Source organism: Halichoeres trimaculatus, unplaced genomic scaffold (assembly GCF_033239565.1).
Source record: "Halichoeres trimaculatus isolate MK-OKI-2021-1 unplaced genomic scaffold, fHalTri1.1 fHalTri1_scaffold_2, whole genome shotgun sequence".
Classification (NCBI taxonomy): Eukaryota; Metazoa; Chordata; class Actinopteri; order Labriformes; family Labridae; genus Halichoeres; species Halichoeres trimaculatus.
This window is the reverse complement of record NW_027437180.1, coordinates 20,413,990-20,484,580: the sequence shown is the minus strand read 5'-3', so window position 1 is coordinate 20,484,580 and position 70,591 is coordinate 20,413,990. Positions and strand designations below refer to the sequence as shown.

The following is a 70,591-nucleotide window of genomic DNA, read 5'->3' as shown; positions in this document are numbered from 1 at the left end:
ATACTGTCTAAATATAAGAATATTTCAAAAAATGGGGAGGAGCTGCTGTGATATTGATTGTACAAACAGGTTTAAAAATCAGTCTGAGCCATCTTTCTTCAGGCTACTGAAAGCCTAGGAAAAGAACAGAAGGATATCTGCATTTTGCGGGAACAACTGGAACTGAAATGTCTGTAACGCAAGACTGACAAATAAAGGTGATAGTCAGCAAAGTCTTTAGACTGTGTTCATTTTATTTAAATAGTTTTGACACAAAGGTCAAGTCAGTCTAAATAGGCTTTTGTCTCACTTTCTAACCGTAAACATGAAAACAGGGTAGGGATATAGCCAAGAAAAAGATAATGCCAAAAGCAGAGCCTTGGTTTAGAACAACGATGTGAAACATATTAACATCTGTAAAATGTGTCAAACTGCTCCTTTTAATAAGGAAAACATACCAGGAAACAGTTCAAAAACAGTAGTCAGTATTTTAGGGCTTTTCAAAAATGTTAAGTTCTGTAGTTCCCCCTTCATAAGGCCTTTTAGCATGTGATTATTTCACCTGTTGACCTCTGAAAATTTGTAATAACCGCGAGGAACATCTATGTTTTTACTCTTGTGCAAGATTAACAGCACCTTTGATAGGCCTAAGATGAAAGGAAACTCCCTTTGTACTCCAATGTCATCGGTGAATAGGCAATGATAAAGGTATGGTTACGCGATTTCTTGCTACTGGAAAATGTTCATGGACCACTTGTTCTTTGGCAGTGTGTATGGATCAATGTTTTGACCAATTTTTCTTCTAATCTCATATCATGTTCCACATTTTTCCCACTGTTGCTGTGTTTACTGTTACATTCTGAAATGTTGGGTGAGGTTTGTTGTGCCACTCAGTCTGACTGAGAGAGGCGTGTCCCAGAAGGGAAGTGACGAAAACGCATACCCTTTATACAGACCACGACTGTGCAAGAAAAATGCTGTCTTTTCTCAGTATGAGGGTGTTTGTTCATGGTGTGTCAGCTGCGTAAGATGTTAATATACAGTAACACACAGACAAAAGGACAGATAATGACTGAGTAAACCTCTTTCTCTCTCCACTTATCATCCTCTCTCCAACTCCTCTCAGTTGCTTGATTCCACTGCATTTTCAAAAGATTAAGAGGCCAATTAGTAAAGCTCTCACGGCAGTTATTACCACGCTGGGAAACTGGAGAGAGAAGAAATCCCCCCTCTACTTTTCCAAAAGAAGGATTTCTCCCTCATTGTCGCTGGGTTGGGAGAGAAGGATGTGGGGTGTATTTGGAGGGCTGCTGATGTGGTAATTTTGGCTCAGAAACAATGCTGCGCTGTCTAAAGACGGGTAATGGAGGGAAGTAGCCGAGGTCGTGTTTGCCTTGTGTGTGTGTGTGTGTGTGTGTGTGTGTGTGTGTGTGCGTGTGTGTGTGTGTGTGTGTGATACACAAGCTGCAGCAACAGAAACAGTGAGGTGACATCATGGCATCATTCTGAAGGCCACGCTAGCCTCCAGATGAAGGAGGAAGCATCGTATTAACTCCTAATCAGGCCGATGACACAGATGCTTTGTGTGGTTGTTAATGAGCACCAGGAAAGACAGAGTGGAACAGAGGGAGAGGCTATTCCTGTGTCAGAGTGTTTGAGTAACCATGGAGGTAAAATATGCTGTGCCCATTGGTACACATTTACCATGTGTCATGAAGACATTACAATTTCTTTTAGTGGGTTAAACATGATTTAAAGTATTTAAATAAATGTTTTCTTATCAACTGATTATTCATTTGCTCATGTAAGTACTAGAGCAACCACATAAAGCCACAGCCTCCATAGACAAATCATCTTGCTGCTGTCACACTCAAAATCTCTTCTCATTTCTTCTACAGTCACTTTATCATTTCATCCTGGATCTTTGAAATCCTCCTTGAAACGCTGGTTACTTTCAATCAAACTCACCAGTGTCCAAAACCAGCTCTTCAGAAGTCCATTTTCTTCACATCCTGTATTCTCCCATAACTACTACCACCAGTTATTTTCTGTCCTGCTAACAGCCTAAACACTGCTTGGAGTATATAAAGGCGACAAAATGAACTATCATCACCAAAGGCCTGGAATGCCACGGGTTAAGAAATAATGCCTCGCTTATTTGTAAGCCAATCAAATAGCCACGATAGCAACTGTTAAACTTAAATAAGTTGGCATTTTTCAAGCCTGTGCTTCAACATTTAAAGATGTTCCCCTCTGGTTCCAAAAAATCCAACAAGACCAACATGACATAATCAAAGACTGTATAATAAATGAACACAGTCTCCTTGTTGTCACTTTTCTGTTTCTGGAACAGAGTTTTGAAGCAAAACAGCTGGTGCAGCCATATTGGAAATGGGGCGGGGTTTAAATCTCCACACTAACAGCATAGGGCACCAGTCAGTCACGTGAGGTGAGCTGAGCCTCTGATTGGGTGAACTCACAACGTTAATATCTTCTTCTACTGAGTAAGAAGAAAAATCCACCCCCTTTGCAGTATGTGCTGATAGCCCGGTGTCAGCCTCAAGCAGAGACACTCGAGAAACTGCAGATTTAAGCACTTCTGCATTGTCTCATATTTTTAGGCCAGGAGTTGCCGCTTGGACAGAGCATTATATTTTAGCATATATATATATATCATTTTGATAAAAGATCACCAAGATCAAGACATCACAGAAACCTGAAAAATATTTAGGAATCAGCAATATCTCAATAATGTAAAGGCAGTGGTGGCAAACACCTTACATTGGGTGGTGGTCTAATGAATTTGTTAAGCACTATGTGTGTCTGTGTCTGTGTGTTCATTATTACACAGTGTTGTTATTACCTGCGTGCCAACTCTCCAGCAGCTGATGGCATGAGGACAGGAGACTCTCTTGTATTGAGACATGAAGTAACCTGGCTGTGCTTTCCTTTTCATCAGCACTCATTACTACCATCCATATCTCTGCAGAGGAGTCACTGCAATGCTGGATTAGACAGAGACAAGTGCTCAACAAGCCTGGGATGGAGGGCTGAACATGAGTGGGCGGAGGGAGAACCACAAAGGGAGAAGTTACAAAGGCTGATGAGGATTTGGCTGAGTATTAAGAGGAACAGTTACTGTTTTGTCTTATTAATCTGTCTGGTAGTGTTTGGCACAGAGAGCTGCTTGGAGAACTGCTGCCTTCAGAAAGCTTGGTGATTGACCTGGCACTCCAGAAACAACAGGATTCGGTGGGAACAGAACAAATTCATTAAGTCGAAGAATAACTAATGCGTATGCTTGTGCTAACGGGGATCCTAAGAAAGAAAGAAAGAAACCAATAAATCACCTACGAATTAAATCTTAACATTACTTTCTTTTTCTTATCTTTCTGAAATTCAAGGCAGTCAATAGATATTAACCCTAAAAACAAGCCAGTGTGGCTGTTCAGTGGTCTGTGCCTTTCCAAAAAAACTGAAAGATATAGTTTTTTTTAAGTGCTCAAATTGTTGATAATAAAGTAACATCTACTTGCTGACAAAGACTTTACATTTTAAGAGTTATGGTCACATGGATGTGACATCACCCATTCTGAAGCAGATTTTGAAGCCGATATTTGATCTCCTCTTGTAAATGCTGACTAACTTTGATTGACACAGAGACCAGGCAAAGTTTTGGTGGTATTTGGGCCTCCTCCCTTGAAGCTACAGTGTGACAGACTGTGATATTTAGTTCATCAGAAGAGTAATACACGTTGAGCAATACTTTTCTTTTCCCTTCCTTTCAATCCCACATCAGTGCTTTAGAGGTTTTCAAGTGCTAATGAGGTTCAGTGGAGCTAAAACACTTGAACCATGTCAAAACAGTAGCAGACCTATAATGGCTAGTTGGTCATACATGAGGACTCAGCTCTTTAGCTCCTTATCTGCATTAAGAGCTGTGATCCACTTTTTCTCGGTCTGGTTGTTCGACCTTTATTTTAATCGTTCACTGGCATGTTAACATTTACTGTGGTTCTCCAGTCAGCAGTGCAGACAGATGTAATGAAAAGAAGTAATTGAATCACTGAAAAAGGAATCACTAAAATGTAAATGGAGAAAAATATAAGTTGGGCTGCGTGTACAGACTGTATATTATGTGGGTGCACTTTCCGTGACATCATCTATTTGTTTCTGATGCAGAGTTTTGAAGCCAATAGTCGACAGCGCAACCATTCCAGTCAAGTCAGTCATTCCCTTATACAGGGAAAAACTGCAGGTTTAGTAACTCTAACAAGTAATGAGTTATAAAAAAGACTAACACCGTGTACATACCATGTACAGAAATTAGCTATATTTTTTGTACCAGGCTCTAGACATCTGTTTTTTTGCTTTTAAAATTGGCTTTCTTGGATTGGTGTTTTTGTGGTTTTCAATGTTTCTGCAGCCTCAAGTGGAATCTAGAAAAAAAAAAAAGGGTTTCAGTTTTTAACACTTCTGTATAAGTCACATCAGCAAACAAATTTGATTTGGTTTATAGTATGTTTGGCCACATAACCCTGTTTGGATGTTAAAAACAGCTGCTCACCTGTTGTACCCTGGAGTTGTACACCCTGCTGACTGCATTGTCCCTGCTGTGGCCGTGTGCTATGATTTAGTGCCCTCTGTTGAACAGCAACAATGACTGCAGCTGCATGGTTTAAAACCTAAATTTTAAGGTGAGGAAGTGTTGCAGGAAAATTAAAAGATGAAGGATGCTGCTTCTAGATTTTCATGTATCAGGAAGACCAACTCGCAAGTGTTGGTCCTTCTGTATATTTCACCTTTTATTTTCAAAATGGAAACTTTTATTGGGCTTGATAAAGACTTAGGTTTGAGTACAAAAGTAGAATAAATGGGTGAAAGCTTGTTTGGACTTGTGATTGGAAGTTAAAGGTGCACCACAACTATGTTTTTATCAGTAGTTAAAACTGTGTTTGTGGGTTTAATCCTGCTCATCTCAGGTATGTGAAATTTGAATTTATTTATTTGATAGGGGTGATGCAGTTTGACATTATTTTATAACAAAGCATGAATCTGGTGTGCTGCTAGTTTCCAACTCTTGTCCCTAGTCGGGATTTTGAGGTATGAGAAACATTCATTCTGAAATAATTACCAAGAGATGGTCAGCAGCAATGAATCTGTCACTTACTCCTGTGCCATAAATGACCATGAGGATCTCAGAGCCCTGGAAGTCTCAGTGGGTGAGTGAAAAACTTTAACTTCCCATAATGTTACATAACGCCTTTCTTAAAGAAACTTTCATTTTCACTTCTAAAAATGGCAACAAAGGTCAAAATAAGATATTGTTTTTGTCCAGATTCTGTCAACCCGACCTGCTTCAGTATGACTTGAATGCAGCCAGAGGGATCTCCGACATGTTTTTCTGGGATAACACAAACTTTTCTACGGAGCCCCAGGAACATTTCAGAAAAAAATTAAATGAGTCGTTGCCACAAAATAATAAAAAAATTGCCATGAAATGCAAACTCATGGCCACAAAATAGTTATTGTCAAGCATATGCATAAAAGGACCATTTTTAGAAGCTTTAGTTGTTTTTTAAAATATATAACCATGTTGTTCCATAGCCTACACCCTAGTTTTACACTTTTGTGGGACTGAAACATCAGAAAAAAGTATCTTGGCACAAATATTATCATTTGTGTCCATGGATTACTGTTTCAAAGCCCAAGTTATTAATTTGTGGCCATAAATTATTTCGGGATGCAGGATATTTCTGAGCTCCAATGTCACTGGAAGGGCTCTCTACTTCTGAATATTTTACTTAATTTACAAAATGTGAGAACGAAAATCTTTCTTTAAATTTTAATGTTACCAAAAAAAGTGATTCATACATGTCAGCCCTTTTTTAAATATGCAATTAACTAAAATAGTAAAGTTTCACTGTTAATCTATTAGTAAACAAGTCAACATAAAGAAATTAAATAAATAAGTGCAAACATCTAAATTTAAACTTTCTGATGTTTCCAAAACAAGTCTGTAGTCCCTTTCTTCAACAAGGAAACAAACTCTTCCTGTCTTTGAGTAAAGTCAATATTAATAAATTTTATTGTCATACCAGTGTATACTTCAGTAATTAATCCAAATACAAAAACACAACAACAACAACCAAAAAACAATAAAAGAAACCTCCAGTTTATGTTGTGCAAGTAACAGTATAACTTAATTTTCAAGTAAGATGACAATTCAAGTCCAGTTTTAACAGTGCATGAGTGTCAGGTTGACTGCACTCTGACAGACAAAAATTACGGACTGGTTATACGGTGTCACAGGTGCAAGCAAGTTATGTACCGAGTTGTTTATTAGTCTAAAAGTCAGTATAAATAACTTTGACAGTGATGCCATGAAAATGTGTCAGAGGAGACAGGAAGTACAAATATGGGTCCCAGATACATAAGGCAGCATGGTTGGTAATTTCTCCTGGTCATTCAAGCTGAGCCACAGTAGATTTTTGATTCTTACTGCAGGAACTCTTGGATGACATCGCCTCGAGGGAAAGTCAGTATATGCACACAGATAAGTAATGTTTATCAGAGACGATCAGGAAAGTCGTAAAGAAGAAGGGGAAGTGGAAACTTAGCGAGCAGTATTATGTAAGTCTTTGCTACTTTCAGTCAGATTTGGTTGATACCACTTCTTCATTTCCCTGAAAAACTTTGCTCTGTATCCTTCAATAAGTTGTGAACAAACAGTGAACTAAAAACACCCTGACTGTGATTGAGTCAGTGATAAGGACACATAATGCTACTTAATTTGCCTTTTGCTAGGCCAGTCATTTACTGTGTCAGTTTGTTATCGCCCATTTCTGCTGTCACGTTAGCATAAATATCAAATGTATTGTCTTGAATAGTTTCAGGAAAGAACACACTATCACAGATGTTACCGCCTCTTATATACACATGGCTCTCTCATTGTTTGTGCCTCTTTATAAAGTGATTATATTCTTATTGAATCCACACATAGGACTCTTCTTTGCACTCTACCACTTCCATGGTCCCATCTTTGCAGCACCCCCCTCTTTCAGCATGACTTGTGCTTTCAGTTTGACAGTAGCAGCTTCGCCAGAGATTGGAGGTTTTCCCTCTTCTCGTACAGATACATCTGGGTTTCCCACAGCATGTCCACCAGGACTGCATCACTCACCTCATCCAGCAACACTTCCTGAGATAACTGAGGATTCATTCTGCAAATAATCGAAACAACAAAATAATGAATTTAAAGAATACATCTATAGTGGATCAAACATTGTTTTATCATTGTGTGTTATATTTAAAAATAGGTTTCTGCTTTTAATTACAGTTACCTTGTAAATACATTTTTGTTTCTGTGACTTAACAAGTGTTATTGAAAACAAACTGCCTCTCATTTACACCAACCTATGCATGTCTGTTGTACATAAGTATGAATATGAAATAGAATTTATGGAATAGAATTTATGAATGCAGTTAATCTGGGAGCTGCTGCATCTGCAGAGAGATGATTTTCATTTCATATCCTGGAAAAATATAAACATGTTTGTGAAGACACTGTCATAGTGAGCTGACCTGTAGTAGATGGTGTCGATCATTTCACACCAGGCGCTGGCTCTGTCCACTGCACAACCGTCAGAGTCTGTACACTGTTGGTTCAGAGAGAAATAGTTTCAGAACTAAAACCAACAAAGGTAATTTCTCACATTACATAACATTTTTTGAAGTTTATTAATATGCCAGTAATACCATACGGCTACTCAAAAAGAAGTTTAGATGGTGACAGATGGCAAATGTGCACAAGGATTTTTTTCTCATCTGCATGGTGTGCAGAGGGCATTAAAAGGTCCATTAAGTTGATGCAGAATTCAGAGAGTTGGATACACAGAGGTGCATGTAAAAAGTGGACAGACCATCGGCGTGCATATGTTCTAAATGAACCCAAAAAAGATCAAACTCCAGCAAAAACACTACAACTATGAGATGAAAGACACAAACACAGAATACTTTGTTGCCTTTTCATTTTTACTACAGAAGTTAGACTCAAAACTACTACTAAAAAATATAATCATAAACAATAAATCGCTGTGCCCTTGTCATACTGTCTATGGCCAGTACATGACAGCCGAAGTGTTTTTTCTTTCATCTCACTTAGTTCATAATGTCATGAACCAATCAGACCAGCTTAAAGGTCAAAATGATAACTGAATGTTGTGATTATTGTTGTCTTTTTTTTTTTAAATAACACAAACTTCAGTGCAGATCTTGAAGAGCTCTAAAAAGTCTATGTAAATTTCAGGTGGAGTATGCAAACTGCAAATATACTTATTTCTGATCTTTGGAACAAAAAACTCCCAGAGCACAGTCATGGTGCACCCCGGCAGCACTGCACGTAGGGTGAACGCTCATGTTCATGTTAGTCTGATGCCTCCATGAAGTTTCATCTGTAGAAGCAGATGATTTGTGTGGAGCTGTCACTGACTGAAGCAAGAACCTTTCTGAAGCTTTCTGAAGCTTTACTCACACAGTCCACAAGCATTTTGCCCAGTTCCTTAGCCCCTACAAAGGACTTGGCCAACTCCAGAGGGTTGGATGGTCGGAAGACATCCACGGAGCTCACCACCACCTGCGGGGGTTTACCTGGAGATACACAGGACCAATGCAAGTTACAAAAAGAGGAAATCTCAAAGTATAACAAGACACATTAAATCAACAGACTGAAAAGCAGGCTAAAACAGGGAAATAAAACATGGACAAAGTGCTTGAAATGTTGCTCTATTGGTCATGCAAAGTAATACTATAAGTTAGATAAGCCATTATTTAGCTGCCTCACATCTTTAACAATTTATGAATTTGGGGTTGACTTTCCCTCCAAACAGCAACTGAAAAAACTGATTCCAATGAAACAGCAACATTCAGTGAAGCACAACCTGAGGCAGGCTCAGAAAGCGTAAGTAAAAACGACTGAAAAATACTGAAGAAGAGATTTAGACGAAATCTTATATTTAATCACATAAACATTTAGTCAGTTTCATCTGAGTCCAAGTACAGTGTGACTTTTCATTAAAATGCTAAAAAAATGAATGAATTCATTTGATCAAATATATGCAGGAAACAAAATGTCAGATTCTGTATTTTTCAATAAACACACAGTCGTCTGTACTTGAGCATAACCCAAACACAGAGAATCAAAAAGTTACAAACCATTTACAGATGATGGTTACACAACACAGTCAGGTTCAGACACAATGAGGTGGCGTACCTGTACCAAGGGAGACCACTATGCCCAACTTCTTGATCTCCTTCTCTTTGTTCTAGAGAGAGAAACAAAAGGTGGGGATGAGTAAATAAGTAATCAAATGACAAATAAATGCTTCAGTAATACGGCTGAGCTCAAGAGTGACTGCAGATTAAATGGGGGTGGTCGTACACCAGAAAGATAGGGTGCAGCATCACCTCTGCTTTTAAAGCTTTATTGTACTGATGGATTTCTGACATGGCATCTAGGGTCGGGTTGTTAGCCAGCAGCCCTCCGTCAAGAAAGCGTCCCATTGGTCGAAAGTAGGTGGGGGCAGCGCCACTGGAGCGGGCGGCTCGCCATACTAGTTGCTCTGAAGTAAAAACAGAAAGAATTTTATAACGCCAACAAACACTTCATCAGATCTTGATTCTGGTTGCAGGTTTGAAAACTATAAGTTGCAAATAAAGAAAAAACACGTGCTCACAGAACATACACATCCATCCAAAGAACCCAAGAGCTAAAAGGCTGCTGTGAAGTAGTGTACACCTCTAACGCCAACTTATGAACCTTGCTTTTTTTAAATCAATTTGATTGATATTATTCCTATCAAACCACTGGTGAGCAAGAAAACACCTGTTGTTCACCAAATATCAAACTATCCCTTCAAAATTGGAAACATTGTGTCTTTGTGAACTTATTCCCTTCAAAATGTGTTCACTCTCACAGACACACACCTTCATCTGTCACCTTTCTACGCTTCCTGGCTGGCTCCACTGTGTGTCCTACTATCAACACATCCTCATCCTCCCAGCCTGCAAAAACAAAATGGCTAGCACTCAGAAAACACAGCAGGACTGTACTAAAGATGACCTATGGAAGAGGAGAAGGACCAAAAACAAAATGAGGTCAGACCTGCAACAAAAAAACAAAACATACGCTTCGGTATGTAAGTGCAAACTTTAACTTAAATCTTACATTTTTGTCTTTTTTTCCACAGATCTTTGAGTTTTAAATGATGATTATTTTATGTATTAATTTATTTTTCACTGGCATTACCCTCTATTTTTTCAGTGGTCCCAATCCTCCTCTGTAGGTTTACAGTGGCAGACAAATTCATCTTTTTTTTGCACACAGGCTTTCCAGGTTTCATTTCCTAAAGAACTAAGGTTTTCACTTTTAGGAAAATGAAATTTAAAGACACCTAAAGTTACCCAGGGTAAGTTTGTAAAAACAGTCCTTTGTACTGCCCTTGAGTGGTAGCATGAATTAACTGCACTTCCCTTTCTTAACAATGTTCCATCACTGCTGCAATAGGCAAGTGTCCATACCACCAAAGATATAAATACCTTGTGGGATGGTGAGAGGCTTGAATGTGGCAGTGGTGGCATACGGGGGCTCTCTGTGGATGGAGGGAGGGTCATAGTTCCTAAAGATGTGCAGCTCTCCTGGATGTCTGTCTGCGAGAACGCTGGTCACCATCACCCTGCACAAAAAAATGTACATGAGTAAAAAGAGAAGAAAAAATGAAAGCAGCTTTTGTTAAGAGAAGCAGGGAGTAGAGACTTCAGGAAGAGGTGCTGCAAAAGGTTGAGCCCAGAAGTCAAATCAGTGACTGCTGCGACAAAGACTTAAGCCTCTGTATCTGGTTCTTTTTCATACTAAGTGCTTTCTGTTAGAGAGTCACATTAAGCACAAAAAGTTACCTGGGATACTGGACTTCTGTCATCTTTGTGTTCTCTCCAAACTCTTTCTTTAGGAAGTCTTCCAGTGGTGCTGATTCATAAGGTCGTGACCCCTTAAACACCTGTTCCTTCATCCTAAAATACAGGCAGCGCAGGTACTCCATGGACTTACCTACAGGTAGGACACAAATTATTGTTGTTTTTCTGTAAAATGCACAGAAAAGGGAAAATGGGGAAAGTGCACAGACCATGAATTATAGCGAGGGCCAGGATCCCTCCAGTGCTGGTTCCAGCAACCCAGTCAAAGAGCTCCCGGGTGGGTCGACCAGCCTCCCTCTCCAGAGCGATCAACATTTGGATCAACACCAGGCCTTTGATACCTCCACCATCCAGACACAACAGTCTGTCCATCCTGTAGAGAAACAGTGGTTAAATATCTCCATAACTGTGAAATTAATCTATATAATAAATATAGTCATAAAAAAAGAGGTGTCATACTTTTTGCTCCCCATTTTAGTGCTGTCAACTTCAGATGTGCCTCTGCTCATGGCACTGACTGCAGCCCCCATATACATGACGTCTTCAAACCCTGTCAGACAGTTACAACAGTCACCGGTGATGGATCAACATATCACAAAAATCATGCATTAGGACAGAGAAGAAAAGAGTTTCATGTGGGTTTTTTCAAGCAGGAGAGAAGTTTCATGAGAAGGACTAAGGATAAATTCAGCTTATTGCCTGGAAAAAAGAAAAAAAAGATGAGCCAGTGTTTGCGTATTCAAGGTAGAGTTTTCAGAAAAGGTCATGTTTATGAGTCAAAATATAACTGTAGCCACTTCTACCATTAACAACATGAAAAGAATGAGAGAAGCACATGTTCAAGTACAGGGGAGGAAAATGGGAAACCTTACATCCCTTTAAGAAATGTAGCCCAAACAAAAGTTTCCACTCGTGTGAATACTGCCATTTACCATCAACTTAAGCAGCTTCAACCTTTAACACACTATTTCATTAATATTAGGGCTGCAGCTATCAAATATTTTAGTATTGGAGTATTCTACTGAAAATCCCATCGATTAATCGAGTATTCTGATAAAATACATTTTTGTTTCGTTTAAGAGCAGTTATTTTTCAAATGACAATTTTTCTCTTTAAGAAATAGAATTTTCTGATACAGCATGTCAGTATGAGCACTTGCTTTGGTAGCTCCAAAATCTGTAAACACGCTTTGACACACTTTTTGTGCCTTGTGCATCTCATCAAATGTTGCAGCCCCAAATGGCACCCGTTTCGTAGAATGACCCATTCGTCTCCTAACTCCAGAAAAGAAGCTTGATTTGTTGCTAGTTGCTATTTTGTATAAGAGTTAGCTTGAGGGTTTGAAAACTTTCTTGATATGGCCTCAGCTCTATTTGAAATACCACTCTTTGATCTTTTTTAAAATCAAACGATTCCTCGAGGCGGAGAAAATTGCTCGAGTAATTTTTTGTAAACGAGTACCTTGAATCATTCAAGGAATCGTTTCAGCTCTAATTAACATAAGAACTGTGGCAAAAGGCTCCGTTGCAGTTTTTCACAGCACACAGAGGACAGTGCAGGATTTAGAGGAGATGCACTGGTCAAAATATTCAATACAATATCTTCTGGAAGTGAGAAAAAAAAAAGACAGAATCTGTAAATAATTAGAATACTCTCTGGAACATGAAGAAGGCCCAAACTATTTTGACATTTTAAAGGACTGACAACTAAAGGTTTTAGTTTAATGATGTTCTCAGCTCCCCAAACTGTAAAACTTTAAGTAAAACAGAAAAAGAAGAAAGGAATCATTAAAAACAATATAAAAAAGAGAAGAGGACTTCAGTGTTGGAGGGCAGGAGGAGGAGGGATGGTGGCATTACCTATGCCTGCAGGCCTTGATGAGTTGGAGATTGGGGGAGGACTGCCAGGGGAGGGTGGGAGGCAGCGCTGGACCCCTACACTACACAGCATGTCCAGCAGTATCTTTCTATTAGGACCTTTCGTGTTAACACACACACACACACACACACACACACACACACACATGCAAGTCAACATATTAGACATGCAAACCCACCACACAATTTAGAGAGAAGGTTCAGAAAGACAGGAAGAGAAAGAAAGAGCAGAAGAGAGCAAGAAAGAGAAACAAGAACATAAACCAGCTGTTAGCAGTTCTCGTGCGTTTTTAAAAACCAACAAATGGCTCCAACTTCCTTTTACCATCACTTCTGTTGTATGCTGATCTGTTCTAAAACTACAATATAGAGCAAAGAATTTCAATCTTACAATATTTACTTTGCAGAATAATGTAACTATCTCTTGACAGTCAAAACTGTCCTGTTGAAGCAGATCTCAGAAGTTATGAGCTGACAAACTTTGTCTCTGATACCCTCATAAGACTTACTGATGTAAAAGAGACCATCAGAAGAGCAAAGACTGTACATGTATGCTAAATATTTATGCCTGGCCAGTCAAATGTATTGTGAATACAGTCAAAACTTTTTACAACATGCCGAAAAAACAGTTTCATTTTCCCCTTAGTAGATGTAGCCTGTTAATTAAAGGAGAAAGGTGAATTTGTTTGCCTTCATATTACTATTAATTTATCTTCCTCAGCTTGGTTATGTGTGTTTCAAATGCCTTGAGTAGTAGCTCTGCCCTCTGCAGTTGAGAAGATGAGCAACACATGGTAGTAAATCCTCTTTTTGCAGCATAGAAAGGAGTAAAAGCTGTCAAACCTGCTGTAAGAGCCTAAATACATTTATTGTTTGTAACAGCTTAATTCAAAAAGGAGACAATATTTAAAAAGATAATTCATTTTTATAAATGTTCAGACAGACTGAGAAGCAGAGAGTGGAGCCTTTTGTCTTTATCCATTTTTAATGTAAGTTTTGAAGTTTAAACCTTTTAAAACTTGCTTAGATTTCTGTTGAAGAAAACTTTCTGATGGGTGGTCCAGTGTTTTCGATATAAACAAATAACGGAAATGCTAGAGCGTCAAAATGAGTCTTAGTTCACCTTCACTTATATTTACAAAAACAATTAGTAAGACAAGCTCGAAAATCACATTTTGAGACAATGCAGCAAAATTAGAGTTAGTCATTTTGAAAATCACTCATGCCATGCTTTGCCTCATCATGCATGAGTTCAACTTTACAGGGTAAAACGTGCATTTAAAAGAGTCATGTTACATGTTAACATGGTACATGTTAACATGTAACATGTAAACATGTTATAATTACACTGGCCTGTTAAATTGAATTAATTTTCAGTTTGTCTTCCTCTCCTTTTCCTTTGATCCAACCTTCACATCACATCCCCTCTCCCCTTTTTTTCTTTCAGTGTCATCGCCTCACTGTTTGAAGCTCCGTTTTTCTACTTTCTTACCTTTGCTTGTGCGAGCTGCGATGAGTCCCGGGGTTTCTCCCAGGTCATTATGGATCTCCACATCAGCCCCGAACACTATAAGAGCTTTGATTAACTCCATGTGGTCCATCTGATGAAAGAAGAGTCACAAAAAAAAGTAATTCTATTTTAGAAGCAGCTTAAACATTTGTATGAAGTGCATCAAAAAGGAAAAAAAAAATATTTGTTTTCTTTTACTGTATCAGAAAAAGAGTTTAGAGAAAAAGTGTTTTTTTACTTTCAGTGAATACATTTCACTTTGTTGAGTTTGCTTTGTTTTTTAGGGATGGCAGGGATAGTTTGTCCACACACCTTCATAGCCAGGTGCAGAGCTGTGTTTCCATCCTGCCCCTTCAGGTTAGCATTCGCTCCGTGGGTGAGCAGCACCATGGCTGCCTCAAAGCGTCCCCTCTTAGTCAAAATATGGAGGGCGCTCTCTCCTGTCTTACTGAGGTAGTTCACTTCACAGCCATGTTCAAGCAGCAAACGACACATCTGGCAAAGACAGGGAGAAGATTTAGCTAAACAGCCATAAAGTCTCCCTTGAAACTGGCCGTTGTACTTTTGTGCTTGTACTAAAATGGTCAAAGTGTTCATATTTTTGTGAAATCCACTGTTGCAAATTCAAGTTTTGCCAGGTTGCTTCCCAGGATGGGTACAACGAAACCCAAATATGCATTTAATAAAAATCAACTTTTGATTTCAATCATGAAACATAAAATGCTCTTTTTTTTTTTTACCTCTGCTGTTTTAGCCCAGTGGAGCGGCGTCCCTCCATATAAAGAGTCCTCGGCCTGAAGCTGACCTGCATCAGCCTTTAGGATCTCTTCCACACAGCTGACAGGCAAAGGGAAAACAAAAAATATCACAAAAAATATCATAGATCCAACAACAGTTTGGGTAACATAATAAAGAAAATATAAACAGTATATTTTGTCAGTTTTGAATCTTCTGTAATAGCTTTTTATAACGTAACCCAACCATTCACAGTCAAAACATTTTTAAGATATATATGTATATCTATGTTTCTCATCTCTGCCTCCACTCACCCCTTCTCACTGTACTTCATGGCACTGTGGATGGGGTATCCACTGCCACCAACAACATCACACTTGGCCCCACCCCCTAGAAGACCTTTGACAGACTCCACACGCCCCAGACGGCAGGCAACATGAAGCGGTGTTTCCCCATTGTTGTTCAGCTCATTAACACCTGGGCAAAGCCGCGAACATAAGACCTGAACGATAAGAAGATGGGAGTGGTCAGAATGTGATAAGGTGGAATATAACTCTGACCTACCTCCTGCTGAGTCTCACCTGGATGATGGCTGCAGAGTCCTGCTTAGCAGCACAGTGCATCGCTGTCTCTCCGTTGTGGTCTTTGATGTCAGTGCGAGCCTGGCTCTCTTCTAGCAGCTCTGTCACACACACTATATCGCCACGCTCACACGCCAGGTGCAGCGGTGTCTGACCTGAAGCATCCCGAGCATTGATCTGACTGGAGACACAAAGATGATGTAACCTCACATGATGTGCATGATTTATCCGGTTTTTCAGCATGTTTTTATTGGTTAGGTTTCTCCAGGGCAGTTATTGATTTCTAATCAAGTTACTTCAGTATAAAAGTGAGCTTGAAAGATCGGAGACTTGGCTGCAAACCACAAGCTTTCCACAGCAAGAAATGTCAAACTTCCAATGCCTTTCTTATAATGTCTTTGTCACTCCTCACTCACATATTAATTTGTACTATGTAAGCTTCAAGGAAATACGAACTGATTATTATGTTGCACCTGGATAAATGAAATCAAAATACTGCATAAAAAATCAGCCAGTGACAGCTGATTTGCAGCTAGCAGGGTAAAACCCTGAAACCAAACAGAAGGTTTCAGAGCAGAGCCCTGTTGTTATGTATCCAACAGGATGTTTTCTTGCAGTGCAGTGTGTTTAGCTGCGACTTCCATGCTAATATCTCATAATTCATGCCTTTGAAGAAGAGGCTTTCACATAATAATCCAACCTTTATTCTCTTTCATCCTGGAGCAATAATATCTTCACAGAGCCAGAAACAAGAACTCATGATCATTATTTTAATTGATTTTCTCAAATATAGCTATGGTTTATAGAAACATTTTGTCTGTTGGAACAGGAATTCATAAACATTTATTCAAAATAAACAATATGATTATATATTTACACATAATTTCAGACTCTTGTCATTAGTACTGACATGACAACCATCCAGTTTTATCCTACCTCTGGACATAGTTATGTTTGAGGCACTCCCTCAAGCCTGTCTCCACAGCGATATGGGCAGAGCTCCAGTCCGGATGGCTGCGGATGCAATCCACTATTGGCTGTGTGGTCTCTGCCTTCAAAGGAAGTGTCTCATAGAAGGGGCGAAGCTTGAGGGCATACTGAGGAAACCAGTTCATGGCATCTTCTTCTGACCCCACCTGAAACAGCCTGATTTATACAACAGTGCAACTGTGATGAAAATTGATTTTCAGGAATTATAAGGATGGGCAGCAATCTCCAAACTTCCATCAAATTTTCATCAGCGTATTACACATTCAAGTTCATTTCTTACACATAATGAATCACTAGAGAACAAAATAATGGGCTTTTATTTCACAAAGCTGCTCTGTTGATAAATGGTTGGCTTAATAGTGATCAAAACTAAATTTAAAAATCTTAAAGGTTTGAAGTAAAAGTCAAACTTGAAGGGATACTGGTATCAGTACAAAATTTTGCATCTTACAAACATGCATTTTCAAAGAGCAAGCACATATTTCCATAAGTCCACTGTATCACACAACAAATGGCATGTTACACAACTGCTTATCTATGATGTGATCAATACTGACCTCAGAGTCACAGTGGGTGTTTCAGGACACATAAGCAGACAGTCCCATGACTGACACTGAGTGTTTTTGTACATGACTATGCGTCCCTCCTGTTTCACGATGACTTTGCCTCCTCCACTGTAGTCAGCCAGCTGCACATCCCGAACCTTGTAGGGATTGGCAAAGAGGGTTGACACAGAGGACACAGTGTCCAACAGCCGGCCGAGGAACTGCATTGTGACCACCTGAAACAATGAACAGAGAGCATGGGGAGTGATTGGCCAATCTGCAGCTCAGTCTGTGATCTCTATAGAAGCCCATAGCGAACATGAATGCATGCATGATTTTATTTACTCTGTTTCCGAATGATTATTGGTCCATTCTGGTTGTTTTCCAGGCTTGATTTTCTATTTTTGTTTAAGAAAATAAAGCTGGAATTCCCTTCATTATTTAAGTCTTTACCTTTATCTTAAGCTGTCTTGTTTTGATTTCTTTTAAAGAGGCTATATTTTGGCAGCCCAGCAAAGCAAGGGGTCATCGAGGTAGCCCCCTTTGTACTTTCACATTGGTCCCACAACAGCATAAATATCGCTCCCTTAATGATAAGTAAGACAGGGGCTGAGGAACCTGATCAGGACTTACTACTGCTGTAATACGAGCCGAGTTGTGCATATTTCTATGCTATTGTATTTTTAAGTTTGAGCTTTTAAAGTTATGATCGTGTGATGTTACAACGAGATCTTGAGCAATAATAAATAGAATTAACATGTTATAAGAAAATACAAATAAACAAAAAATATCAGAACAGGCAGAGTAAAACGGATGACTATATGTCCACCTGGGGCTTCTAGAGATCTCCAACTTTTCACCTGTAAAATTAGATTTGAATGCAGCAGACCTAACTGCCTCACCCCCTTTAACTACTCTATCAGGAAGCTAGACGATTGCTTTCAATATTAATGAATGTTTTATAACATCCCCAAGACAGGAGGTTAGCTTTACAAAGTAGCAATAGGTGAAATATACCAATAATATTCATTTCGGTGGTCTCCAGTTTGAGTATAGATCAACGGAGTAACAACAGCCTCATCAAAAAGTTTCTGCGGTGTAACATTACAGCACATTATATAACAGCTAGGCTTGCCACCTAAGTAAACAACTCAGTTTAGACAAGACGTCAACTTTATACTTTCTACAGCACTCAAAGCCCCCGAGTTTTCCGACGACATGATCATTCTCTTAAAATGATTAAGAAATGGGTCCATTCATTCTGCTCACGAGTTCACAGTTACACTGGGTCGATGACTTGATACCATCAATAGTACGAGGCAGACCACGCGGTTAAAACACGTTTATGGGATGTTGTACAAACAAAGACTCGTATCTGTGCTGTCGTTGTCTCATTCTACTGTTTGACTAATCGCATTAACTCGAAAAGAAGCAGCCAGTGACCGTCTGTCCATGCTTACCTGTTAGCTTTGCTCTCCTCTGCGAGCTCTGACTCCTGACAGCTACATCAACAACCGCCGCAGCGCAACCAAACCTGCTTAGACTCTTGATTGACGTAAGTTCCTCCAATCAGAGCTCGGTGAAAGAATATTGCTGGAAAAAGGGGCGGGACACGGTAAATTAAAGATAATCGGGGAGCTTCCTTTTTTAAGAACTGGATTGGTAAATCCCAACAGCAAGAATGTCCTGTGACCTCTTTCAGAGAACTTTGAATATCATGTAAAGGTATCAGACAGAAATTCTGGCTTTAAAGTCAGAAGTATGATAAATGTCTAAAAAGTTTTTTCTCCCTTTTTACAGGCCTCTGAATAAAGTTTCTAGTTGGCCCTAATTCTCTTCTACTATATCCACGTCAAAAAATCTGAATCGGCAACTATGCAATTACAAACTCAACGAATGAATTAAAACGCCCATGGATGTTTTTCTCGGGACAAGCACATTTTTAAACGACTCCTTGGGACTTTGGGGGCCTTATAGCCTATCATACAGTGATTTTATGTCCAACCATGGCTTTTGCGTATCTTGACAAAGTACCGAACCAGGGCATTGGCTTTCCCTGCATCCGATTAGTTGCAAATCATACTGATTTTTACAGCACTGAGTCAGTGCATAGTGTATCTGTGGCTTTAAGCATGGATGGAGAGGATAGTCCCAATATCAATAAAAAGGGAATTAGAAGAGCTGGTCCTGATTTTTTTTTTAAATGTTGCTCAGAATGTAAATTGTGCGAGTCCAAAATCACTACCCAGTACATAGTGAGTGAGGAGCAGGGAATGAGTGAGTGATTTGGGACACAAAATTGTAAGGTTTGCCTTAATTTACAGATTCTGTGTAGCAAATAACTTAAAACACACCCAAAATCACATTCATATGTGGCTCTTTCCTTAATATGAGTGCGAAAATCAAATATTACTTGAAAATTTTAACTTGGAAAAAAAATAGTGATTCACAGCAAATAATGTTCTAACTTTTTCGTATTGCACAGCTGATCCTTTTCACCCAGTGTCAAGTAGAATCACTCACACACACACACACACACACACACACACACACACACACACACACACACACACACACACACACACACACACACACACACACACACACACACAAGTGCTTTACACATTGAGATAGGTCAAATGTTTGCCCCTGGGTAAATGCAGTAAAGTCTGGAGAGTTTATGTTAAAGTAATATAGCAATAAGATAACACACAGAATAGAAGAAGTACATATTTCGTATTTTAGTAATACAGTAAATTAGTAGACAGCAAGATTACAAAAAACTATCATGGCACCGCCCGTCATCAAAGCGAGGATGAGAGCTCAAAGTGGCGCGCAGTTCTTTGCATCCCTCGTGAGAGTCTTCATCGTTGCCAGGACAACCGAAGGGGGCTGACCCCGGCCACGTGACAGCTAACTACTCCGTCGCTGCTCTGCTGCTGTTGGAGCGGTGTGTGCGTCTGTGTATGTGTGTCTGCTGTCTTTCTCACAGTTTGGCTGTGGTCGGCCCGAGCACACAGCAGAGCCTGACGTCTGGAGGGAGGAAAACACAGACAGGTAGCTTATTCCGGGCTTAAAAGATGGAGCTCTCTGCGGAGGGAGATCGCGTTTTCGCCGCGGAAGCCATACTGAAACGCCGCGTCCGTAAGGTGAGCTCCAACCGCCGCCGTCCCGCGTGTTTTGACTTCTCACAGATGTTGGCCGCGGTCAGCTCAGCTCAGCACGGCACGGCACTGATCCAGCCCATAGGCTCAGGGCTGCGCCTATGCAATCTTCTGTAGGCCTTGTTGGCTAGCGGATGCCTTTACTCTGAAGCCCGAGCTACCCAAGAGCTAACTAGCATGGCGATCAGTCATGGCTCGTATGTTCTGGCTCTCGCAGGGCAATAAAAACAGCAACACAAAGAAGGGGCTAGCTGCAGAATAAGGCAGCCCAGCCGATGGGAAGAGGGCTGTGCTGTGAAATGGAGGGTCTCGTTTCCTCTGCCAGCTAATGGTAGCCAAAGCTATACGACCACAGTCTACATTTTACTGCCTGTGGGGGATTCTTTCACAACCACATCAAAACTTTTGCAGACTACTGTTTCTTGGGGATGATTACCTTTGTACTTAGCTTCTGATTATGTTAATGAAGGTTACAAGCTACAGTTGATAAAGTTTTGATGCTGTTTTGGATCATTCCATCATGGGTTACCTTCTGGAAAAGACTTCTTAATGGTATAAACTATTGGATATCATCTTAATTGGCTGATATCCACCTTTGAATTGCATGATACAGCCCCATGTTTGCACCTCCCTCTTGTGAGACGCAATCCATGCACTTTCTCATAAGCAGGTTCAGTTTTAAAAAATGTGGCTCCTCTCACACTTCATGAATGAGTCATCCTTTATGAAAATGGTGATTGTGATAATGCCCTTCTTTGGAGATAACTTGTACAACCTGACAGTGTCCAGTGCTGAATTAACAGTTTGATCAGGAGTGCAATTCATGGAGGACAATAAACACAAACTAAGGTTAAAACGGACAGGCTACTCTGATCAGCTGAGAGGGGGCTCTAAACTATTAGAACAGTGTGTTCTTGGTAGCTTAATTGAATTCAAGCATGACACTTACCAGACAACTGAACCATTTATAAAGGAGGCAGGACTAAAACATCCATAATTTGATAAAATTGTGTTTCGTTGCAACAGAAGAGTTTCAGGATTTTGTGAAAGACACAATAAATGTACCTGTAACTCCTTCCAGAAGACTGAACGGTAGAGTGAGCACTGCTGCTGAAAAGATTTTAAAATACGTCACCCCTTTATGTGTATGCCAATTTTGTTAATCTATCTTGTCCTTATAGGGGAGACTTGAATATTTGGTGAAGTGGAAAGGATGGGCCATGAAGTAAGTGCTTCTCTTGAGTCTGACTTCAATGAAAATCTTCCATGCAAAGCAGAAAATTAGCAGTGTTGTTATGCTGATTTAAATGTTCAAACTCTTAATGGTATATGTGGATTCAATCCTCCTTGTTAAATCATTAAAGAATGAAGTGTTTCCCTGTAATGTGTTTTGAATGTTTCTCTGGTTCTGTTAAGGCACAGCACTTGGGAGCCAGAGGAGAACATTCTTGATGACAGGCTGATTCTGGGCTTTGAGCAGAAGTAAGTAAAGCAAGTACATAATTAGCTACCATACACCATGTACATATCAAAAAATCAATACCTTGCATTGCACAGATTAAAGTTTCATTTGAGGATGTCATTGTCTGCCTCTAATGTCGCTGAGTAAAGCTTGTGTGTCGTTTTAGTTTTTGGGACTCAATTTAAAATCTTGCTCTTTTCAGACACACATGCATCTTAATGTGTGTGTGCGTGTGTGTGTGTGTGTGTGTGTGTGTCCCTGCTTCTGCTTTAAACCTTTCTGTCCTTCCATTTCCCTTCTTCTTCTCCTCTTCCTGGTTTTAAAAATGGCCATGCGAGCTGAAGTCTTTTATGCCTGCTGCCAGACCACTTGAAAGGGCTGCTCACAGAGTGAATGTTTACAGTAAACTAAAATGGACACCATAAGACAGACAAAACTGAAACAACATCAAAAAGGAAACTACAACAGACGTGCAGATCTGGCTGTGTTCGGATGTGGCTTTAGACAGTCCCTGTGTCTGCCTGCTCTACTTTCATTCTGACACATCTTTCATCGCTGTCTTCTTGTGTTTTTTTTTAGACTCTTTTTACTTTTATTAGTTTAAACTGTCTTTTACTTTTTGCAGGGAAAGAGACAGGGAACTGCACGGGCCAAAGAAACGAGGCCCAAAACCCAAAAACTTGGTCCTGAAGGTACGGATTTTGGTTAATTGTGTAAATAGTTATGCAGAAATATGAGCTTTTCAATTGGTTAAAGTACTTAATGCACACTGCAGCACATCAGCTGATTGAAAAATCTGTCACATACAGATACACAAACTTTCTAGTGGTTACACTGTTTGCATTCTTGGATCTATTACACAAGATTCCCTTTAGTTATAATGAAAATATAGCATAGCACAAGTGTATTAGTTTATCTAGTTCTTTATTTTCTTAAATTGTTTCTAATTTTATTTAGTTGCTTTAATTGCTTTGAATCCCTGTAAGACACACGTACATATAAAAGCATTTTCCCTTTTCACAAAGATGTTTACAATTTTACAAATCGACATGTAGCCTGGACAGTGGAGTTGAGTTGGGATGCATGAGGTTTCAGAGAAAATCCTGAGTGTGTGACCCCTAAATTGAAGGGATCTGGTGACACTCATGCAGAGGGTGGCATTTGGCTGGAGTTTTTTTAATCATTATTATTTATTTGAAGGCTCTACCTTGAGGCTTTATCTTGCGTCAAAACATTTCTTTTCAGATGGGGATGCTCTCTCCACTTCTCAAAGCACAAATTAATTTATTAAGTATGAAAACAAGGATTGAAAGCTTCCCAATCACCTGACTCAGTCCATGACTTGTCCTTAGTTTGTCTCCTTCTGTGTAATTGTAAAGAAAGTGAGTATAAAGCATGGCAGAGCTTTCTGAAGATGAAAGTTTTTTCTGCTCATTATGAAATTTCTCTGGTTTAGAGGTCAAACAGACTGAACAATATATTTGGCTTACACTGCACAGGGAACAAAGTTGCAACACTGTGGGTTTCCTTCAGTTTTAAATCAGTTTACAAGTGTAACAAGTGACAACAGAGATATTTATATTTTGCAAGAGTTTCTTATTTTAACATATCTAGCTGATTATAGCTGTTTTATAGAAAAATAAATGTTGGTCCAACACCATGAAGATGATCACAAGTTCAAATATAAGATTGCTTAATAGTATATAGCAATATAAAACAAAGGTATCCCATACCTGTGAACAGACTATCACGTGTCCTTGTTTTTTTCATAAACTCATTCTTTTCAGGCTGGGAGTGGTATATTGAGATTTTCAGATTTGTGTGTACGTTGAAAAAGTTGTCATATTACTGGAATAAATGTTTTTCTATTTCTTTCCTGTCGACAGCAAGCCCGTGCTCCAAGAGGAGGAAACAGTGGCAGAGCCTCTAATGTTCGCCAGTCCACTGCCTCATCAACTTCCAGCCGGGCAACTCCTTCTTCCTCTGCATCTGCCTCGCCTCATCGTTTAGCATCTTCATCCTCCTCTTCCTCCACTTCAGCACCCTCTCCTAAACTCAATTCCCTCGCAGCCACCCACAAGCTGAAGAAAGACATTCACCGTTGCCATCGGATGTCTCGGCGCCCTCTGCCCCGCTCAGATCCCATGGCATCCTCCTTCTCCAACCCTGGAGGCTTCCCCTCCCGTCCTCATGTCTCTCCCTTCTCTGAAACCGTCCGCATCCTCAACCGCAGAGTCAAACCCCGGGAGGTCAAGAGGGGTCGCATCATTCTCAACTTGAAGGTGATTGACAAAGCAGGTAGGGGTGGTGCAGCTGCAGGCAGCAGGAATATTACAGCAGGACGCCAAAACATCCCCTCACGCAATCGCATCATTGGGAAGAAGGGTGAAGCACCTTATAGACCTTTCCAGCCTCCTATGAAAATGCTTGGGTTCCCCATGTATGGAAAGCCATTTGGGCTGCAGTGTGGTGGTCCCATGTCCTTCCCATCCCACCCAGGCTCCTGCTCCAGTGCAGGAGCCAGGGATACCCGCTCCTCTCCCTCCCAGTACCAGTCTCCTCCTTCTCCTTCCAGCTCCAGTGGTTCTGAAGGAAAATCTCCCACCAGCACCTCGGCTGCAAAATCTAAGGAGTCTGCAGGAGCTTCTCCTTCTGCTGAAGGTCAGAAGTCTAGTACACCTTCCATAGAGACTCAGACGGGCCAGAGCACCAAGCCGCCTGCGCCTGCCAAATCCTCAAATGCAAACCCTTCAGCATCAGGGTCTCCTTTCCTCCCTTCCTCACCCTCTTCTTCCTTGGAGGATGAAGACGAGGAGGGTGCCCTTGATCATTCAGAAGGAGGCAGAAGTAATCCTCGTCAAAACAGGGCTAAGCCCCATTCCTCTGCCGTCCCATCTTCTGCTACCCCTGGAGACCAGAGCTCGACCCCAGCTGAACCCAAAAGGGTGCCCATCGAGGGAGACCCTGACTGGCACCCCGAAATGGCCCCAAGCTGCAAGGATGTGGTGGTCACTGACGTCACCACCAACCTGGTAACCGTCACCATAAAAGAGTTCCCTTCTCCTTCCTCCTGCCCTGCCTCACCCTCTGCTAGCCCTGAAGAAGCCTCCTCCCCTCCCCACAACACCACCTCTGACGACTCTTCTCCCCCGAAGCCATAGGAGACCAGATTTGAGAAGATGATGCCATTGTTGATGATAAAGATATTTGGCCAGTATTGACACCTTACCCCCTCCATACCTTTCCTTAAAAAGGTGTGTGCATATTTGTCAAATGAAATGAAAGTTAAAGCCGCCCAGCCATTGAATAATACGTAAGATTTTTTTAAAGAGTAGTATAAATTTTAAAAGGGGCAGCTAATACGCCCTTTTCGTCAACTTAAATTGCCATATTTTGTCCACTTGCACAGCACTGACTCCTTTAAAGCAGGCCTGAATAGATACAGTGTTTACCTTCTTTCACTTGCTTCAAACATGCTGAGTTAAGCTTGTTTGCTGCCATAAAAGTTTTACAAAAATGAAAAATCCCCCTCTCTTGTGTGTTGGATGAGATTTTATCAAGCACTCTAGGTGTATGTGAAAGAAAGAAACACTTCCTCTGATTCAGGCCGTGCTGTGAAGGCTGTTGATGACGACAGCCTTCAGATGTTTTGCCAATTTCCTGCCCTCTTGTCTCATTGGAGGTCCAGCTTGTTAACGATGAATGAGCTGATGTGTTTTTTTGCACTTAACACAGTTGGACTCTCATATATTGCATCAATACAGCGAGGTAAATGCAATGCACTTGACTGCATCAAAAAATGACCTATGTTATGTAGTTCATCAATTTTTCAAGGCCTTCTCCTCTTGCTCTCTTGAACGCACATGCATATACATATGGTATGAGTAAGTATTTATATGCACGCACAACCTTACAAGCTGCAAATGAATATACAGAAACAGTAGTTTTAAGTTATTGCTGTTCTTTTCCTGCTTGCCTTGTTTTCTCTCCAACCCACCACTGTCTGTAACTCTGTGACGTCCTCTACGACTCTAAACTGGTCTGCGGTTCATTGAATTCTCTTTCCATGCCAGATAACTTCTCAACTTGTCAAAGTGTAGAAGGTCCATGTGCTGATCATAGTACAGGCACAAACAACCAAATGCAGCTAAAAATAGAAGTTTGTTGAACCCTTGAGCTACTTGGCAGGTGTTTGATGTTTGTCGTCGTACAACATTGAAGCAGTTTCAGCTGTAAAGAACAACCAGGAGTCTTTTCAGCTTCCTGGATTAAGCTTCTTTACTCGTTGTTGTGTTCCTTTGAATGGTTCTTTTAGCTCACAGTGCTTGTGCTAGTTTCATTCATAAGTTTTAGGAGAAGCAGTGTTTGTAGCACAGGTCAGTCTTCTGCTATCCTTAGGTTAAAGAGACCAAGTCAGATTGATAAGCTGTGTGACAGGTTGGTCTGCCATTTCTTCTAAGGTGTGTAATAAACAGAAATGAAGTTTGACTCTGAAACTAGGAGGAATGTTATTTTTCCCAACATCAAGACCTTTGATGAAGGTTCTGTTGGCTTCATTGAAGTGTGACCTGCAGCAGGCACTGATTCGGTTTGTAACCTTGTATGAAGTGTTTGGTGACTGAGTCAGTGGCTTCAAGTCTGAGGCTGTGGTTGTCTTCAGGCTGACAAGGTACAGCCTCAAGCTGAGGTGTTCAAGTATCCTTAAGTACACTTGATTAGGAGTGAGGGTTAAATGGATCACGAGATAAACAGCCTGAGTAGTAATGCAGACTTTGTGTTGAACCATCATAGCGATGAGGGAGCAAAGTGTACAATTTTTACCACTCATATTTCAGCCTTCACTCATGGCTTTGACAAGTAACCAGAACATGAAATCACAGATATGAGAGTTTCCTGCTTGCGGTGGGTGGCTCAGCCCAAGGATTCGGGTAAAGTATTCCAAGAGGAGATAGCGTAAAGTCACTGTTCCTTTGCATCCAAAGGTGGTTTGTGAATTTAACGAGCTTTGTCTTTGAAAGTTTCTCTGTTATGTCCAGCTGAGAAGAGACCCTGAGATGATCCACAGTCGCTTTAGGGATTGTAAATCTTATTGGCTTGGAAATGCTTGGGGATTTTCCAGGCGGAGCTGCAGGGGAGAGGGCATATGGACTGACTTTCTTAGTGTGCTACCACAGCCAGAAGGCTGACAATAAGCAGAAGAGAACTGACAAGACAAAACTTTTTAGTCCTGATTGAGCTGTCCTCTGAGCTTTACATTTCAGGCAGCATGATTTCCAATGAAGTCCCTTTCTAGTGAACAATTGATCAGTATCAGAAAGAGCCATGACATGTTTCAGGAGCTTCACAGACTTCTTTGTAGCAGTTTTTGAGTGTTTTACCATGTTTAGAAACCTGCATAAATGTCTGAAAGGACACTAGTCAAGCTGCCATTCATTGTCCATTGCCCTCAAACATGCTGATATGCCTTTTTTTGAAGGTCAGTGTCTGTAGCAGCGCTGCTTGCAGCAAGAAAATGTGCCCTATTTCTTTTATCTGTGTTGCACGTTTCCATCAAGCCAACCCACTGAAACAAATTGTGTTTTTTTCTTTGAGTCAATTCAGTTCTCTTTGAAGCCTTCCTGCATCAAGTTTTAGACAGGAGTGCTTTCATTAAGTCACGTAGAGTGATGGTGTTTTTTTTCTGCAGAAGTCTCAGTATGTGAGGAGCTATGTTCTCCCTTGACCTTTAACCTTGTAGCTTCTTGACTTGCAGTTTCAAGTCACTCTAGAGCACATGCAGCAAAATCCACAAGGTTATCTCTTTGAAGCCATGTCTTTGTGAATGCAGATACTTGAGGTGAGAGACAAGGTTTGAGGTGATGTCTTCTGGCTTTCATTTGATTGAGCGGTAGTTCTTGACCTCTGAAATGCAGACCTGGGAAGAACCCAAGAGCTATCCAATGGTAATTCTGTTTTTTGATTGTTTCAGAGAACAGATGAGTGCAGCAGAGACTTTTTGTAGTGTCTGAAATTGCCTCTTGAGTTGTATGGAAATATCAGAAAGAACCAAGAGCTAAAAATGAAGTTTTGGCCAGTTTTTTTTCTCAATATGCTGGTGTCTGATTGCAACACCAGAAGCGTGCAAGAAAAAATACACCAGGCTCAAAGACTTGAGACTGGGGCCCATTAAAGAAGGGAACTTAACCATAATAGAAATCATCTCGCTGCTGGTTTCTTAAAGACTGTTCCGGACATGTTATACAATTCCCTCTCCTTGATTTATTATTATTCATTGACTGTGTAATTCTCCAGACGTTTGATAAGGTTACCACCAGTAAGATGTGTCTTCTGTTTCAAGTGTTTTCTGCTTTGCTGCTTTAACATCTTACCTTAGAAAAAACCTTTAAGCTCAGACCTGGTGCTTTCTGGCTGGACAGTAAAGGATGTTAGCACAGGTTCCTTTCTCTCTCTTTTTTCTTTTTTAGAAATATATCCAGTTTGCTGTCTCTGAGTCATCCTGTTTCAGTGGGTAAGCATCTTCAGTAATCTCAAAATAGGTCAAACTCTGTCTCAAAGGTGCGGTTGTGAACTACCGCTGAGCTACTTTACTGTAAAAGCTTAGAAGTGTTCAGATATTTCAGCCTTCATGCGCCTAAAGTACTTTGAAAGAAACATAACCCTTTATAAACAAACTCTAAACCTTACCCTGGTGCTGCCTACTCTGTGTAGACCTTTCCGGTCCTTTCTCTGGTGCACCTGTGTGTGTTTGTAATATTTAAAAATCCTCCGCATGTGTTGCCTTATAGCTGCTCCACTCAACCCCGGCTGTACTCAAGGCGACTTTCAACTTATCTTGCAAAGCTTAGACAATAAATCAAACCTTCCTTACCTGCCACGACTGCAATGGTTGAGATAAAACACAGTGTTATTACAAACAGTAATATCCTGTATGGGCTGTGATGTCACATTTTCCAAAACACAACTTTCTCAGTCATTTTCACACAGATGAGGGAGATGTCGCCTCCTCTCCTGTCCTGTACTGGATGGTTCTTGTAGTTGTTGTCAATACTGTTTCAATACGCTCATAGGTTACTTATGGAAAGATTTATTCCAAAATGACATATCCATTAAAATGGGGAAAAATGTTACCTTTGTAATGCCATATTCAAATAAAGGTACTTTTAAGCCTTATTTTGACAAAATGAACTAGATTTTTCTTCTAAAAACTGATCAAAATGGATCAACAAAATGCTGATTTTCTCTTCTAAATGGATAAAAATTGTTGGAATAGATTTTTCCATCTGCTGTATCTTTGATATTTAAGTGGTGGATAGCAGTGACTCTTGCAGTTGGTAGATGTGTGAGGTATTAGGCTGTTAGGCAGCTTGTCAAACAGTTGATAGCAATGTTTTTCTCTTTTTTCCTTCTCATATGGGGTAGCACAACTCAACTTAGTGGCCTATCTTTCAAACAAATAGGGCTCTTGATTTTATTATTTGAGTATTTCAAACCTTTTTTGTTCTTTTTGAATTGTTTGACATTGATATGTGATGTAATTGTCAGTGCTGGGTTTATTTGGCACTAATAGGAAATAAAGAAGGATTCTTGTTTCATTGTATGAAAAAAGATGCTTAATGAAATGACAGTTGTGCTTTTTAAGGCTTTTGTTCCTTTGTACTGTACTTTAATACTTTTTTTGAAATATGCATAATGATTTTGATATGATGCTGTCATTTGAGCGCCATTTTTGAAAAAGTCCATGATGGGTTTGATTAAAAGGCAAACTGATTTTAATGTCATGACTGCAGTTAAGTCTGCTTTCATGCTAATATGAATTATGTACATTGAATTGATGGTAATGAGAAGCTGGAGGATAATGATGTTGTAATGTATCTGAACTTCTGAAGCATGTTTTGCAAACCCTTATTGTACAGATTATGTATTCAATGTCATGTTACCTGTTACTGTTGTTGCTTTCTGTGTGTTTCTTGTACAAGGCTTTTAATTAAAAGCTCTCTAAAAGCATTTTGACTAATTGCACTTATTTTAGTTGACTCATACTGAAGTAATTCTTCTCAATTTCACTCTTAGACACTGTAAAAGATTATTTGTTGAAATGTTTTATTCTTGTATGATTATTATTTTTCCATCCATACATGCATTATTTATATAGCTTATTCCATTTGGTGCTGCAGGGGAACTGGAGCGAATCCCAGCTGTTATGAACGAGAGGTGGCGTGCATGTCTGTTCACTTAATTCACAGATCTAAAAGTGATTCTAAGCATGTCTCTGGACTGTGAGGGGAGCTTGAGTACTTAATAGAAACCCAAGCATGCTGGGAAGGGCATTCAATGAATAAATCAAACTAAGAACCTGAACTTACTTCTCCAACAACATGCAGCCCCATTAACAGTTTCACTGACTGACACAGGTAGGTAGGTAGGTAGGAGCTTTATTTATCCCAAGAAGAAGGTGATATCCTATCATTCAATTTCACATGTTAAAGGTCCCATATTATGCAAAAATTACTTTAAGTCTTTCAGTGAAATTTGTGGGTCTTTGGCTTTCCTCCCAGCCCACAAAATGTGATACAAAACCTGCTCTTAATAGTAGTGCTTGTGAATGTAAAATCCTGACCTTGGATTTGGGGGATTTGCCTAAGTCAACGATTCCCTTTTTTGACCAATAAGGAGCAAGTCTGACCTGATTGGACCACCGGAGCAGATACCCCCCCAACCCCCTCCCCGCTCACTCCTCTCCCCGCTGCTGGAGAGATTGAGTGTGGCTGTTTTTGGCTGTAAACAGCCACATAGTTCCATGCGCAGGTTTCACATCCTGGAAGGAGACAAGACTAAGTGGCTAGAGTTCATTTATCAAGGAAATGTGCCAGCTACACTCAGTAAAACTGTGCATGTGTGTGCTAGTCGCTTCACGGCCGACGGTTTTTGCAACTGTGGACAGTACAACAGAGGGCTAGTGAATAGACTGGTCCTGAATTCAGGCGCATTACCAACCATCCACCAACAAACCTCGGACCCTGGAAATGTGAGTATTTTAAATGCTGTGTGCTGTGGAGCAGATGTAAGAGCTTTTTCTTAGTGTCCCCCTGTCTCTGTGTTAGCTTCAGGATGCTAACTTCAGCTGTGGTTAGCTAGTTGTTTCAGCCTGTAATGTTATGGTAAAGGAGCTTTGCTGTTTTATTAACGTTGTGCACTCGTGGCGCTGCTGGGCGGAAGAGCGGGGCGGTATCAGCGGTGGCTCATTTACATATGAAGGTCACGCCCACTAAATCAGACCGTTCTGAACAGAGGGGCTGAGAACCTGGAAACAATGCTGCTGTGCTTGATTTATTGGCTTTTTGGACCAAAACATGTTACTGCCTTTTCGTGAATACATTAATGATCCATATTAAACTGCAGAAAAGGAGCATAATATGGGACCTCCAAAAAAAAAAAAAAAAAAAAAATCCAACAGGTCCAGTTTGTTACCTGTGCATTTGAAGTCTTCTAGTGTTGTATATGGTGACTGAAGTCTAGCCTCCTTTTGAAAAGCTGTTTCTATGGAAGACAGGTGACTTGTTTCTTTATTGTTTTATCAGAGGAAAACCCCCTACTAACTAAAGACTCAGATCTGTTCAGCAGTTCAAAAACTCTCAATATTTATTATTCTTCAAAAGTCACAGAAACTATGTTTAAATCTCTATCTATGAATTTTGCAAATTAACTTATTTTCTCAGACGGTAACTTTGTCAGCTGAAAACTCTACATTTACTACTACACATATCTTTCACATTACAATTATAGTTACTGGATTCACTGGTAATGTGACCCTGCTGTATGTACCTTTGATGTATGTAGACACAGGGAAGACCAAAAGTGAGTAAGCTTCAGACTTTTCACTCCAGTTAACAACTGCTCAGATGATATACATTTTACAGCTTCTTAGTTGAGATATTCTTTTTGACTTCTTTGTTAAATGTCTATGATCAGTCCATGTTTAATGAAAAGAAAGGGATGTATAGATAAACTACTGCTAAACATTGTGGATGCACAAAAAGTGCTAGTAAATGTAATCTAATGTTAAATCAATGAGTTTCTGTCGCTTTTCAGATCTGTTAAAACACTAATATAGTTTCACATTCAGACAATCATACCCATTTAGCTACAACTTTGAGAGTACAATCAATCATTTAAAAGCCTCTTCATCTTGTGTTTGAATTTGGATGGAATCAGATGTTTCATGAACAAAGGAAGGCATTTTCACTACAAAATAACAAACGCTCCTAAATTTATATCATGAAAAAACTGCTTTAAAAACAGGAATAACTGTCCTCATCCTCCTTTTTTGGGGACATGTAATCTGCTGCTTGGAGAAACCCTTTTGCAGTTCCAAATAGTACCACAGAAAGGTGCTGTTGAGCTACTTTTGTGTGCTTGCTGTGCTTGAGCAGAGGGATCTATTTATTTTCAGGTGGATTGTAAAGCCGGGGGTGATATTCAGGTCATGATGCCCTGGTATTCATCTCTGAATGCTTTGATGCTGTGATAAATAACATACATCGAGTTCAAACAAATATCTTCTTCTTCAAAGAAAGTGTTTCATTTAAATGTTTGTGCTGCTGTAATGGATGTTAATGGAGTTGACAAAGAGAGGTGATACATCAGGCCTCTGTCAGTGTTTCTCCTCTCTTTATCTTTCTGGCAGGTTACCACTGAGCTGATGAGCCAGATGGAGCTGAAGCACTCACAGTGGTTCGATGCGAGTGGCCCACATCTGTGCGTGTGTTTGAGCATGAAACATCAGCCACCTCTGGAGATTAATCCACAATCTGGGCTACTGGTCTCTGCAGGGAAGCCTGAATGGAGCTGAGCTTCTGAATGTGTGTGGTGAATATTCTAAGCTTTGTATCTGAATATTTTTATGTGTTTTTATTCCCCTAGAGTCTGACTGTTAGACCAGAAACAAGCATGCTCACTTCACGACCTTTAATTCTATTCTTCCACAACAAAATCTGATTTAAATCACCTCTGACTCACACTCCCACATTAAATCTTGTTTTTTAATTTCTTGCAAAATCCACAGTCAAAGGTCCCTGTGCAAAACTTAACCACCCCACTAAGCACAGTATCCTTGGTTGTTTGTCATTAACACTTGTTTTATTCATGTGAGCTGTAGAAAATTGGATAAGCCAGAAAACAGAGGGGAATAAACATTAGAAATCTTAAATGAGGATCATAACACTGCAGGTGTTACAGTATTTTACAACAACAAAACAGATTGGATGTTCAATCTATGACTTTCAGCCAAATATGTAGCTGTGCAAGAATGAAAGGAAATTGCATCTTACATGAAAATTTATTATTTACAAGTTTGTCAAGTTAATTTAGAATTGTCTATTATACTACATTAAAATACACTATAATCTTAAAAGAAATGCATCTATAAATAACATTCCCATATTGGTCGACATAACAGTTCAATTACTTTATTTTACTGAGATTTCAACTTCAAACTTCTGTGAGAAGTTTTTCATTGGTTTTGAAACGGACTAGAAATCAAACACAAACTGTACTTCAGAAAGCAAATAAGGCCAGGATTTGACAAGGTATGCAGCATTTCAGATTTTCATTCATTCATTCATTCATTCATTTTCTATACTGCTTATCCTGTTCAGGGTCGCGGGTGGCTGGAGCCTATCCCAGCCACCCGCTAACTGTTGTGCCACCGTGCAGCCCTCATTTCAGATTTTGTCATTTTTGATACTTACTACAGATTCGGAGCACGATGAGGATTTACACTTGAATAGTACATCTCAGGGCTGCACGGTGGCGCGACGGTTAGTGTTGCAGCCTCACAGCAAGAAGGTCATCAGATCAAATCCCCACTTCGGTCGGTGGGCCTTTCTGTGTGGAGGTTGCATGTTCTCCCCATGCATGCGTAGGTTCTCTCTGGGTACTCCGGCTTCCCTCAGCCCAAAAATATGCTCCCCAGGTTAATTGTACACTCAAAATTGTCTGTAGGTGTGGGTGAATGGTTGTCTATGTGTCAGCCCTGCGATTGACTGGCGACCAGTCCAGGGTGTGCCCTGCCTCTCGTCCAATGACAGCTGGGAGAAGTTCCAGCCACCCGCGACCTTGAACAGGATAAGTGGTTCAGAAAATGGATAGATAGTACAACTCACAGAATTATAAAACAACATCAATGAAGAGATTAGATTGACCAGTTTGTCCATAAGGTACCAAGATGGACACAAACCAAAAATCAGTCACAGGCATAATGGCAGTGTGGCATGTTTTAGTCTGGCCTGCCATAAACACTTACAAGCCTGTTGTTTTGTTTTAGAAATTTGTTTCTAGATTCCTAAAAGTCACACTATTTAGAGCAGTAATCACCAACGTGGTGCGCGTGGGCACCTGGGTGCCCGCAAGAACCACTTAAGGTGCCGCAAGGCATGTTCCAAAAAAACAGCACTGGTTTCAATGGAGCTCCGTACTACCATCATTGTTGTGTAAATCCCTGAGAATAGTTGTGAAATAATTAACATTGACCTGTGAGCAGTTTCTTCACATAGTATTACCACTTCTACTATGATTAATATTATTCAAAAGTGATTTGTGCAATTTTGTGAGGTAAGATTTTATCAGACAAGTAGCCCTTTGTGCCACTCATTTCCCGTGAGGTACCCTTTGGTCTCAAAAAGGTTTATGACCCCTGATTTAGAGGATACCTTCTTTGTTAACTTGAGATAATGAGAAAAGATAGGTAAAATCTAACCTGTGGATGCATGGCAAGTGTTGAGATATTTAAAAAAACAAACAAAAAAAAAAAAAACCTGTCCAACCAGCAGAAGTGCATAAGACTGAAGTTACTTAAATGTTCACTTGAGGGGCGCAGATGGCCCAGTGGTCTACATTGCACTTCATGAGGTTCGCCCTCACGCAAGTGGCCCCTTTATCTCGTGAGACTCCCTGCTCTTGCCCTGTTTCCTGCTCTGTCCACTGTCCTCTCCCATCTGATTAAAAGCATAAAAGCCCCCCAAAAGTAGATAAAAAAGGTCCACTTGAAGCTATCTTTAAAAGCCCTGATCACCACATTCACACCCAATCAATAAAGTCCAACTTCACAGTCCTTAACATCCTTTTATAATTAATTTTCTGTGTATAAAGTCTATGTCTTTTTCTCTATCTGCACGCTCTTGACCCCTTGATCATTTCAGAAATGGTTACTGAACATTATTTTTGGTCAATAGCTAATGTGCCAACCCACTTGTCAGTCAAGTTAGCCATGCCCCACATCATGCAAAATCGGTAGCCTTGAAATCTTCTTAAGAAACAGCTTGTGAAAAAATAGAACCCCTGGAAAAAAACCAATGCTGCAGAAACAAATGTGTGACGCTACAGACTACGTCCATGTTTTATACAGTCTTGAGTGACTCACGCTGACCGAATAACAAGAACATTGTCCTTGCAGACCTTGGGGGAGAATTAAAGCTTGAAGTAACAAAATGAAAAGAATTTTTCAAATCACAACCTCTCCATCCTGAAATCCATGTCAAGTTTTGTTAGATGTCTCATACTGAAGCATTCAGTATTGCTCTCAAGGTTAGAATGTGTCATGAACATAACTCGGCTTTCTAAAATATCTGTCTTTCGAAATCAAACAGCTTTCATCTTGACTTGAAAAAGGAGAACATGAATCAGAGAAGATAAAGAAAACTTATCAGCTAGGAGATGTTAGATGTAAGAAGGAAATGTAAAGAGCGTGGAGCTGACAAGGCTTTTTTCACCCATTGCTCTTTAGGGAGATGATCGAGCAGTTGGTTTGCCAGTCCAGCAGTCTATGCAGAGTGACTACTCATTGAAATATACTACAGACAAAATTGATCTCCTGAGGGTCAACATGACTGACTTTAGTGATCCCCTGACATTAAACCTTATCAACAGATTGACATTTTAGGTTCTTAATCAATCACTCAGCAACCATTTCATTACTTCTCTTCATATTGTGTATAGTGACCTCAGGGCTGATTGTTTTTCCATTTACCTCAATTATCAGGGTATCATCTAAGATTTTTTAACAATATCAAAGGGATTTTAGAGGCAAATGGTGAGATTTATTCATTGTTTCCAAGGTTTTTTTGTTTTTCAACACAAACAAGAAGATGAATCTTCTATAATAAGGATCAAAATGTATTTTTTTCCTACTTTGATGCTCATCGGAGAATAACAGCCATAGCACATTTTAAGATGATGTCTTGTCAGATGGAGGAGCTAATTTAGACCCAAAGTTTCAGATCAAGGTGTGTTCATGGTAAAGCAACACATTGATGCTATTTTAAACGGTTTCCTTTCTTTCAAGGCGAGTCTCTTTGCTCCAGATTAAATTCACTGTGAGTTTATCGTTTAGAGAGAAGCTGAGACATGAAGCCTTCCAGACTGCCATGGCTTTAATCATGTATTACTTTTAATTAAATACAACTTAGTTTTTTTAAGTTCTACAAAATCATTTTATCGCTGTGTGTGTTTGTTTTCTTTCTTTTTTTTTTGTTTTCAAAACATTTTAAAAAGTACTGACATGCCTCTTTATAACCAACAGAAGCAAACACAAAACGTTTGATCTGTTTTCCACATTTCTCTGCTGCCACTCGTCCCCTTAGGTGACTAAGACCAGGCAGTGACAGTATCAAAGGCAGCAGATTAATTTAGGAAACACAGAAAAAAAATCATCTTTGGCCTTTTATTTGTTTGTTTTTATCTTTTTTGGATTGGCCTATAAGTGTTTTCCCCAAGCAGGGGGTCCCAGTCTCTAGCAGCAGGGGGTAGCTGGCTGAAAAGTTTGGAAACCCTTGATTTAGTGCTCTGACTACAGTTTGGCTCTACAACAAAGTTTTTAAAGTGTATTTGGAGAGAACTGCAGATTGATGTAGGTGAGTTGATGGAAAGTTCATCCCACAAAGTGAAATTTGGCTCTTTATCACACACAAAATGGATGATTAATTAAATTAATAATATTCAAAGCTAAGGCTATGCAAGGATGCAGTTCCATTTTAATGTCAAACCAATTAGTAGACTCATCTCAAAAATCAGCTGTATGCTTTTCATACACCATTTCATGGTGAGCCTTTTGCTTTGAATACATGTAACTGCATTGTGAGTCTTCACTTAATTTGGACTAATATCAAGAGCAAATACTTATCCATTCAATGCTTTAGAGTGAGGATGTTTGTTTGTTGAACAAGGCCACAGAGGACTCCAGTGTCAGGGTCAGATCATTTCTGTTGGCGTCAGTGGGAAGTTTTAGTTTGCAGTATCTCTTGGGCAAAACAACTTCCACCCACTCAATCATTCAGATGCCTGAGAGTTACAGTTTTCAGAGTTTTTCTCTCCTTCTGCTTTCCTTTCCCACTGCTGTTTCTCCTCTTTTACTCTCTGTATCTCATACATACAAATCCCATTGATATTTCATGCAAGCTGCTGCACTTATGGTATGCTTGAACAGATCCCAGTGCCAGGTATGTTGAATTGTTTTCATGCTGAAGAGCACAAGAGGTGGTGTGCATTATGCAAATCTGTTGCAGCTGTTTCTTGATCATGTTTCCTCCAAAATTCTGCAGTAATGTCTCTGTGACACATTTTACTGAAGGATCATTAAGTTAAAGTGACATATTTATAACAGCTTTTCATGGATATATTTGTGTTTTTGTAAAGGTTATTTCATCATATTTATCTAAATTTCTGCATTGGTGTCTATGTAGTGCTTTTAATATACTATTATGAAAAAAGGTGATTTTAATGATGACTTTCAGCATTTTTTAAATCACAAGTAAGACATTTTACTGATGAATCAGAGATTGAAATATGGCTTCGTTAATCTAAAACCGATATCATCATACTTCGTTCACAACTGTGAAGACATTTAAGTTGTAACATTTTCAAAAACAGAAATAAACCCCTCCTAACACACCACTCACACGCATAAACCTGTAAAGCCCCCCGTTTTATCTTAACCTTTTCCCTCACCTTGTCTTCCTCCTCCGGTCTCATTTTTCTCTCCGACACACACACACACGGCCATAAAAACACACACTCTCCCCGCACTCAAACTGCACACATCGATCCATCACTGCCTTGTTTGTTCACTCTGCTGCTGGAGCTTCACCTCTCGCGCTCTGACTGACGCATGCCCACAGCCTCGCTCCTCCTCTCACGCGCGATCCCCATGGTAACGCAGAGGAGAGAGCAGCTTAGCAACACGAGTCGGAGGAGAGAGCGTCTCTGGTCCAGACAGCGCGGAGCCATCAATATTACACATATAGGGCGGCTAGAGGAAACCAGCAGCGCCTCAGCTAAGCAGCATCAGTAGGTAAGTGACAGATTTTTACAGAAATGAACACCTCTTTAAATCTGAGCAATCAGAGTTTGGTTTATCGACTAACTAGATCGTAATGAGTTGATGCAGCCTTGATCGAGCAATATGAGCCCTGTATCCAGTTACAGTTTCTGAGAAGAAGACACTGATTTGTTTCCTGTATCGGGCTTTTTCTCCAATCTTTTTAATTGCTCTCTTCAGTCGTAATGAAGTTCGTGGTTGTGCTCGTGGGAGCGGGCACCCTGGCCTTCCTCGGTGCTGTCATCTGCATCATCGCCAGTGTTTATCCCCGGAAACGCGCCGCGCCTCTCAGCGACAATGGTACCCTGACATCCGAGGCGCTCCTTGAGCCGCTGGAGCCCGGGTCGGTGGCTCACGCCGGCCCACTGGGCGCCCTGCACGGCTCCGAGTCATTTGGAGGAGGGAACGGGCTCGGTGGCATCGGGCTGGAGGTTCCCACTTTGAACGAGCTCAACCTGGGGGAAGAAACCGGAGGAGGGTCTGCGAAACAGTTCAGCTTTAGTCGATTGATCTGTACACCTGTACCCGTGGGGGAATGCAACACCAAAGATCTGAGGCAGAGGAGGGAGCAGCAGCAGCAGCAGCAGCAGGCGGACGATCCGTACGCAGGGGGGGATGAAGACTGGACTTATCTGCGGACCACCGCGGAGGAACTCCGGCAGACGGTCCTGCAGCAGAACGACCAGATCCTCATGGACCACAGGACGATCCGGGAGCTGACGGGAAAGCTGAGCGAGTGTGAGAGCGGCCTGGAGGACGAGAGGAACGTCCCGGAGCGAAGCATCGGGGTCTGGAGCGGTAACCGCCGCGTTATGGCCGGAGACGATGTGAGTTCCTCCAACGCGGCACAGCTGCAGACGGCGCGGGCTGTGGAGGAGCTGGCCCGGGCCATCATGGACCTGAAGGACCGAATTGAGAAACTGGAGGTAGGCTTTGTGGAAGCACACATGGTGGGCTGAAGGCTAGAAAAACTTTGGCAAAACCTGTTGCCCGCACTGTTTATCCTCCTGTTTGTAATTAGTTTGTCAGCAGGAGATTTGGGCTGATACCAAAATCATGAATTGCCAGTTGAATCAGTTAATCCAGTTTGACAGAATTAGCCATGTTCCTGGGCCCTCTAACAGCACGTTTCCTCAATGTGGGCTTGCTTATCCATGCTAGAGCAAAGTTTAAGACTTCCCCTGTAATTTGAAGAGTGTTTCCACAAGAATTTCCAGTTTAAATCATTAAAATTAAAAGATATAGAAGAGAAGAGTGCTCCAGAAGAGACAGCAATAATGTCAGTACGATGATTTAAAGGCCTGCAGTTGTGTCAGTGTTCATCACAGGTGCCCTAATCATGCTCATACCTCCCTACCTAACCCCTTTATCTGTCCCTCCCTCTTTTATCTTCACATTACCCCTCTGCTGACAAGCAACTCATGACCCATGCGCTCCTCATATCTTACACACACTCCCCCTTGTCCCCCAAGGGAAATCTTTCCACCTGCTGGCCCACCCTCTACCTCTGCAAAAGACAGCAGGATAGAGACATAAATAAAAGATGAAGCTGGCTGGACAGGAAGAGGGTGGGGTGTGGGTGGGGGGAGTGAGGTTTTATGTTTATGTGTGCGTGTGTGCTGAGATTGAAACACAGGGACTGTTATAGCCACACACACACTCTGCTGCATCACTGCCAGCTTTTTCCAAGCAGTTATAAGGTTGTCTCTGCTAGTGTGAATTTACATCCTGGACGTCTCAATCCACCACTGCCTCAGCAACTTTCTTGATATTATATATCGCCCTTGCAGCGTCTTATCCTCACTAAATGTAGCAATCTCATCTTTTACTGCCGCTTCACGACACCTTATTTTTACAACTTCTGCTATGAATACTAATGCTCCTGCTGCTGAGTTGCTAACATCACAAATACAGCACCTCCTGCTGCGATGCAGCTGTATCATTTTACTCTTTTTTCAGTTTGAAACCAACTCGATGACTAACATAATAGTAAGACACATCTATTTATGCAAAAGAGGACAAGAATGTGGTTTAGTCATTGCCTTAATGTTGGGTTTGTCCTCAGTGGAGTGAGAAAACAAAATCTGCACAATTCATAAATAAGCAGCTTCAGGGCTTTATTTTAGTTCACCAGACTTTCAATGAGAGCTATTTGGTTTTAAAGCAAAGTCTTTGCAGAAGTTCCTTGAACCTGCATAATCTCTAATAGCCAGTGGGGGGCGACTGCACTAGCTAAGACAAGAAAATCTTTCTGTTTAATTTTTACATAATTAAACAAAACATATCTCTTGCAACATAAAGATTTCCTGCTTAACAGTGTTTAGTTTGTAGATCATAGCTTTGTTAAACATAGGATGGATGGTAAATCAGAGCATGCTTGTTAGTGTTGAGAAGTTGCAACCACATCTATATTTCAACCAGATAATGAAAAAAATGTCTTTTACCAACTTGTCAATCTGTCATCCAAACGTTGCCTGAAAAACCAAGCTAGAATTGACCAAAAATCCAGAGTTTAAGGTTTTGCAGTTCCCATAAAGTCCAGGAGTTGAGTTTCCCCACAATTAAGTTTTTGGAGGCTTCCACAAGGAAAAGGGTTTAACTGTCTTATTACCTCAGACCTTTGCATTCATCAATGTGCAGTTTTAATACAGATGCGCAACTCTTTCTGTCTCTTTCTCCTGTTAAAAAAGGTTGCCAGCTTAGCCTACATAGTATTGACAGATGATTGGTGTGGACTGGTTTAATTTTTGCAGACTTGCACTATCTCCTCTGCACTTCAAACCAGCTCTCCAGTTGGTTTATTTACATAGCATTGTACCTCTGTTTTCTTCAAGCTCATGATTATGACCTAATAAGAGGAACTCCCTGGGCAGCTTTGCATTCACATGCAGTACGTAATAAAGGGACCACTGGCTTCTTCAAGAGCCATCTAAAGTACTGTAACACTGTGTAGTAGCACTCTGTGCATGTTATACTAATATAATGTTCACACTTGTGCACAGGATGCAGCCAGTAGTTTGGAAAGTTGATTTCTCAGACTGAACACAGACTCTCAGCCTCTTCCTCTTGGATGCGGTGGACCAGACCTTCACTTTTCAGATAACTTGTTGACAAAGCTTTGCCCATCAAATAGACAATCAGGACAACCACAACCTTTGCAAAAGACCACAAACTGGATCAATGTCATTGATGGTGGAAACCTGGTCAACACTGGCTTATGAAGTGAAAGCCAAAGTGTGCTTTTTAAAGTGGACAGGGAAGTTTGCTTTTCATTTTATCTTGAGCAGAGAAAGGTCAGCTTCCTAAAGTCAAATCTATTCATTAAAATGTCAAGTTTTCAATCTTTAAATCATCATTAGAGTGGGGTAGTAAAGGGAAGTCTAAGAGCACATTGACATTTACACAGCCAACAGCCTGGATTGATGCTAGTGCTCATGGGAAATGCACTCCTCAAAAGTAGTTCCCCAGATTTTAAGCACATACAGAGGAGGCAGCGCTTTCTCTGTTGCTGCCCCCACGCCCTGGAACACCTTACCACTAAGCATTCAAAACTGTCCAAACCTGTCCACTTTCAAAACCCTCACTAAATCCCACCCCTTTAGAATGTCTGACCCCTTTCAATATATTGTGTGCTTTGTTTCATTGATGTTTTTATTATAGTGTTGTTTTAGATTATTTTTTTTAATCCTACATACAGCGTCTTTGTCTTTAGAAAAGTGCTTTATAAATAGATGCATTATTATTATTATTATTATTATTATTATTATTATTATTATTATACAGTAACCAGGCTGTACAAATAGTAAAACCACAAACTAGTGAACTGCTTAAGGCAACTTGATCTAAATGCTGACTTTTACATCCTGCAATATGAAATATTTTTAGCATGCATATTTGGCTTGTTTAAGCTAACTAACTGGAGGCTGACACAGTACAGATGGAAAAAATGCAGATAGGACTACGAAAATATGTCCTGTTTTGCAGATAATTAACTGATCATAAACAAAATTCAAGCTTGTAAGAGTTTAAATGACACAGCTCTTAAAACAGTTTCTTTTTAAGCCAAGGACATGAAATTGCACCGAAAGCTTGAATAATTCCACATCCTTTTAAAATCCATATTTTTAACTTCATAACAGGGCAACAGAAACAGAAAGGCCAATGCTCTGGGGGAAATGAGCAACTGTACAGTATTTCATGACAATGCTTTAAAGTGCTTTTCTAAAAATCTATTATCCAGCATTTCCGCTACCACATCTTCAAAACCCTCTGAAAGCAAACCTTATTTTCTGCCCTGGCTGCCTCCATTATCGATCTTTGATAAACGGATTAGTTGTCTCTCTTCTCACAGCGTCCCTGATCCAATCTCCCAGACAGTCTCTTTTTGAGCTTTTATCCCTTTATCCTTACATCTCAAACATTTCCTCATCTTTGTGTCCTTCTTTCCCTCTTTCAGGCAGAGATCGGCCCTGCTGCCTTGAACCTCACAGATACGCCTTCAGGTGCAGGTAGCAGCAGTGCCGGCAGCAGCAGCAGTAGCCCTGCTGGAAACCCAGGCAAAGCTCCTGCTCCACCTACCAGCAGTGCTTCCTCCCCACCTGTGGTGGCGGCTCCTCCAGGTGGTCGCCGTCCTGCCTCCCCTGCTTCCGCAGCCCCCAAGCCCCCATCCAAGGCTTCCCCTGGACGCGGGAAGGGCACCTGGAGGGTGGAGGACCTGGAGGGGGAGCTGGAGCGGAAGATTAAGATGCTGGAGAAGGAGCGTCAAGCCATGAGGAAGGAGACGCAGGGCCAGCATGAAAAAATCAACCAGGGCATTGACACCGTCAGCCACCGCGTCACTGAGCTGGAACACAGTGAGTCTGAGAAGTAGTAGGTGGTGGAGGGTAGAGACGCTATGTGGTGGTCAAATGAATAAAAAAAGGATGTATGGATGAGCTGGTACACACAGGGAGGTAAACAGCTACATCACAAAGCTGACGTACGTGAGAGCAAAGCAAGAGAAAATGAAAGTTTAATGAGTGCTACGGGTGAACTGGGTCATCACAGCAGCAGAGAATAAGCTGTAGATTAAAATAAGATGATTAATGAGAGCTGAGGGTTGTGAAATGTCAAACAAGGCTGCAGGCAAAGAATAAATTAAATGAACAAAATGTATCTGATATCATTTGCTCCTTTCAAGTGTAATCTTTCATTCTTTATACCCAGAAATTCAATTACAACTCCATATTTTAGAGTTGGCAGGTATATGACACTGATTTTGAAGCATTTTATCAACTATATGTGTGTGAAATCTCCACACACAGGAGCAAAAAAGCAGTCTGGAAGTTTCCTAGCAGAAGAGGCAGAAAGAAGAGACTTTAAAAAGGTTAGAGGAGTTAACAGAAGAGGATGGGAAATTTAAAATTCATGAGGTACCAAGAGGAAGGTTAAAAAGGATAGAAAAAGCACTTCTGCATTCTCTTTTTAGTTATGGCTTTCTCCTAACTTTTCTGAGACTCTCTACATCGTCTCTGTCTTAAGAGCAGTGTGGCCCTGAGTTGGAGTGGATGATTATCAGCTGTAGCTGTGGCGTTTCATTTGACTTTGTATATGCACTAAAACAGACAAAAAAATTCTTTTAACTTTGCTTTGAATGCATGAGTCTGCTCCATTTTCTCTCTCTTGGTCTGCCTTTTCTTTCTCTCTGTCTGACTTTCTCTCCTTCATCTTTGTTTCAAAAGCGCTGACAGAGCCATCGTTCCCAGATGGCTTCGTCCTTTCATTCCCCATGAGGACTAACTACATGTACGGTCTGGTGAGGAAAGAGATTACAGAAATGTACGCCTTCACTGCCTGCGTGTGGTTGAAGGCTAAAGAAGGAGGCATTGGGACCCCCTTTTCATACTCTGTGCCTGGGCAGCCTAACGAGCTGGTGCTGCTGCAGGGAGTCCACAATCCTGTGGAGCTGCTGATCAATGACAAGGTACATAATAACAATGAAATGAATCATTTTTCAGAAATTATTAGATGTGTCTAATAGGAAAACCAACATTTTATAGCTTGAGGTTTTTTTTGTAATTGATTAAGCGCAATAGCCTGCAGAGATAATCAGTACCTTTATATGCTGCTTTACTGAATACTGTAAGCCAGGTTGATTAAAATTAACAGAAAAAAATAGCCTAATGGTAGAAATACTTGTTAATTTCATGTTACATGGATGAAAATCCAATCAAATTAAAAAAAACACAATAACTTTTTCAGTTTGTATAATGTGAATTAGTTACCAAAAGATTTGGTCAGTTCTCTGGGTGCACTACAGCCTTCAATGTGCAGAAGCATTGATTTTTATCAAAGCATAAATGTACATTTCTTTGAATGCAGTCATGGCTGAAATACCCACTTTAGCTGTGTTATCTTTCTTGCAGAACTAAAACAGACGTTGCTCTTGAAGAACACATTTATAATTTAAAATAACAAAAATACAGAAACAAAGAACTGGAGTCAGCAGATGACCAGAGCATAAATACCAAAGTAAAAGGACAATATTCTTTTTTATTTCACAGAGCAGGTGAAAAAAGGGAAACGGCTCTGAATCTGACAGATGCCCAAGTTCTTCTTTTATTTATCACATTTGTATTGTGTTTGCCCAAACAAACAAATGTTACTGCAATGAGACAGGAGAGGCAACACTTCAGCTGTGTTTCTAGTGCGTTGATGCTTACCTTTTAAAGTGTGAACACTTATAGCTCCCACAGCAGAAAGGAGTGGGGTTTGAATCTGGCCTGGAAGTAATGCTGGGTCCTTTGGGTGCTCTTTGCTAACATAACTCACAATTGCGTCCACAGTCTGCCATGATTACTGCCCACACTTGTCCAATATCCGATCATAACGGAAGCTTTATGTGTCATAGATCAGTGGAGTTGAAACCACTCGGAAGAAAATGAAAATCAGTTGCCAGAACCCCTGTTTACTGTGCCCTGCAGGTGGCGCAGCTACCTCTGTCCCTGCCTCAGGATGAGTGGCAGCACATCTGTGTCAGCTGGACCCTGAGGGATGGGGTGTGGAAGGCCTACCAAGGGGGAAAGATGAAGGGGAGGGGAGAGGGACTCGCTGCCTGGCATCCCATCAAACCAGGAGGGGTCCTTATACTGGGACAGGAACAGGTAGGACATAAGGATGGATGGATCAAGATGATGGATGTGAATTTATTCAAGTTGGATGGAAAAACACTGTGGTAAATGAATGAAAGGATTGGATAAAGATAGACCACTGGATGGATGGATGGATGGCTGAATGAACAGATGGATACAAGGGTGATGGATGGATGTCCTCACAATTGATTGATGTGTGTTAGAAATAGGACTGAGGATGTTGGAATATATTAAGAAAAGTGAAGGGATGGTGAGTAGAGAGCTAGTTGTACAGATGAATCCTCTAAATAGATGCATTAGTGCTAGATAGATAAAAGAATCAGTGTTGAATGTGCCGATGAATGGATGGATACATTAACAGTGGTTAGATGGGCATGGATGCGAGGGATTGATGTGAATTCATGTAAAGATGATGGATGGATACATGATGGATGAATGGTCGTATGTACACTGAGTGCTGTGTGAATATTTACATGCATTGTTAATGGATTCAATAGAGGGATGACAGACCAATGGATCGATAAATTATTTTTGATAGCTTGGCAGACAAGAAATGTTATTTTAAGGAATACATTACAAGCTTTCACACATAAGCAAACAGCAGAGCTAATTGTGTTCATCCTCATGCTGAGCTGCCTTGACCTTCATTAGCAAGATGTCCACATTATGTAAGAGTTATGAAATCTGACATTATCCGTCCTCCCTGGTGTCAAAAGAACAAACCAATGCACATCTTGCAGCCTGTCATTATTTCATAAAGGATAAAAAGCAAAGTGCAGGGAGTCCAACTCTACAAGATACAGCCATGATGCAACGTGACTTGATTGAATAGATATTCACAAAGAGAGAGCAACTACTTTCATAATCTCTGCTAAAGATGAATCACAGATGGCTGCCATGTGCATGTGTTGACCAGATTTCATGGGAGAAATCTCGGGACAATCCCTCCACAAAGGGTTCTTAGAAATGAGATCATCATTTAATCTTTTTATACAAGAAATCATCAAAATACAATATTCTTATATAGGGATAAAGCCTTTGTTTCTCCTTTCTTATTTAACCAAGAGGAATGTCCAGTGTTGTGTTTTCTCTTCACCAAATGTCCAAAGAGAGTTTCGTTCAGAGAAGACTTCATTTATTTCATTACAGAACTTGTATCAACCAAAAATTAATAAACACAAAGCAACTACTGGTCAAGCACATTTTTTGAACAAATTCTTAATGAGGAAAGTTCTCAAGTGATATGATTCCTGACCTTTAATATGGAAATTTAATCTTGTTATCTGACTAGGCTTAAGGTAAAAAAAAAAAAACACTCAGAAAACAGTGAAAACTGCAGGTAAACCATGTCAAGTTGTTTAAGCGGATGCTAGTGTGGCTAAGGTTAGCAGAACTAAGCACCACCAGCCTTCCTGGCAGGCTCAGTTCACAGGCCTGTGCTGACACATTGCCCACCCTTACCATTTACATGCCGTTTTAAGCTGACATAACCTTTACGGAACTTAATCTCAATTATTTTAGGTCAAAACACTGACAAACTGCAGCGTGCTATAAGATGACATTTGTTTTTGTTTACATAACAGCTAGCAGAGCATTATGGCATGTTGGTAGCTGCTATTAACTGGCTGCTGGTTAATAGCTTTGCTGAAGCTTTAATATTTGGCTTGACCAGTTGGTAATTCCAGTGCTGACTAGTTGGGCAGTAGTGATGTTGCTGGATTGAAATGATGAGCACAGAGTAGTTTCTGACCTAAAATGTACCAAATTTCTAAAATGTAAGACCTTGTGAATAGCTTTGTAGGGATATTTGTTATTCTCACTGTACTTATTACTGCAAAATTAAAGTAACTAAGGAGCACCAAGAAGCAAGGTACTATCACAAGTTCCTCAAGAAAGTCTCGACTTTTCAATTTTCACTTTTCCAATTTCTATGGGAGAAAATTACTTTTTGGTTTATACTGAAGAAAACCTCCACAAAGATTGGTCTAATTGGTATTTAAGTTAGCATTCTGACATTCAACCCATTTTTTTTTTCTGACTCCTCTGGCCAAGGATACATTGGGCGGGCACTTTGATGCCTCCCAGGCCCTCGTCGGGGAGCTTTCCCAGTTCAACCTGTGGGACCGGGTGTTGAAGCCAGCTGAAGTGGCCGCCCTGGCTGAATGCAGTTCCTCGGCGCTGGGGAACATCGCTCCCTGGACTGACCTTGATGTAGATGTCTACGGCGGTGCCACTAAGGAGTCCCTGGACCCGTGCCATGCTGCTCAGAGATCCAACCCCTCAAGCTCCAAACAGTGAAAGGTTGCTGAGGGAGATCAGCTGATAATGGTTGTGTTTCATTGGTCAGTTTAGGAGACAATTTAGAAGATGTATAATGATGTATCACATTGGGGTCTACAGTACATTTGCTGGGGATGGGAAGCTTGCTGGTGGACAGAAATGCGTCACAGAGCTAATAAGCTGTATGGACAGTTATATCTGTTTTGTTTGTTAGTGTTGGTGTCCACACTCTTGTGTTAACTTCTGCAGTGAGACACAGTAGGTTATGCCACAGAACCACTTTAGTTAAGGCTGCATGGGTGGATCATCTTGTGTCATGCACAAGACTCTATGGAAGTTGACTATGGTAGATTAATGACTGGCTTTGATCAGGCACAGCCTGCTGGTTTTAGTAATTATCTGTGGCACAAGTGAACAAAAATATAAAATTTAGACAGAGAGCTTTGAAGGATTTGAAACATTAATGAAAGGAGCCTCTAAAGAGCCATAATCTGAAGGTTTCTTAACTTTTCGACAGAGTGACACACCACACTTGTGTCCAGCTGGTTTAATGCTAAAAGTAAGTTCTGAGATGCGATCATGGTTGTATTAATTTCAACACTTAATTGGTGGCAAACAAGTTTTGTTGAAACTGTAAATGATCCTGCTGAGAAATGTTGTGTACTTTTGAATTTTCTTTTTCACATTGCTTACCATGATGTGGTAAACCGGTGGTCTTATAAATGTATATTGTGTATTGTATCTTCGCTGATGTTGCTCTGTGCCAGTCTGCTCCACATGCTGTAGCCTCAAACAACACTCACAGCCCCATGAAGCTGAGTTGCACTATAATTGTTTGCAACTTAAATGAATGAGTGCTCCCCACTGACGTCTGTAATCAACACTTGATGTATATCCAAGCACCATGTAAACACTGAAACTGTGACAAACCTGAGAACATTTTAAAGATTGTGTTTTCTTTAGGAGTATGATCCAGATGGAGTGTAAATGCATGAGCAAAGTCACCCTGTCAAAAAACAAGCTTTAAATGTGTAAACTACAGGGTTTGTGTCCCCAAACTGTCCCGAAACACTGATGTGTCTGTGGTGAATCAGAGCCTCACAGAATACTCACTTGGGGGTAGGTGTTGCAATATATAGTTTATTTATCTAAACATTGGACTCTGTGAAGGGAACAGAAATATAGTTGTACTGTGAACAAAACAGAAAACAGAAAATGCACATGAATAATTAAAAAGATAAAACTTAAGATTTGCAATGAAGTGTAACCTTGCCCAGAGCTCACACGCTGGTTTTATTTGGTTCTGTTCTCACAAACTAGGTTTGAAGACTGTAAAAGGGTTATTTTTTCTTCAAAAAGCCAGATACAAATTTCTTTACAGAAGTGTGATCTTATGTTCTGAATGTGTGACAGAGGTAAAAAAAAAAAAATGTAGTCCAGGTAGCATTAAGTAAGGATTACTGCAGGCCACTTTGAAATAAAAACACTTCCCTATGAAGGAAACTACACAAGAGGCTTTCTCAAAGACATCACCCAATGAGACATTTTGCAGGTACAACATTTCTTAAGCACAAAAGCAGTGCACATAATAGGAATGTGATTAAAAATTCTCTATGTCTGTTGATAGGAAATCAGAAGTTGCATTTCCACATGAAGTATTTCTCAATTCTTGGATCGTCTTTTGGAGAAACTAAAAGGCTTGTATCCTGATAATGCTGCTATTTCACTGTGCTAAATACCTACTAAGACTGGGCAAAGTAGCTAGCTAATGCATAAAAAGCTCTGGACATTCTAACTTGCACTCTTGTAAAAGCAACTCCCTTAAGCCTAAATGTAGTCTGGGACTTTATTAGACCCTACTTCCCATGCTGGAAAAACACTAAGGGTGCTTTCACACCTTGCTCTGCTTAGATTCAGATGATAAAATTATTTATTGTAGCACTTTTTTTCTCTTTGGTTGATTTGTGTTTACCCTGCAGTATTGTGGGTGAAAGGAAACACTATCACAGGGCTGTCTTTATGTTATCAAATCTGATCTCTCCTTCTCAAACAATGCCATGCATACTGCACTGGACGGCGAGTAAATGCATCAACCAAATGAGTCTGGGCTGACTTGTAAAACGTTGAGGTCAAATGTATGATCAACATTGGGGTACATGGGCAAATATTTGTAAAATGTTGGACACCACTCACCAAACCACAGAGGTTGAGCCCTGTTATGTTGTTAAGCTCTTCTGCTGATGTTTGATTGGATAACGAGGGTGAGTAATTTAAGTTTATTGCTTTTTTTAATGCTGACTATAAAGTTGTTATTGAAATTGCCTCATGGATGTGTATCTGTAGTGTGTTCAGTCAAGCGGCAGTTTGTCCTGTTTTGTGGGTTTAATTACATGCACTGAAAATGAGCCACTCCAGGGTTCAACTGGAAACAAGCTGATACCACCTCTTTTAGCCGATTTTTGCCTGCTGGTTTTCTTTTGCAACAGAATGCAATTACTGTGTTATTATGTCCAAATGAACCAGGTTTAAAGAGGTAAAAAATACATCAACAACCCTGTTTCAAGACTACTTTAAACTATCCAGGTGTGAAAGCACCCTATGCTCCCCAAGAGGTTACAGGTCTTGGAGGTTCTGAAAACTAAGATAAAGACAACAACTATTGAAATGCACAGATTTAACCTTAGCAAGAAGTGTCTTGGATTTGGTCAGACTGATTGTTTTAATTTTACATGAATGTATTTAATCTCCTGATTCAAGCAGAACAGGGCACCAACTGTAAAGGGTGAGGGTTTGATTCCCACCACACAAAAATGTATCCTGTCAACACTGTGTAGTAAAGTCAGATACTGTCGGTTTATTCTGTCTGTTTATTACCTCAGCACATTAGCCCCTACATGCGATTTGACACCCATTTGTGAAGTGCCTGCCTGGGCTCAAACGCCTACCAATGATAGTGGGATGTTTTCATGTTTTCTTCTGTGTCGTTGCTTCTTTATCTGTTTCTGTCTCTCTGCTCCTCCCCACCATCTCTCCCCTGCTCTTGGTTGTTGAAGGCTGTGAAAGTGTTGCGCTTGTCCTTATTTGCATCTTCATGGAACTTCTATGATATTGTGAAATAGATGGATTGAAAAAATAAAAGTTAAATGGTTATGACAACACTACCTGAGTGTGTGCATGTGTTTGCAAAAAGTGTTTTTTGGACGGGAGATCTTTTTACACAGTTCGCTAATTTGAATAGCAATACCGTGAACTTACTCACACAAGCACAAGCAGGTGAATCGATTTATTTCATTTTATAGTAGTCTGACTAGATTAGCTTAGTCTTTGCTTTCAGATGAGTTTGCCTAAGGCCACTGTCTGTGTGTGACTGTGTGTCTGCCTGTGTGTCCGTGTGTATCTGCCTGTGTGTCTGTGTGTGTTCAAATAGAGGTGCAGAGGCAACAAGTATTCAGCAGAGACACAAAGAGAGTCTGATCTTGGATGTAGACATAATAGATTGCTCATACTTCTAAGAAAGGCCAGGTTGATTCGTGACTGCTGATCTGCCCACGCACACGTTTCTTGGCTTTCAGCTCAGATGAACTGTGATCTGATGTGTAACCTCCCACAGATACTGTTTCATGATCATTTACTGACTTCAGTTTGACTTTCTGTCTTTCTCTCAGGCTCAAAGACAGTTTAGTAATTAAAATTTTGGTATTAGTTTCTCTAGATAAAGAGTATGAATAAATCTCACCACTTGACTAGAGAATAGAAGAAGAAGGACAAGAAGAAGAAGATAAACGTTGTGAGTCTCCTAGGTGGAAATTCTGTTTACACTCTGAATCCTGCCATGAACACACATGCACAAACAGCACTTCTGTACAGAATCATGCACTTGGAGAGGTCAGAGTGACGGTACTGCACTCGCAGTGCGCACCTGACTAGTTGGGGGTTTAGTGCCTTGCTCAAGGGCACCCGACAGTGCTCAGGAATTTAAGCCAATGCCTCCCAATCTTGGTCCAAACCTGGGCTTGAACCAGCAACCTTCCAATCACTAAATAAAGTTCTTACAGACTGAGCTTCTGAAAAAAAAAAAAAAACCAGAACTTGAAAGCAGCTTATCATTATTCCCTGAAACTGCAATTTGATTGTAACATTCATCTGAGAATTTTTGACATTTGACAGGTGCAGATACGAGAGCAACCTGAGACCCTACTGGAACATCTTTGAGATGAGACAGTGGGCTAACATCCTGTCCTGCAATCCAGGCAACAGCAACAGAGCTGGTGAGAGTATTTCTGAGCTGCTGCATACTATTTGTCCCACAAGCAGTGAGAATCTGTATTAATAGAAGCATAGAAGCTGAGGAATCAGAGAAGCTTTTTTTTTTTTATCTCCCTAAAAAAAAAATAAAAAAAATGAATGAATGAATGAAGTTTAACTCAATATTTGTGCCCACTTGCTTTATGTCGGTAATGAGGATATGACTAGGATAATGTGTGCTGAACAGGTTATTCAAATTTAAACCCTTAACTTCATGTGGGAATTTTTTGTCATGTTTTTCAAATGTGTATAAGATAAGATAAGATAAGTCATACTTTATTAATCCCCGGAGGGAAATTCAAGTTGTTTGGGCACTCTTCCAAGCAGAGAATTGTACACTCTGATGGCTGCAGGGAGGAATGATCTTCGGAACCTCTCGGTCCTGCAGCGCACAGAGGTAAGGCGTCCCCTGCTGCTGATCCTCTGGACTATGATGTTGTGGAGTGGGTGATCAGAGTGACGGATGATGGCCTCCACTTTCTTCTGTGTATACCTTTCCACCACAGCCTCCAGTGAGTCCAAAGTGGATCCAACCACAGAGCTAGCTCTCTTCACCAGTTTTTCCAGTCGCCTCTTGTCCTTCTGCTTTAAACTATTTCCCCAGCAGACTGCACCATAAAACAAAGCACTGGCTACCACGGACTGATAAAACATCTGCAGCAGCTTTCCACAGACATCAATTGATCTGAGCTTCCTTAAGAAAAAGAGACGGCTCTGCCCCTTCTTAAAGAGTGCATCTGTATTAAGGGACCAGTCCAACTTGTAGTCCAGATGTACACCAAGATATTTGTAGGTTGGCACCACCTCCACGTCCACCCCATGGATGTTAACTGGCTGATGGCAGAGCCCAGACTTTCGGAAATCCACAATCATTTCCTTTGTTTTTGAGGTGTTCAGTAGGAGACAATTTCTATGACTCCAGTCACAGAAAGCTTTTATCAGATCCCTGTATTCAGATTCCTGTCCATTTTGGATACACGCCACAATAGCAGTGTCATCGGAGTATTTTTGGATGTGGCAGGACTCAGAGTTGTATTTGAAGTCTGCAGTATAAAGTGTGAATAGGAATGGAGCCAGAACAGTTCCTTGTGGAGCCCCCGTGCTGCTCATGACCGTCCCAGAGACGCAGTTTCCCAACCTGACAAACTGTGGCCTCTCTGTGAGATAGTCTGTGATCCAGGAGACAAAGGATGGGTTCACTCCTATGTCTTTGAGCTTATCTCTCAATATCATGGGCTGGATGGTGTTAAATGCACTTGAAAAATCAAAGAACATAATTCTTACATAGGTGCCAGGTTCTTCTAGATAGCACAGGGCACGGTGGAGCATGTATGTAACTGCATCATCCACTCCAATATGATTTCTATATGCAAACTGCAGAGGTTCTAGTGTGTCTTTGACCTCAAGTCTCAACAGACGTAAAAGCAGCCTCTCAAAGGTTTTCATAACATGTGAGGTGAGGGCAACTGGTCTGTAGTCGTTGAGTTCAGCTGGGCATTTGAGTTTTGGTACCGGCACAATACAAGATGTTTTCCACAGAGCCGGGACCTGACCCAACTGTAGACTCAGGTTGAAGATCCTCTGAAGGGGTTCACACAATTGGGCAGCACAGTCCTTAAGCAGTCTTGGACACACACCATCTGGACCAGCAGCCTTCCCTGAGCACAGTCTTCCTAACTCTAACCTCACTCCTAAAGCTGTGACAGACGGTGACGGTTGAAGAGGCACAGGTGTAAGAGGGGATGTAGCAGGAGTGGTGGAGAGACACAGATGTGTAGAAGGAGCAGCAGTAGAAGAGGAAGTGGTCGCTGTGTCAAACTTGTTGAAGAACTGGTTGAATTCATTAGCACGTTCAACATCACCCACAATTGGCTGCCTTGTCTTTGTGTTATATCCAGAGATGTTGTTGATTCCTCTCCACACCTCCCGCATGTTATTATTTTGTAGTTGTCTCTCAATTTTCTTTTTATATTTCACCTTAGCCTCCCTTAATCTCCTCTTCAGCACTTTTTGCACCAGTTTGAGCCGTTCTTTGTCGCCATCTCTAAAGGCTTCCTTTTTCTGATTGAGGATATCCTTGATGTCACTTGTGATCCAGGGTTTGTTATTGGGGAAACGGAGTACAGTCTTTGATGGTATGATATTGTCTTTACAGAAGTTGATGTATTCAGTAAAACAGTCAACCTGTTTATCAATATCTATACTATTTTCATCTGTTTCTAACAATACATTCCAGTCTGTGCACTCAAAGCAGTCTCTCAGAGCCTCACTGGCCTCAGGTGTCCATTTTCTAACTGTTACAGTAGTTGCATGCTGCCTCAATACGCAGGGTCTGTAACAAGACTGAAGTAAAACCAGATTGTGATCCGACCTGCCCAGTGGTGGTAATGCAGTGGCACTGTATGCATCTTTGACGTTGGCATATAGAAGATCAAGTGTTCTGTTCACTCTGGTTGGGCAATTAACAAACTGTTTAAATCCAGTGAGATGAGAGGAGAGGCTAACATGGTTAAAGTCTCCAGATATTATTATGAGAGCCTCAGGATGTTGAGTCTGTAGCCTGGCAACAGTTTCTTGGATAACATCACATGGAACTTCAGCAGTTGCTTTGGGTGGAATGTACACGAGGATTGTTATTATATGACTGAATTCTCTGGGAAGGTAATATGGCCTCATCCCAACTGCCAACAGTTCAATGTCCGGAGAACACATCTTCACCTTGACTGTAGTATGATCAGGATTACACCATCTCTGATTGATGTATAAAACCAGTCCTCCACCTTTTGACTTGCCACTAGCTTTGGTGTCTCTGTCCAGACGTATCAGCGTGAAGCCAGGGATATCCACACAGGAATCAGAGATGTTTTGATTCAACCAGGTCTCAGTAAAGCACATGAGGCTGCACTCACGGTATACATTTTGTGTCTTCACCAGTATCTCTAGTTCATCCTTTTTGTTGGGCAGAGAGTTGACATTCCCCATGATGACTGAAGGAAGAAAGGGCTTGTATCTCCATCTCCTGGCCTTTAACTTTGCACCAGCACGACATCCTCGGAAAGGCTTCTTTATCTCAGCAGGAATAGGGTGATGTCCTCCAGATTTGCTCCATCGTAATGCAAGAAGCTCCTCTCTTGAATAAACTCTCCTTCCAGCAGACATATCCATGAGTTGTTGTCAAAAAAGTCCAGTAATGAGCAAAAATTAGCAAAAGAAACAATTAAAGATAAAAATATAGCTAAAAAAGCAGAGTAATAACAGAGAGCTGCCAAACTTTGCTGCTACCGCTAGAAGCGCATCATTCGAATGTATTATGTATTATGTATTTATGTAGTATGTATTTCTTATTTAGTGCACTCCTGAAGTTGATTGATGTAATTTTTTGGTCATCAATAAACATCTATTCTATTCTATTCTATTCTATTCTATTCTATTCTATTCTATTCTGTTTCGTTTTTTCTTTCTCTCTTTCCAGCTCTGCATCATTCCATCATATCATTCCATCACATTCTATTCTATTTCACTCGGCTCTACTCCACATCACAACTATACTCTAGTCTTTTCTATTACAATTTATTCTATTGACTATCACTCTTTTTGGTTCTGTTTCATTCTGTCATTTTCTAGTTCATTCTACACTTTTAACCAGATCTACTTGTAAAGTTTGACCACTTCTTTCTAAAAAAATCACTTGAGCTACAAAGATTAAACAACAAATTTGAAAAAGTGGATGATATAAAGCGTTTGCAGGATGATAAATTCACCCTGAGGCAGCTTTAATTTGACCCTACTGCCTGCAGCGATTGATCAATCACAGAATCAATCATGCCTGGTTGAAGGAGTCAGTGAGTCAGTCATTGAGTCATCCATCCAGTCAATTAGACAGTCAGTCAGCCTGACAGTCAGTCAGTGAGTAATGCAGTCAGTGTCCATCTATCTTTCCTGGTTTGTTTCTCAGCTTCATCTCTGCTGATCTTCGTCACAGCTTGTTAGCAGAGTCACGCGGGGTCTCTCCCCCTCCCCAACAATCTGCTTCCTCTGCTGCTGAATTATAGATCCATCTTAATCACTTCCTTCTGAGGCAGGAGCAGATTATGAAATCCTTGTGTGACCCGCTATAGCCCACCATCTCCACACTCCTTGTCACACAGAGGAATAAATACGCCAACTCAAATGTTAATTTTCTTCTCCAAATCTTCATTTCTTTCATAACATCTCTGAAGTTTTTCTCATCTCCTCCAGCTAAGGCTCTCAGTGTGAGTGTGTGTGTCAGCTTTATTTTGAACAACAGAATCTGATTCAGATTGTATTCCTGCTCCAACGCATGACTGCCTGTGCCAGAGTCAGCCCGTTTTACACTCCAGTCTTACGGGCATTCTGCAGTTTCACCATAGATGAGTATTTTACCTTGAACTGTTAACTCCTTCAAACTCAGAACATGTTTTTCCTTCAGCGAAAAAAAAATCACTGATGAAAGGAATTCCATCATTTTATGCCCAAGACCTTTTTTTTCAGATTCATCACATCATTTTACAGACTATTTTCTCACAATAAGAATCTATTTCTTAAAGATTTTTATTCCAACTCTTACTTTTCCTCATCTTATCAGTTCAACCTTTGTCACCACTTGGTGCCTTTTTACTTCACCTCCTGTCTTCAACACCTCTGTCTTCCTCACTTAAACTCTCTGCCTTGTTTTGACATTTCAGCTTTTCCCTTCTTGCCCTCTGGCTCTTTCTTTATCTGCCTCACCGGGGAATAAAACCCTCTCATCCCTCTGCCTTTCTCCGTATTTCACAATTTTCAGTGATGGTTTAAGATAGGTGCCAACATCCTCCTGCACAGGTTGTTTTTGTCAAATCCTCTTTGCTTTTTTTCATGTAAAAATCAAATAAGAATTCTATTTATATACTTGAGAAGATACTGTTATAATTCACTTGTTTATTTAAAGGCTGTTTGTTTTTAACACAAGTATTCTCTCTGTTTTTATCCATGAACTACAAATAAACTTGGTACTAATTGCATGTACACTTTACCCCTGTAAAAATAAACAAATGATTTGACATGGAAACCAATAAATATATTCAGGAGCTGTAACATGGGGAGAGAGGGTGCAGCTATAACAGTGCTTCACCACAGGGCACAGGCAGATTTCAAATATGTATAAAAACCTGAACATGTAGCCTTGGCGATGTCATGCATTTTTTAAGAGATGATATGAGACCCAAAGACGGCTGTTGATGTTGTAGCCTATAGTCATATGGTAAGCAGCTCTAACACACCTGTCAGCCACCATTCTCAGCTTTATTTTACGTAATTATTCACATTCTTCATTCTTAGCCCAATTTCAGAATAGAATAGAATATGATAGAACAGAATAGAATAGAACTTTATTGTCATTGTAACAAGTGCAACGAAATTGAAGTCACAGCAACAATCAAGAAAACAAAAGTAAGAAAGTGTATAGAAAGTGCAAAAAGGTCCATAAAAAAATAGATGATGACAGCTTGTCCATCATTCTCCAGTTCAGCCGGCCTCCACCTCCACAGGGTCCAGGACTGAGCTTCTTCAGTCATGCTCCATCTCTGTCTCCTGGATCCTGTCTGCTCACAGCAGGTGAAGCTCTTCTAATGTGGTGTTGGTGTCTGATGTTAGCTCCGTTAGCCATGTCTGTGAATAGCATGATGCTACTCTGCCCTCTGGTATTCCCTCTGTTGCTGGGTTAGCACAGCTAGCTTGTCCCCCTTACTGGAGATGGATCTTATGTTCCCAATAACGATGGATGGAAGGACAGGTCGTCACTTCTTAGCTCACACCTGAGAACCAGCACATCATCCTCACCTCCTTCTCCTCACCTTGTCAGAAGACATCAGGCCTTACGCCATTTAGCATTGACATGCTACAGGCTGCCAACAGCTGAGTTCACATGTAAACAATGCAGCCATGGTTACATGTAGGATCTCCAGACAAACACAGGAGAAAAAGTAGTAAAAATATCTCTGAAGCCACAAACAGTTTGGTGTCTATGACCAACGAATGAGCCATACAAATTAATGATCCACTCCAAATACAAAGATTACGAAAAAGAGACAAAAAAAATTACAAAAAAACGGACAAAGAAGAGAGAGCTGCTGCAAAAGGCAGCCATGGCCAACAGGGCGGCGCCCAGTCTCAGAGTCCCAGCTAAATGCCAAAATAATAAAGATGACAAGAAAAAAAAAACCTTTTGTACAAGTTTGATTTTTGTCAGTTAACAACTTCCAGGGTCCATCATATGTTTTGTTTTTATCTGTTAAAAAAGGGACAGGTGTTAGAGATTAGAAATAGCTACGATCTCTAAATGCACATAGGAACAGTGGCCACAGCTAAAGAAAATAAGGACAATTTGATGGCTCGGGCACAAAACACGGACAAAAACAATAGAGGGCCTGAGAAATATAAAATGCACTTCTCAGTGCTCTTAATGCACAGACAGCTTACATACCCAGGGGCTAGTTGACTGCAGGAACATGCCCACGTAAAATGAAATAAACCGATCACTGCACATTGAGATAACTGGACACTGACTTTTTTTTGTGAACAATGTGTTTTGCCAATTGCTTTCTCTTGAAATTATTATTCTAACCCATCATCATGTGGGATATTAGTGTAGACTTTATCCAACAAGAGACACCAAAAACTGTTGGCTGGTAAAAAGATGTAAGCTAACAGTTTCAGAAACATCTCTGGTGTCTGTCTCTTATGATGGTAGAGTCTTTGATGAAATAGTCCACAAACTGGGTTTAAGCTCCAGACAGTGAGTCAGTGCGTGTCATGATTTGTCAGTTAGATATGACCAAACTTTTATGAATCTTTGGCAATAAGTAGAAAAATAGTGGATTCAGTTTTTAAAAATTCATATTGACTCTGAGTGGTCCACTTTTTCTGAATGGAATTTTTCAGGGTTTCATCTCTTTATCTCATATATTTCACCTGTTGAACTATTAAGAGTTTGGAGCTTCAATAACATAATCTTTTGTTTATCGCCACACTAGTAGCTCTCCCATTTTTATTTAGCTACACATTAAATTCCTCTTTAAAATAAAGAGGCAAGAGTAGAACCAGGAGCAGTGACTGTGGATTTTTTTCCTAAATCCACTGTGAGGATCTGCAGCTGCAGGCGCTAACTTTGAATGAGCAATTTAGGTGTAATTACAGTTGTTGGATACAGTTGTGTCCATGACACAAAACATGAAGCTGAGATTCAGTCAGAGAAATGTTTCTGCTCCATATATTTCTTTGTTGGGTGGCATTGATGTCTCCACTTGCCCATTCTTGTTTTATTCCATGTTGGTGGCCTTGCTCTTCCAAGTAATGTGGCCCTGACAGTCAAATTTTTTAAGATGTATTTACAATGTAATACTTAACTGCAGGCAGCCCACCCTACAAGCCTGCCCTCTCATTCTGTAACTTTATGACTTCTGAACTAATGATGAAACCAAACTGGGTCATGTGAGTTTATAATAGATTAACATTTCATGACTGTCTTTCAATGAGCAGTTATAGCTCCCTGTGGTCACAGCTGACAGAATGAGAGAAGAGGAGGGAATGGAGGCAAGGTGTTAAAATGTGGCCAACAAGTTGCATCTTTTCTACAGGACAGAAGAGAGACGGAGCAGAAAGAGAGAAAGATTATCATGTTTGTCTGCCTTCACAGAGACAGATAATCCGCTCTGATCCAGAGGAGAGTCGGTGTTTAAAATCAATCCAGATGCTCGTGGTGGTATTTTAGTCTGAGCCATTTCAGCTGGCGTGTGAGGTTAAAAGCACAGCAGGTTAACTCCCTCACTGGGTTTTTGTGATTCTGAGTGTGCGTTGAGCAGACTAATAACTTTGGGTCAGAACTCTTCACATGGGGATTCCACCACCCAGATGTTTCTAGCTGAATGTGGGTCAGATTCAATAAGAGGGCTGATTAGAGGGGGGTTAAGAGGGTTTTACTCACGAGAGGATGTCAGATGGTGGTGTAAGTTTAGACTAGTCAGAGAGATAGTAGTGGAAAGTAGGGTTACCTATCACATACTGATTTTTTTAAACAAAAAGCTGCTTTGTATAACTGCTGCTTTGTAAAAATTAATAATAATATTTTTTTTTTTTTTTAAAAGGAGAAAAAAACTAAAACTGGTTACGGAATATTGCAAAAATTTCCCATGTCTTCATACAGTAATTTTGTAGTTGCAACCAAAACACTCCAGAGGTACTGATGTCAATTTTGTTCGCTGACTTGAATACTTATTAATTTGCAGGCTTTGATTATGAACATAAGACATTGTATCACAAACACTGCACCTCGTTTTCCACTATGCTTTGTGTTGGACTGGATGTGTAGTATGTAGGTTGCTTACATTTATAATTATGAAACTGTTACTCTTTGTCTGTCAGTATTTGGAATTGGTATCATTTTGTGTTCATGGAAGCCTTCAGTTGAGAGCAAGATTGAGGAAACCTGTACACAATGACTACAGCAACATTTTCCTGCAAACATTTTTTGTCCTCAGAAAGACCCCAAAGTCGTAACGTCCATCCAACCATTTTCTCATCCTGTTCAGGGTCGGCTGGCTGGAGCCACTGAACCACTGGGCAAGAGGCAGATGCACCCTGTGCTGGTTTCCAGTCAATCACAGGACCAACATGCATTTACAGACAACCTCTTACGCACACATTCACACCTGATGAGCATGTTTTTGGGCTGTGGGAGGAAACTGGAGAAGCCACACGCACAAGTACAACATGCAGATTCCACACAGAAAGGCCCACCTTGCCCAAACCAATCAATCAGGGATCAATCTGGTGACCTTCTTGCTGTGAGGCAATCGTGTTAACCACTGCATCACCATGCAGCTCAAAAGTTGTGAAGTCATTAAAGACTAAATATTGTATCATTTAATACTATCATCCCAAAATTAAAGATGCTATGGAAGGATAAAGCAGTGCAAAGGAGGATTGCTGTCACAATTCTTGGTAAAAAACATGAATAAGTCCAGTATGTGCTGCTGTGGCCTCGATCAGTGAGTCATCATAAATGTGATTAACAAATGATCAATCTACCTGACTTAAGTGTAATGGGACTTTATGGAAAATGTGTAATTAGTTGTTCTTCCAGCAATAGTGCAGTAATGTGTAGAAGCCCCTGTTAGACATAAATAGATAAATAAATAAATAGATAAATAAATGAATAAATAAATAAATAAATAAATTTTTGTGGTTGTTGTTATGATCTATTCATTTACTTATGCATTCTGAAAAGGCCAAATCTGTAAACTGAGAATTAAAAAAAAAAAAAAAAAAATCACTCAGTATTTTTTTTTTTTTGCCGCGACACCTGCACATGACCCATTTCTGAATGTAAGACACTAAAACAAAGTATTTGGCCTTGTGTTGAATTTTTTTTTTTTTTTTTTTTATCTCAGTGAAAGATATTCGCACAACACAGGGACCTACGACTTGTATCAGTGCATAACATTGTGATGCGGTAGCATAAAAGTATCGTTGCACACGTTGCATGAGATCACCTCTTTGCCAAATCTGAAGTCCTCTCTCTTTAAACACCGTCAGTTGATTGACAGTCTCTGAACCAATAGAGAAGAGCTCCTACTGTGATGGGCGGGTCTTCCTCTGTAGAGACATCAGTTGTTTAAAATGTCTCCCTAACAACCGCTCTGGAAGTCAAACAGAAGTTTGCGCTGGACAAAAGCCTCGTACGTAACTTACATTTATCTTTTTACCTAAATGTCCCTGAACATATTTTATATTGTCTGCACATCGTAGTGCTTATAGGTAAATGAAACGTCGGTTGTTTCGAGTAGGTTCAACAGAAAACATCAACCGGTAGCATCAGCTGTTTGTAACAAGCTAGGCTAATTAGCTCTAACCTGGTTCGTTTGTTACGTTTATAAATCCCATAATGCATGGTCTTATTAATCAAAACAAGGTTAAGTGTATTTGATATCTGTTTTGTCTGGAGGGTGAACAGCTCAATTTGTTTAAACAAACTTAAATCCATGTCGAAGCTAACTAGCCCTAGCTTAGCCAGTGAACCTCTTTCCACTGGGTCATGTTTCAGAGGGCTATTAGCTCCAGAAGCCACAGCTTGTTCAGGGTTATTGATAATCAGTTAGATTCAGTTTTATCTCTGACACTACCGGGGTTCACTTTTTTGACATGTCGACGTATTTTTCCCGTGCAGGAGTTGGGATGGCTGGGACTGGCGAGGGAAAGAAAGAGGAGGCCGACTACAAGAGGATGCACAGTTTTCCACTCATCAGAGTAAGTCTGAGAAGAGGACAGTGACGCCGAAAACTGACTGCAGTTAGACACAGCCCCACAACCTTTACAATGACAACATTTACATTTACCTCTGGCAGAAAAACAAACTGAAACTTAACTTGTGACCTGGTGTCTGCATATGATGGGTCATGAGATATCTGTGTCAGTATTAAATCTGAAGTATGTTTGAAAACTTCTCAACAAAACAAAAGCCCTATACTGTGTGCTCACTCAGTAACTCAATTTATATGGTATGGACTGCTAAGAATATGCTGTTTTTCCAAATTCTATCAGGCAGGTATCAACATGCAGTTTAACACTAGGTATATATTCAGCAATATAGTGGTGTGTAGTTCAGAAACAGGAATCAGGAATACTTCATAAATCCCATGGGGAAATTTGGCATTACCATTGCTCTTTACATAATACAACAGGTGGAAATAAGAAAAATAGGGACATACAATATTAGGGATGCATGATATTGGATTTTTGCCGATATCCGATATGCCGATATATCGAAACTCCTTTTGGCCGATACCGATACCGATACCGATAATCACAAGTTTGTTTGTTTTTTTTCACTGTAAAGAAAGCTAAGTCTATCCTGTACTGGAATTTATATGTTACTCTTATTGTGACGTCTTATTTGTTTAAGAAACACACATAAAACAAGATAAAAAACATTTGATTTTACCATAAATAAGAAATGTATTATTTTTTCAAACTCAAGACATTCAGTATTGAAATACAGAAAAATAATTTCTTTAGATCACATGAACTTTGAATGTACAATGCATTTTTAAACATAACCAAGTTACATTTGATTATTTTAGAGCTACTGTAACAACCTGGTGACAGACACAGAGCTCTGCAGTGCAAATAAATGAAGTGCTACATTTCATTTAAGGAGCTTATTTTTCAGATGGAAAATAATAATAATCTTAACTGAATAGCACCTTATTGGCTGTGCCTATCGGCAGAAATTTTCATATCTGCCGATACCGATAAACGTGTTTTTAAGCTTTTATCAGCCGATACTGATATTGTGCCGATAATATTGTGCATCCCTATACAGTATAATACAATAATAAGTAGTATACAATAAAAATAAGCAATAAAATAGGCAATTAAGTATCAGTCAGTACCAAGCAATAAGTACTAAACCAAATAAGAATTATTTACATAAAGAGGTAGACAAAGCAAGATGACCTATTCTGAATAGATCTTACACTAAATAAAGGTATTAAACAGAATATCTGGGTATTGCACTGAGGTGTGCTGAGATTAAACTGATATTGTACTTAGTGGCTTGTATTGACGGATATTGTGTAAAATGACATGAAAGACAGGTATTGCAGATGAAGTTCCAAAGTTTAGCTCACATGTCACCCAGTAGCTGAGCCTGTTGTGCCCTGCGGAGACACTCAGTCAGGGGGGGCTGCAGCCATAGGCTTAACATAACATACATGTAGAACAGGCTCATAAAGTTTGAATTTGGGGACAAATAGTCACTAGTAAATATGGACTGCAATAAGAAGCATAAAAATGTCTTCAGCTTATAGTAGTAAAGATCTGTCAAAAATCTGGATGCTGTGGGTGGGAAATATTTTTCTTTATAGTAAGGCTTCAGCACTTTAACCACGTCATGATTGGTCATTGTTTATATACTTGGAGTTGATTTGACTCATACAGATATGAGTCTCCTGAAATGTTGTCACATCACATCTGGAATCAAATGTCTTTATTGTTGTTGCTTTAGAAACAGTGAATTATTGAGGTCAAATTTATGTTGAGAGTGGAATTCACTTATCCTGCTTTCTCTAGAGGATTTAGCTCAGAAACTTCAGTCTGTATATGCATAAATCAGAACTGATTCTTTCTTTTTTGACTATAGCACAACAAAAAATGGAAAATAAAAATAACAACAATGCAAATGTAAACTGTAACCAGTTGTGTTTACCTCCAGCATACAGACATGCCAGAAGAGATGAGGGTCGAGACAATGGAGCTTTGTGTTACAGCTTGTGAAAAGTTTGCCACCAACAATGAAGTAAGTATTTTTTCCTGCTATGCTGTGACAAAACATCTTTTCTAAATGTATCACTCTTCTGTTAGCGGTATTGTTTCTGAACCTTGATTTAATTGATGAGTAAAGTCTTGATTATCCATGCTGAGACCATGTTCTTGTGCTCCAGAGTGCTGCCAAGATGATCAAAGAGTCCATGGACAAGAAATTTGGCAGCTCGTGGCATGTGGTGATTGGCGAAGGGTTCGGCTTTGAGGTCACACATGAAGTGAAGAACCTGCTCTACATGTTCTTTGGGGGGAGCCTGGCGGTGTGTGTGTGGAAGTGCTCGTAGCACCTCCTTGTCGAATCCCGTCCCTGGGCTGGAAACGAACACCAGCTACCAGCCAGATGCTGGTCACACTTTGTTTGCAGCAGGTCAGTTTGTCCACACATCCAGCCTCTGTGGCAGATATTAAAATGTCGCTTGGAGGTCTTATAAGTGTAAAATTGTTGTTGGCAGGGATAATAGCTGAAAGGGAATTCAAAATCAGGCGATATCTGCGGCTGGAAGACATAAAAATAGTTGCCTGCCCTGTCGGTTCCGTTCTTCTTTGTTTCTGACTCTGTATTTGTGTCTGAAGCCGATCCCATGGTCCTAAACATTTGTAAGTGTGCATGTGTGAGAACAAAAGTTCAACTTTTACAAACACAACAGCCAGCCAGGGTCTCCAAAGTCCTTTCTCCTCATTCCTCTGCAGGGAGAATGTGTATGCGTGAGTGTCTTAAGATGTCAGTGTGTGCTGGACACACACTTTTTTGAAATAAACATTTCATTGTCATCTTTCTGTCTTGACCACCGTAACTTTTCACATGTGTCTTCTTTTGTCTCTCTTTGTCTCTCACGCGCTCTCTCTTCAAGCGCACTAGTCTTTCAATAAAATTTTTAATATTTTTTATCTGTACATATTTTGAAGCAATTTGAGAAACTTCTTTTTAAATACCAGTGTCATCTTCTTATGACTATGGGCTCAGACTCTCCTGGGTCCAACAACACTAAACCCTATCCACCTTTTCTGCCCCTGTAAAGGTGTTTGTAATAAACCCTCATGATATCCCTGTGCTGGGTGATGTCGACAATGTGATTGTTTTCATGCAGATGCCAGTTGTAATGATCCAATAAAATGGACCATTTTGTGTGAAGTGATCAGATTGTACAATAAATCTTGAAATGTGAATAAATAAGAGTTAAACTGCTGTCTGTGTCCTTCATAATCAGAGGCTAGTGCGTTTTGGTCATGTTCTTTATGAGGCCAAGCAGTCTAGGTCACATTAATTAAAATAGAAGGCACTTTTTATTACCACAGCACAGATAACAAGTTGTGCAGGGCTTCTGGTAAGCTGAGAGCAAGTTTTAACACGTGGGAGGCACAGGACTTGTGCTTTATTGCTGACAGTTGCAAAGAAAAAAAAAACTTTGCCTCAAGTTGCAACAGAATTTGAATGCTTGATTTCAAATGTTTATAGAGCAGGAGTACATTCTTCACACAGAGGAATAACATGCCAGCCTCTTCTTTTGAATTCCCTTTTTATAGATAAGAAATACACAGAGGAGGAGACAAACAAAGATGCTTCCAAAAATACCCAACAAGCGTTTAATGTTCACAGATGGGGAAAAGACGGTAAATGACGCTGTATGAGGGACTTGTCACAGAGGATGATGAAAATTGCAGGCAGCAGGTTCTCCAGAGAAACTGGAGGAAGTTGTGTTAAAAAGATCTTTTCTTTTAAAATTCAGATGCTTTTCCTCTGAAAGCAATTGACATATTTTCTGTAAAGTTTCTCAAGCTGCCACTTTTGGTGAAATGTCTTTGTAGAGTTTCTCACTGAGAAACAAACATGAGGAGTAACACCCTGCTTTGTAGTTCCGTTGAGGGATATTCTGGTTGATGCAATCTAGTTTAAATGCATCAATAACTGAAGTTAAAAAAGAAAGTCATTGAAAATGTAATCTTGGCATGCTGGTTAACACTGAGAAAGAAACAAATAAAGAATATCAAAGATGTATATTACCTGGTGTTTCATCATTGTCTGCGTCATTATATAAAGATAAGATCATATGAGAATATAATTAAAGGTAATTTGCTGGAAGCCTGTGACTCATCAGTTTGCTGTCAGGTGATGTAAGAGTCTCAAGGACGTTTTCTCTCACCTTAAACATTCTTTTAACTCCTACCCGTATGTCTTTCCAGAATACTCCCATTGAGACACAAAATCTTTTCACAACGCAGCCCTGCTGAGGACAGGAGCAAAAAGACTCTCACAGAACAACAGACTGGTACAGTCTGTGTCCACTACAGTTCAGATTTTTTTTTTTTTTTTTTTGCTGTGCTCACAGCACACAATGAGGATTAACTGGAGCTCAACATGTCCAACAATGTAACTTCTTCCAAAAGCAACACAAGACAATTTTAAGCTAGGTTAAGACTGGAGTTGTGTAAGTGTAATATGACTTTAGGGATCTTCATATGTGATAATTTGTCCACATAATCCTGATGTGTGTTACATCAATATGACTTTTTTCCTGATAGGTATTCCAGACTGTTAGGTTTCCACAATTTAGAGCCATAGATAGATATCAAACATGCTTGATATTTTTGATTCCAGGTTGGGCTCTCTCTAACCAAATACTCCCAGTAAACAATCAGGGGAGGCAGAGTCATTATTTGGATTTTGTGATATTTTACAGCTCATGAACTCGGCTGTGAGTATGAGCAAACTGTTCCCTGAGCCAAGTGGGTAATTGAAAAAGAGCTTGTGGCTCTATTCACTCATAGTCTTTTCCCACTTTTCATTGTTTGTTGCTGTAAGACAGATCAAATGAAACACCTGGGTAAAATGTCAGCCAGGATGGTCGGCTGACAACATCAATTGGCCTCCATGTTTGCTTATCTTGTAAAGTCATGTAGAATCACACAGGCATCAGTGAGAACTTGTTTGTTGAACGTTCAGAGCAAATTTGGAGTGATCCGGTGGGCTTATGGTATCGTCTGTGTGTGCTCCGAAGATTGCAATATTGAAAAACATAATCATATCGGTCTTGATGTGTTTCTTCCACAATTTTTGAAGTGTTTAAGGCATAAAAGTTGTCAGGTGTATGACTAGCCTAGCTGATCAATCAAAATAAGGAATATGAGCTCAGCTTTCTTAACAACAATGGTGGAATAGACACTTACTCATTTTTTGAATTATAATTTTTCAGTCTTGATTTGCTGCTAATGCCAGCATATTTTATGGTGGCCCTAAAGGGCAATGGGAATAAATATTTCAAAAGCACAAAATAGATTTCAGAAGCATTAATACATTTCACAAACTACAAATATATTTCAAAAAACAAAAATACATTTCACAGAATGCAAATGAAAATAACAGATCACTAAATAAAATAACTGATCACAAAATAAATCTCACCCATCCTAAATTGAATTTCACTAATTACAAAACAAATTTGACCAATCACAAAATAAATCTGTGAATCAGTGAAATTTATTTTGTGATGGATGAAACTTTTTTTTGCTTATCGGTGAGATTTATTTTGTGATCGGTTAAATTTAATTTGTGATCAGTAAAATTTAATTTGTGATCCGTGATTTTTATTTTGATTTGTGTGAAATGTATTTGTGTTTTTTTTTTTTAAATATATATTTGTTCTATGAAATGTATTTGTGTTCTGTGAAATGCATTTCACTGTTTGGAAATATATTTGTGGTTTGTGAAATATATCAGTGCGCCTGAAATTTATTTTGCGCTTTTCAAATACTTTTTCCCATTGCCCTTCAGGGCCACCATAATACCCCCCCTCACTCTAATGTTGATGTATTTTTAATCCTTAACTCGGATAAATCTTATTTCAAGTGTTAGACAAAGGCTTCAAACAAACCAGAGTCTTTAAAAATGTATTTACTCATAACAACACCAACATGCTCAGCTAAGTAGCTACTCTGAATTCAATTAGGTTGGGTTGATCCATGGTTAGGTAAAGGATTCCTCTTTAAACACAAGCCTTGACATGAAATTTCTTTAAAGGTAAAGCTGAGAGTCATTATTTACTTGACTTTCATTCTTTCTCTCAGAGTTTATGGCAAAAAACTTATGAATATTTCTCATCACCTGTATACTCTGAATATTGATGCTGATAACATCTGAAGCAGCAAATTAGAACTACAACAAATGCCCTTCAGTACCTTGACAGAGCTGGACAGAGCTCAGGTCATTTTGACCTGAAAGCAGTCAGGAAATGTTGACAGATGATCCAAATTGGACAACCTTTGTCATGGTTTTGTGTGCCCAAACATCATGATGACCCTGAAAAAGTTCAGCCTGCTCTATGGCTGTACAAACGAGTCAGCTCTTTTTTTGTTCTCAACACCACCCGTGTGCTCACACTGTTGTTACCAACACCTCTAATTTGTCAATATACCTTGTTGTTTTGCAGGAAAAACATGATAATAATCCAACTGTCTTTGACTTTTGTGAAACCTGTGATACTGTTTGATCCATCTTTAACCAGCCGTGACCTCATTTGCTCCACTGAAAGGCTCTGTAGTCTTTACCATACTATCATTGTACATTTTGGTGTCTTAAACAAAATGAGCTGCTTCCTATGTACCAGTGTGACCAGTATACTCGTATTTTCTAGTGTTCTAGTGTTATATGTGTTATGGTATTTTATCGAGTGGACGGCACTCAAACCACAGGGCTTCACGCATTAAACTTTCTGGCTTCATATTGAGGCAGATCAGTCCAGCAGCACTATTTTCTAACAGCTTCTTTCTTTTTTCATAACCATAGATTTTAAGAAAACAGTTTATTGAGTAATAATAATAAATATAAGAATAAATACACTGTACAGAATCTCTCTTAATGAGTATTGTGCAGTATTGGTTGGATTGGCAAAAGTCCTTTGGAGAAGAGCAGTGCAAGTCTGCAAACTTGATGAACTTCACCACTACACAGCAGAATAACGTCACACATGACCACAGTCTGAACTCCTTTTTCCTCAAAACACAATTCTACTTACATTTCATTTTTTTTTTTTTTTGTGGTGATTCTGAGCCCTTACACTGCCTCTTGAACTACATTTCTTGCTCACATTTTGCCCTAACCATAATGAGAGATTGCGTTGTAAATAAGAATTGAGTTTGAACATTGAATTTGAGTTTTAAAAAATTGTACTCATTGTAAATTTTCAAAACTTTGCCTTCCAAATGTTACTCAACAGATTGCAAACAGTAGACAAAATCGAAACTTTGCCCCCTATCAAGCTCAAACTCTATACTTTGATATCTTTAATGAATCACTTTTTTCTACTGGTTGTTTCAGAAATCTTTTTACAGAAAGATTACAGGAAAATCCAAAGGTGATCATATCCTTCTCTCAGTGCAGCCTTGTTTAGTTTGTATAGATGAATAAATTGCACACTCACTAAGTGACTTTCAGTAAAAGTTATGACTCATTTTAAGTCTCCAAACAGATTTCTTAGTCTGTAGGCTCTTGTTACCAGTGTGCTCAGATTTGTTGTCTTTTACCACATGAAATTGTTGGCATGGTCTGCAGACACGCAGAAGGTCTGCACTGAAAGGTGTTACTGCCTCTGTTGATGTTGCCAAAGAGATCTCAAAAGCAGCTGTGGACAAAGTCACTGTCAGCAACACAAAATATTTGTTGCGTTTCTGAAAACAGGGAGAAAGGCTAGAGGAACATTGGCTAAGGGACCTTGAATTTGATTGAATTTGACGGGCTTTCTGCCTGTGTGATGCACTGATAACTCTCACCCCAGTTCACATGGTTGTCCTAATTTATGCAGAACAGCCTGCACATTCAGCAATTATTCTAACAACCCTCTGATTAATCCGATGGGTCCTGTGTCAGTAAACATGGTTCCACCCTGCCATGCACTTCATTCATTATTCACCTCAGACACGCCTTATTTATCTCCTCCTCTCCCTGTCTCTGCTTGGGTTTGTTAAATATTCATACAAGGAGCCTCAGAGCAAAGTCACAGTTAAGCCTCGGCTGGTTTGCTCAATCTTAACACTGAAATGCTTTCCCCCAGTGCATGTGAGGACGGCTCATTATTCCACAAGAGCCTCACAGGAACTTTCAGAGAAGTTAGGGACACGATCCCAAGAGGGAAAAATGTTAAAAGTTCTGCAAGCATCTCTCACCAAACAGAGCATCTTTTTTACTGCCGGTGTTATGAGGTTGTTGCTGTGGTGTTGCAGCAGCAGTGTCCTACCCCGAGATCAAACAAGACGCCCGGGACCCATTTTCATTAGATATTCCTTTTCAGGAGTGCTGTATTTGTGTAAGTCCTGGCAGCCTGT

The 70,591-nt window shown here is 40.1% G+C and overlaps 4 protein-coding genes across 8 annotated transcripts; 3 read left to right on the top strand and 1 right to left on the bottom strand.

Annotated features, from left to right (window-relative positions):
• Nucleotides 1-6,036: 6,036 nt before the first annotated feature.
• Nucleotides 6,037-18,731, bottom strand: pla2g6 (phospholipase A2, group VI (cytosolic, calcium-independent)). 3 transcript variants are annotated; one of them, XM_074664990.1, is made up of 19 exons: nt 18,649-18,731; nt 17,201-17,424; nt 16,590-16,799; nt 15,654-15,834; nt 15,387-15,574; nt 15,078-15,174; nt 14,650-14,832; nt 14,320-14,428; nt 12,810-12,926; nt 11,410-11,500; nt 11,160-11,323; nt 10,933-11,083; nt 10,576-10,712; nt 9,964-10,041; nt 9,445-9,599; nt 9,251-9,302; nt 8,513-8,628; nt 7,564-7,637; nt 6,037-7,202 (listed from the first exon to the last, which is right to left on the bottom strand). In XM_074664990.1, the coding sequence occupies exons 2-19, from the start codon at nt 17,413-17,415 to the stop codon at nt 7,058-7,060; spliced, it is 2,463 nt and encodes an 820-aa protein (XP_074521091.1). In that variant the 5' UTR covers nt 17,416-17,424; nt 18,649-18,731; the 3' UTR covers nt 6,037-7,057. The 3 variants fall into 3 exon arrangements, with proteins under 3 accessions (XP_074521091.1, XP_074521099.1, XP_074521107.1); XM_074664998.1 differs by lacking the exon at nt 9,964-10,041; XM_074665006.1 differs by lacking the exon at nt 12,810-12,926.
• Nucleotides 18,732-20,039: 1,308 nt separating this feature from the next.
• cbx6a (chromobox homolog 6a) lies at nt 20,040-29,807 on the top strand. Its single transcript, XM_074692788.1, has 5 exons — nt 20,040-20,337; nt 21,534-21,577; nt 21,769-21,834; nt 22,440-22,506; nt 23,701-29,807. The coding sequence occupies exons 1-5, from the start codon at nt 20,269-20,271 to the stop codon at nt 24,973-24,975; spliced, it is 1,521 nt and encodes a 506-aa protein (XP_074548889.1). The 5' UTR covers nt 20,040-20,268; the 3' UTR covers nt 24,976-29,807.
• A 750-nt stretch (nt 29,808-30,557) lies between these two features.
• On the top strand, nt 30,558-50,751 carry nptxrb (neuronal pentraxin receptor b). Of its 2 annotated transcripts, XM_074686621.1 has the most exons (8): nt 30,558-30,839; nt 32,499-32,680; nt 37,984-38,156; nt 38,364-39,109; nt 42,640-43,036; nt 43,904-44,145; nt 45,146-45,325; nt 47,366-50,751. In XM_074686621.1, the coding sequence occupies exons 4-8, from the start codon at nt 38,369-38,371 to the stop codon at nt 47,609-47,611; spliced, it is 1,806 nt and encodes a 601-aa protein (XP_074542722.1). In that variant the 5' UTR covers nt 30,558-30,839; nt 32,499-32,680; nt 37,984-38,156; nt 38,364-38,368; the 3' UTR covers nt 47,612-50,751. The 2 variants fall into 2 exon arrangements, with proteins under 2 accessions (XP_074542722.1, XP_074542713.1); XM_074686612.1 differs by having other exon boundaries at nt 32,499-38,156.
• Nucleotides 50,752-61,525: 10,774 nt separating this feature from the next.
• LOC141807884 (dynein axonemal light chain 4) lies at nt 61,526-66,247 on the top strand. Of its 2 annotated transcripts, XR_012599878.1 has the most exons (5): nt 61,526-61,632; nt 62,121-62,200; nt 64,167-64,250; nt 64,396-64,643; nt 64,729-66,247. XR_012599878.1 is itself a non-coding variant. In XM_074694092.1 (4 exons), the coding sequence occupies exons 2-4, from the start codon at nt 62,129-62,131 to the stop codon at nt 64,558-64,560; spliced, it is 321 nt and encodes a 106-aa protein (XP_074550193.1). In that variant the 5' UTR covers nt 61,526-61,632; nt 62,121-62,128; the 3' UTR covers nt 64,561-66,245. The 2 variants fall into 2 exon arrangements, 1 of the variants encoding a protein (XP_074550193.1); XM_074694092.1 differs by having other exon boundaries at nt 64,396-66,245.
• The last annotated feature ends 4,344 nt before the right edge of the window (nt 66,248-70,591 follow it).

What these genes read in the sequence shown, in the direction of transcription:
- pla2g6 (XM_074664990.1), bottom strand. Translation starts at nt 17,415, where the DNA reads ATGCAGTTCCTCGGCCGGCTGTTGGACACTGTGTCCTCTGTGTCAACC. An exon ending in ACTCTGCAGCCATCATCCAG is followed by an intron (nt 15,575 to 15,653) that starts GTGAGACTCAGC and finishes CTTATCGTTCAG; the next exon opens with GTCTTATGTTCGCGGCTTTG. An exon ending in AGTGGTCTCCCTTGGTACAG is followed by an intron (nt 8,629 to 9,250) that starts GTACGCCACCTC and finishes GTGTATCTCCAG; the next exon opens with GTAAACCCCCGCAGGTGGTG.
- cbx6a (XM_074692788.1), top strand. Translation starts at nt 20,269, where the DNA reads ATGGAGCTCTCTGCGGAGGGAGATCGCGTTTTCGCCGCGGAAGCCATA. An exon ending in TGAAACGCCGCGTCCGTAAG is followed by an intron (nt 20,338 to 21,533) that starts GTGAGCTCCAAC and finishes TTGTCCTTATAG; the next exon opens with GGGAGACTTGAATATTTGGT. An exon ending in ATTCTGGGCTTTGAGCAGAA is followed by an intron (nt 21,835 to 22,439) that starts GTAAGTAAAGCA and finishes TACTTTTTGCAG; the next exon opens with GGAAAGAGACAGGGAACTGC.
- nptxrb (XM_074686621.1), top strand. Translation starts at nt 38,369, where the DNA reads ATGAAGTTCGTGGTTGTGCTCGTGGGAGCGGGCACCCTGGCCTTCCTC. An exon ending in ACCGAATTGAGAAACTGGAG is followed by an intron (nt 39,110 to 42,639) that starts GTAGGCTTTGTG and finishes TCCCTCTTTCAG; the next exon opens with GCAGAGATCGGCCCTGCTGC. An exon ending in CGTCACTGAGCTGGAACACA is followed by an intron (nt 43,037 to 43,903) that starts GTGAGTCTGAGA and finishes TTGTTTCAAAAG; the next exon opens with CGCTGACAGAGCCATCGTTC.
- LOC141807884 (XM_074694092.1), top strand. Translation starts at nt 62,129, where the DNA reads ATGGCTGGGACTGGCGAGGGAAAGAAAGAGGAGGCCGACTACAAGAGG. An exon ending in ACAGTTTTCCACTCATCAGA is followed by an intron (nt 62,201 to 64,166) that starts GTAAGTCTGAGA and finishes GTTTACCTCCAG; the next exon opens with CATACAGACATGCCAGAAGA. An exon ending in AGTTTGCCACCAACAATGAA is followed by an intron (nt 64,251 to 64,395) that starts GTAAGTATTTTT and finishes CTTGTGCTCCAG; the next exon opens with AGTGCTGCCAAGATGATCAA.